A 63,781-nucleotide genomic window follows, 5' to 3' on the forward strand; every position below is an offset into this window, starting at 1 on the left:
GTTGGGCATCCTCGGATCTTGAAATGTCAAAAGCTACCTTTACGACCACTCCATAACTCTAAAGGTATTCCAGTAACACTCTTGGATGGAACACAGTTCAAAATATAGGCTGCAATCTGTACTACATAACCCTAAAATGAGTCAGGTAAGGAAGAGTAAAGAATCATAAATCGAACAATGTCCAACAATGTTCAATTTCTTCTTTCTGATACACCATTCTGCTGAGGTGTACCAGGTGCTAAAAGTTGGGTTATTCTATCAAATAGTCTTGGAATTTCAAATCCATATACTATTCATCTTGATCAGATAAAAATATTTTAATTGTTTTACTTAATGCATTTTCAACTTCAACCTTGTACACCTTGAACTTTTCAAGGGCTTCAAACTTCATGTTAAATAAACATACCTATATCTTGAATAATCATCAGTAAAGGTGATGACATATTCAAGACCTACTCTTGCTTTAACATTCATAGGACCACAGAGGTCCGAATGTACAAGTTCTAAGAGCTTTTTGGCTCTATGACATTTTCCAGTAAAAGATCTCTTAATCATTTTGCTTTCAAGGCATGACTCACATACCGGTAGAGAATTTTTTTCTAACTTACTTAGAAGTACATTCTTAACCAATTTCTCGATTCTATTGAGATTTATGTGTCCTAACCTTAAGTGCCAAAGATGGACATTTTCTTTAAGAGAATTTTTTTGTCTTTTATTTTGAGTTACCGCAGTTTTAAACAGTTCAATATTTAGGAAGGTCTTTGTTGCTAACAGCCTTAGCACATAAAGTTTACCTTCCAACTTAGAACAAATCTCTACACCATCTTTATAAAGTATAGAAAAATGTATATAATAACTTTGTTCAATTAAACACTTTATAGAAATTAAGTTCCTTTTTAGATCAGGAACTACATAAACATTTTCTAACAAAATAAATGATTTCTGTAAAGTAAGACAAAGTCCTCTCAGTGCCTTTGTTGAGATGGCGTGCCTAGTTCTAACATGCATCGTTATTTACCAATCGCCAGGAATCAATTCTCTGAAATGAACAACAAACGTGGTTAGTGGTGCCTGGATCTATTATCGAGGTCGAATAATCATTCTCCACTAAGCAAGTTTCCAACACAAGTAAATCATATTTACCTTGTTTGGTCTTCTTCTTCTCTGCCAAGAATTTAGGACAATTCCTCTTCCAATGTCCCTGCTAGTTGCAATTGAATCAAATTCCCTTTATAGCCTTGGCCATCCTGCCTTTTTGGGCAGTAGCTGGTGGGTTAGCCTTCCCTTGGCCTCCTTTCTTTTTCTTCCACTTTTTGGTGCCGAAAGAAGAGGGTACAAACTTAGTTCTAGAGGTCAAACTTCTATGAAACTTTGAGGATGAGAAAGCATTTGCCTCACCCTTCTATTCCTTGACTTTCATTAAGGATTGGTATGTTTGTAGCTCCTTGAGCAAGGTGGTCAGGTTGTAGTCAATCTTGTTCATAATAACATTGCTACAGAACTGTAGGAAACTTTCAAGTAAAGTTTTCAAGATAAAGCTAACCTGACTGGCTTTATCAATGAAAGACCCATTCATCTTCGCCACATTAAAGTAGACTATCATGTTTAGAACATGTTCTCGAACAGAGGCCTCTTTTAGCATGCGAGAATTAAAGATAACTTGAGCGCATCATGCCTGAGCTGAGTAGACGGTCACCCAAACATTCCTCTCAAGGACTTCATAATCTCACAGGCAGTGAGCATGGGCTTATGTTTATTGGCCAAGACCTCAGATAGGCTTGTCAAGATATATGCTTGAGCCTTTTCATTTGGCTGAACCCATCATTCATATGCTTCCCAAAAATTTCGGGTAGCGTAGTTATCACCATTTAATTTGTCAGCGGCAAGCATATTAAGTGTAGCAGAAGTCATATTGAATATTGTTGAAACATATAATTTATTTATATTAGTTAAACAAGTATGACCTAATTTGAAAAACCAATCAATTTAGCAAGAAAATTTAATGCACCCTATGTAACATCTATTTTGCAATGTGTTTTTGTGGGACAGGGTAAAAGCCACCGTAGGGCGAACTGTTACCTTTTCATTGAATTAAGACTATCTCAACCATTAATTACACTAGAACAACTCTTATTCCTATAATTATTAGTCACCATTGTTTGATCCAGAAAATTGTTGACTAGCTTAACATTTTTCTTGTAAGTGTAACCTCTCATTTTAGATTATAGAGTTCGCTCCGATGAGCCAACCGTAGGAAAAAATTGATTGGGGCAAAAACTAAAGCAACCCTATCCATTTCTAGAATTTAAGTAAAAATTCATGCAAATGTCATCCGTAGGGGGGACACAAGCAAATGTGTCTCAAGGCCGAGCATGAAAGTTTACTCCAAAATAATGAGAATGACCATGGGATGTGTTGACACACGTTTTGCTCCCACTTACTATAGACACTCTCTCTATCACCTTGATATTAACCAATACAAACACCACCTGTAGGGGGACACAAGCAAATGTGCCTCAAGGCCGAGTATAGGTCTCACGATATGAACTTTTAGAGAGACGTGATAGAAAAAATGAAGTATCATATATCCCATTTTTCTTCCACTGAGTGTTTTACCTAGGGTTAATTAACTTAGAAAAGTACGGCTGATTATTTTTACTAAGTGATTGTATACTTTGCCTAATGTAACATTTACTTTGGATAGTTAAACAATATTGATTATTGTTCATTAAATGCTTTAATAAACTATAATCAATCATTGCATGCTTGTAGCAAATATATCTAATTCACCTTCTAGGCTAGTTTCCAAGTAGGGATGTTCCATTTCCATTAGCTTAAATACCCTAGCCCAAACAAAACCATCCTTAAACAAAGGCCTCTTATATATACACTTGTTACAAATTTAATCTTATTAAAATGATTAAAAGGAATATTAAACCTATTTCTAATCTTATTAGAAATAATGTGATCATAGTTCTAAAGTGAATCATATTTTAAACTATTTAGAAAATGATTTTTAACCTATGTGAGCATGCAATTCTTTATTATAGATTTTAATTTATAATTTTATTTATTTATAATTATTATAAAGAATAAATGAAATAAATTAAAATCTAAGATTATATCTAATGACTTACTTTGTAAAAATATAACATTTATAAATTACCTAAAGTAATGTCATGCTTCATGCAATCTCATTTTTATTACTTAACATACATAACATTTATATACTAAAGTAATGAAAAATATTCACAACATACATCCATACATTCTAACTATATATTATAACAATTATAATATAAATGATGCATGTTAATGTTATTAATGCATGCAATCATATAATACAAGAGTTATAATATGTGATGCATGAGCATATTTTAATTAAATCATTGCAACTATGTTATAACATTTATAATATTCATGATGCATGAATAATGCATATCCTATGGTGGTATTTTCTCTATATGACATACATTATGATATATTATAAAATAAATCATACATCCAATCATAATAAAAAAAAAAAAAAAAGAAGAAGATAAACAAACACATTTTAGACTGGGATTGGCTTCTAAACAATTAATTAAATTAATATAACATTTATATTAGCTTCATTAGTTAAAAAACTAATTATTACAAAAAAAAAAAAAAAAACAGTAGCTAAATCACTTGGACCGAACCAACAACTCAAACTGTTAGCGAATCAGAATAACCACGCAAAACGTTGGTGCACCAGCCCAAACGCGCACTCCTACGCGTCTCAGAGTGTTGTGACGTTGTACCCTAGCGTCGTGACACTACAAAAACTGCCTTTCGTCATCGCGTCGGACTTCCGTGACACTAAGGTACAACATCGCAGTGCTACTGATAGAATCATTATGTACAGCAGATGGATACTCCAAATTTCTTCCTTTTTGGCCCTGTAACCTCCAAATCTTTGCTAGAACAATTCACAAACGACCCGGACTACAAATTTATAGACTTGAATGCAATAATGCCCAAAAATAAAAGGGCTCTTACATACCGAAAATATAAAATAAGTAGTAAAACGAAAAGCTAATCCCGAAAACATCCACAATGTGCAAACTTCACGTTCATCAACATAATTGCAGTAACAAAACACTACTCACCATAACTCTAAATATAATTTTGGAAAAATAAAAATTGGGACTAAAAAAAGCACACACTGATATCAATTGAAGGTTAGTGAAAACCGCGAAGCATGATCGGATCCCAATTTTAAATTTTCACATAAACATAAAATTACAGAGATGAAAACATTATGCATTTGAAGTAACAATATGCTTAAAACAAGAAAGGAGAAGGAATTAGGGTTAGGATAACACTTACCCTTGAAGTCACAATTTTTTTTTTTTTTTTTTTGTATTCTTCTCCTTGATCACAAGCAATTCGAAAAACCATTGGATCACGAACTCTCCAAAAACAGCAACTTAAAGATCTAATTTTGAACACCACCACAAAGAAACCAGGGTATTCTCTTAAAGGTTGAGAATCACAAGAGTGGTGGGCTTGGTAAGATAATTTTTGGGAGAGGGATTAAGAATTTTGGAAGGAATTCTTTACTCAGATATTGATTTGGGAAGGAGTAGAGAAATCACATTCAAAGACCTTATGTGTTTTAGGGAAGACGACGATTGATTGAAAATCACCACACTCCCACGATTTAATTGAGAGAATTGGGGGAAGGGGAGTTATTTTCATAACTCCCCTTTTTAATTTAATTCAAAAATTAAATTAAAAAAAACTTTTTAATATAATATAACTATATGATAACTAACTTATCATATAATGTACATTATGCTATATGTTATATCTAATATAACATATAACCTATAGTTTATATTATATCAAATATAATATAACCTATAGTTTGAAATTCTCTCAATAAACCTATGGTTATTTAATATAAATTAAATTCATATTAAAATTAACATATAGTTTTTATATGAATCCAATTCATATAATTAATATTTGAATCATATTCAAATATTTATTTTTTCTCAAATTAAACGTTATAGTATAATGTATCAAATACATTATATTAATTATATCATACATTATATTAGTTTGAACAATTCAAATTAATCCAAAATTAATCTGATTCTCAATAATCTCAGTTGAGCTACCGAGGGGACCTTATGAACCTATAACTTGAAGCTCCAATGATACTCGGTTAATTAATTAAACTCTTTAATTAAATTACCAAACTTTCATTAACTGTCAGTCACTCCATTAAAGACCAACAACTGCACACTTTGGACTATAGATATATTTTTGTGTCCATTGGATATAACCAATCAACAGAGCATTGACCCTTCACAAATTGCTCGTAAGTACAGGTAGACCAAAATGACCATTTTTTTCCTGTAGTTACATCTAACTCCTTAAATACCACTGATCCCTCTAATGAACAATAAGTCATAGTCCAACTATGACCCAAACCCCTTTCGAGCCAGGAAAGGGTGTGGCGTCACATTGTTTAAGCCCCGAAATCAATCCTTAAGGGAGCAATTTCTCTATTTTCTCTTACTATAGAAAATGAGTGAATTTCTTCTTGTGTAGCTGCGTTCTCTATTCACTTTTACTATGTATGTATGTATATATATATATACATACAGCTATAGTTTTTATATTGTATCAAATACAATATAACCTATAGATTTTAATTCTCTCATCAATGCATGGTATTTAATATAAAACACATTTATACTAAATTCAGTTATATGAATCTCATCCATATAATTAAAATTTGAATCATATTCAAATTTAATTTCTCTCTAATAAACTTTATACTATAATGTATCAAATACATTATATTAATTATATCAGTTTAAATTGATTACATCACATCTAATTAATTCCCTTAATTAATTTGAAGAATTCAAATTAATCCAAAATTAATTCTCAGTAATCCCTATTCAACTACAAATGGGACTTTATGGACCTGTAGATTGAAACTCCAATGGTACTTGAATAATTAGTTAAACTCCTTTAATTAAATTATTCATCATCCATTAACTACCGATCACTTTACTAAAGATCGACAACTTCACTCTTCGCATTACATATATATTTTTCTATCCATTAAATATAACCAATCAACAATGCGATTATTGGGATTGATACCCTAAATCTCGTAGGGTCCTATAATTTGTAAATGACTTGAACAAACTCATTGTCTATTTAATCAAATATATGATATTTTTTGTTGCATTAACCATAAGCCAATAAACTAATATCCAAGGTTATCTTGAGACATACATGTGGATTATTTTTAAGTGATAACCTAAATGGTCTATAGTAGATGGATAAGGCTGGGTACCTTATCCTGGTGACGCTACGAGTATGGCTCGCTTTATAGGTGTTACAATTGTTGTAAAGTGCTACAAATGATCTGATCTTGATCATTCATGTATAGACATGTGAGTGGGGATATTCTATACAAAGGAGTTTGTATAAGACTGGACCACGAAATATTTGGTCTCATTATATAAAACCGTTCATAATAGAGACTTACATTTTACCAGGATGACCATAGATAACATGACCTGAATTCTAAGTGAGTTGTGAACTCCTGCCTAAGGGCGGTCCTTTGATTTCTATGGGTGAGAGTGGTCATATCACCGACTCAACAAGCCTACAATTTTGGGGATTCGTCTGAATGGGGAGTTGAGAACACAGCTACACAAGAAGAAATTCACTCCTTCCCCGAGGTCGGGGTAAGTAGATAAATTACTCTCTTAATGGCTGATTCCGGAGCTTGAACAATGTGGTGTCATACCCTCTTGTAGCTGAGAGGGGTTTAGTCATAGTTGGACTATGATTTATTGTTCATTAAAGGGGTCAATGGTACTTAAGGAGTTAGATGTAACTATAGGGGAAAAAGGGTAAATTGGCCCAGTTGTACTTACGAGCGATCTGTGAAGGGTTATTGCACTGTTGACTGGTTATATCCAATGAACACAAAAATATATCTGTAGTGAGAAAAGTGCAACTGTTGGTCTTTAATGGAGTGCCCGACAGTTAACGAATGATGGATCTCGTGATTAAAGAGTTTAGTCAGCTATTCACGTATCGTTAGAGCTTCAAGCTACAGGTCCATAAGGTCCCCATGGTAGCTCAATGGATTCAAGTTGAGAATCAGTTTTTGGGTTAGTTTGAAGTGTTCAAATTAACTAGAGGGAGATATAATTAAACTCGTTCAATTATATGTGATATAATTGATATGATGTATGAGATACATTAATTGGAGAAATTTGATATAATATGATTTATATTGAATAAAGGAGAAAATAAATATGGTTTAAATATTACATATGATGTGATATTAAAACTATAGGTTATAAATATAATATGATAAAGTTATTATATTTACTCATACTTAAAATAATTATGAGATAATTGTGGTTGGTTATTTTCTCCATTAACCGTGAAAGTGGGAGGTTATGTTCAGCTTTGAATAATTGAAGGATAAAATGAAAAGACTTTTCATTTTGAATGAGATCGCTTCATTGTGTGTATTACTAATCATTTAACTCATGAGAGACTAGACGATAACCTTCAAGCAAGTTTCTAAACGATCGTGCACTGGCAATTTACTAAATGATCGCGCAAAGCGTTTTATTAAATGATCGTGTGCTAAGAACCTTTTACTAAACGATCGTGTAAATGATCAAGAGTGTTTTACTAAACGACCATGTACCAACCGAGTTTTACTAAACGATCAACCATCTCAGTCTATGCGATAAACAGTAACCTCCTTCCACTTGCTTGATCATATAGTTCGATCGTTGTCTTCCTCCATCCTTCTACCAAATCCAACAAAGCCCACACCTTCTGGATTCTCACTCCGAGAATACCAAGGTTGCTGAGTGGTGGTGTCGAAGGGTGTTTGTTCGAGGAGAAGACTGTTCGTGATCATTAGACGATTGGGTAGGTGAACTAAACGAGAGGTTGTTGTCCAAGTCTTCACAAGAGCGAGATATTTGTAGAAAAAGATTTCTTCAAAGGTATGTCTCTCGTTCCTTTTGTTTTTAATTACTAAAGCATGTTGTAATTTGTTCTAAGATGCATAATTGTTCTGTGTGTTTGTGAATACCTTTAATTCTGTCACAATGGGCTTGGAAAGATCTTGTTTTCGCTCACTGGTTCTCTTGGATAAGAGTTCCTTCAGTTGCAAATTCATCAAGCTCCTCTACTGTGGAAGTAGAAGAGTCCAACACACTTTCACTTGTTAATACAAATGTCCCTATCACCTCCTCAGACATGTCATTTTACATGAATTTTGAAACTCTAGTGGAGAACAACCAGTTAGTTTCTGAGCAGGCTAAAGTTAGTAACAAGAAACTATCCAGTAGGGTTCATAAAAACCATTCCTCTAGTAACATAATTAGTGATCTTGAAGAAGGGGTGACAACCAAAAGGAAAGATAAAGTTAACTATTTGGAGATGATCAATAATATTTTCTTCACCTCCCCTGTTTAACCAAGAAATGTCAAAGAAGTTCATGAGGATGAATGTTGGATTAATGCAATGCAAGAAGAGCTTGGAAAATTTGTGAGAAATAATGTCTGGACTCTAGTCCCTCGATCAGATTCTGTTAATGTGATTAGCACAAAGTGGATATTCAAGAACAAAACTGATGAGAAGGACAATGTCACTAGAAGTAAAGCCAGATTAGTTGCTTAGGGGTATACCCAAATAGAAGGTATAGATTTTGATGAAACCCTTGCCCCAGTTGCTCGCCTAGAGGTTATCAGGTTGTTGCTTGGAATATTTTGCCTCATAAAATTCAAACTATATCAAATGGATGTAAAGAGTGCATTTTTTAATGGATATCTGAATGGGGAAGTGTATGTTGAGCAGTCCAAAGGATTTGTGGATCCTTTACATCATGATTATCTGTACAAACTCAACAAGGCTCTTTATGGACTCAAATAGGTGTCTAGAGCCTGATATAAACGTTTGACTCAATTCCTTGTGAATAATGGTTATAGTAGAGGAGGTGTTGATAAGACTTTGTGTGTGAAAAAATCTCAAGAGAAGTTTATGATTGTCAAAATCTATGTTGACGACATTATGTTTGGAGGGAAGTCACATTGGTAAGAGGTTAACGATTACGTGAGTTGCTTAAACAATCCCAATCAGCTCTCATGGTAGAAGAACAGATAAAGCAAGTCGAACAGAAAGTGGTATTTCTGGTGGCGGACAAGTGTGTAATGCGTAAGAACCTGCCCTTGGTAGAGGAACAACAGTTGGAAGAGATGGTAGAACTCTTTGTTAAACAAATGCAGAAAGAATTCAAAATGAGCATAGTAGGAGAACTGTTCTATTTTCTTGAGTTTTAGATTAAACAACTGAATGAGAGAATTTTTTGTTGGGGTTGATGCCCTAAAGTCTCGTGTTCTGTAGTTTGTAAACAGTTTGTATGAATGCTTGTGATGTATAATATATGATATTTACTTCACTTCTTGATTTTACTCATCTGAATGTTTTATTTTCTTTACCACAAACCAATAAACTAAAATTCCTGGTTGTCTTTATGTAACTTAAGCATGTATGTGGTGACATACAAGTGGATCATGTCTTAAGTAATAACCAAAATGGTCTGTAGTATATGGATGTAAGAGGGAAACCTTATCCTGGTAACGCTACAGATGCGGCCAGCTTTGTGGAATAGTTAGAAATGTTGTGACTTGTCACAGATGATCTGATCCTGATCATTCGTGTAAGGGACATGCGAGCGAGGGCATCATATACAAAGAGTTTGTATAAGACTTGGCCACGAAGTGTTAACGTCTCGTTATATAACACCATTCATGACAGAGACTTCACTTCACTAGGATGACCATAGGTAACATGACCTCAATCCTGAGTGAGTTGGGAACTCTTGCCATTGAGGGCGGTCCTTTGATTTGCATGGGTGCGAGTGGCCAGTCCACCGACTCAAACCTACCACTTTGGGGATTCATCTGATTTGGGCGTTGGGAACTCAACTACACAAGATGGAATTCACTTCTTCCTCGAAGTAGTGGCAAGTAGATAGATAGCTCTCTTAAGGGTTGATTCCAGGGCTTGAACAATATAGCGGCACACACCTTCTCATGGCCTAAGAGTTGTTCACACATAGTTAGACTATGTTGTATTATTCATTAGAGGGATCAGGGGTACTTAAGGAGTGAGATGTAACTACAGAAGAAAACGGTAAATTGGCCCAACTGTACTTACGAGCATCTCTGAAGGGTTATCGTACTCATGATTGGTTATATCCGATGGACACAGAAATATATTTTTGGTAAGAAGAGTTCAGTTGTCGATCTTTAGTGGAATGCCTGACAGTTAACGGATGGTGGATCTCGTGGCTAAAGAATTTAGTAAGCTATTCACGTACCGTTGGAGCTTCGAGCCATAAGTCCATACCTTTTGATATCTTGGATACAAGTTGAGAATCCGTTTTTGGGTCAATTTAAAATGTTCAAACTGACAATAGCGAGTTTGATTATATATGATATAATTGAACTGATTAATTATATATGATATGATGGACTAAATGTATGAGATGCATTATTTTGGAGGAAATTGGATATAAATATGATTTATATCAAGTAGAGGAGAAAATACTATAGTTGATATATGATATCAAACTATAGGTTAAGATGTAATATGATTATATTCATTATTTTATTAATTGGGCGGTTATGGGATAATTGGTTGAAGTTTTCTCCGAATTCGTGTGAAAGTGGGAAGTTGAATTCAGTTCTAGTAACTGAAGAATAAAATGAAAATAGTTTTCATTTTGAAAGTGATAGGAAAAGGACACGAAAAATCGCTCACGGTGTGAAAGTCTTATATCGCTTAGTGTTGAGAGCCTATACGATAATGTCTGCCTACTAAACGATCACACACCCGCGTTGCCTAAACGATTGCTTACCTTTGCTAGACGATTTCTTAGCGCGCCGAGCATAACTAAACAATCGCTTACCTTTTGATAGGTGATCGCTTAGCATTAACTACACGATCGTGTACCCCGTCCTAGACGATCAAGCACCCGACTATATGATAGTCTTCTCTATCTCCCACTTGCTTGTTTGTAGTACACGATTGTTTTTCCTCCTCCCCTCTACTAATTACATCAAAGCCCACCCTTTGGATTCTCACTCCGAGAATATTGAGGGCTTCGAGTGGTGGTGTCGTCCCCGTTCGCTTGTTGTTTGTGCGCTGCTATTCGTGAAGACGACCGTGGTACTGCTAGGTGATTGCTTGCTGGACAAGTAGGAACGAGAGGAGTTCGTTCACAGTTGGACCGAGTTCTTGTGAAGAAAGTCTTCAACTGGTACGTTCTCTTGTTCTTTTGTTTTTATCTTTTAAAGAATGCCAGTAATTAATGTTTTCAATGCATATATGTATGTTAGAATGTATGTGTGAAAATTCTGTCACAAGGAAATCAGAAAGATCTGCTTCCACTCATAGGTACTCTTGTGTAAGAGTTCCTTCATTTTTATCTCTCAAAGTAAATATGCCAAGAACATTGTGAAGAAGTTTGGCCTTGAGAAGGCTAGTGTTAAAAGAACCCCTGCTCCCACTCATGCTAAAATGTCAAAAGAGTTAGATGGAACTCAAGTTGATGAGAGTTTGTATAGAAGTATCATTGGAAGTTTGCTCCATTTAGCAGCTAGTAGATCTGACATTGCATTTGCTATTGGTGTTTGTGCTAAATATCAGTTTTGTCCAAGATCAGTCACTTGCTTCGTACTAAAAGAATAATCAAATATATCAATGGCACAAGTGGTTATGGTTTATCATACACTTTTGATACAAGTAGCTCCGTGGTGGGCTACTGTGATGCAGATTGGGCTGAGAGCTCTGAAGACAGGAAAAGTACATCTGAAGGTTGTTTTTTTTTTTTCTTGGGAACAACTTGTTTGTAAATTTTGTTTCTGAAGGAACAAGAAACAAAAATGTGTTTCTGTTGGGATTCATGTCCTAAACCTCTAGTCTGTAAATTTGTAAACAAAATTTCTATATAAGTAAAATGTTATTTACCTTTAATAATAATCATTATTCATTTAATTGCATAACTCAAATCCAATAAATTAAGATCCAAGGTTGTTTTCATGTAACTTGAATAATATGTGGCTGACATATAAGTGAATCATGTTCAAGTAATAACATAAAAGGTCTATAGTATATGGATAAGTTTAGATGTCTTGTATTGGTAACATTATGGATACGTCCCACTTTGTAATTGTTACAAACGATTTGATTCAAATCATTTATGTGGAGACATGTAAGTGAGGGTGTCCTATGCAATGAGATTGTATAAGATCGAACCACGAAATATATAGTCTCTCGCTATAACACTGTTAACTGAATAGATTAATATTTCAAATCATTACCATGTAACTCATCTGAATCCTGAGTGAGTTATGGACTCCTGCTCATGAGAGTTATTCTTTGATTCATATGGGTGAGAGTGGCCCTAGTTGTTAATTCAATAACCCTACCATTTTGGGGATGATACCGACTGAAGAGTTGAGAATATAGCGTCACAAGACAGAATTCACTCATTTTCTCCTTTAAGGTAAGTAGATATGCTATTCCCTTAAGTGCTGACTTCGAAACTTGAACAATGAAGTCTCATCTTCTCACTGGCCTGAGAGGAATTTTTTTATGGTTGAATCATAAACAGAGTGTTCATTAAAGGATCAATGGTACTTAAGGAGCAAAAGTAACTACAAGTGTAAAATGACAATTTGACCCAATTGTAGTTACCAACAACCTGTGAAGGATTGACTTACATGAAATGGTTAAAAATCAATGGACACATAAATATTCTACAGTTCATAAAAGCGTAGCTATGGATCTTGGAGCTTATAAGGTAATGAATGTTGATTAATTTAATTAAAGAGTTCAATTAATTAATATCATATTATTGGAGCTTATAACTATAGGTCAATAAGATCCACTACTAGCTCATATCAGGATGAAACAAGAATTTAAGTTTGTAAATTTGAAGTTTTCAAATTATTGTTAAAGGAAATTTATTGTATATGATACAATTTAATATAATGTCTATAGATACATTATAATATATAGTTTATTTAAATTAGATATAATATAAGAGAATAATATTTGGGTTCAAATATTAAACAATATGAATTGGTTCATATTAAACCTATATAGTAAATTTAATGTGAATGAGATTCATATTAAACTATAGGTTATGAGAGAGAATGATATTTGAATATGATTCAAATATTAGATTGATTAAATATTTAAGATTTAATTAAAGATCATGTTGTAACCTTTATTCGTGATCTTGTAAAGAGCAAACAGATCATGTTGGAGCATGTCAGAACAAAAAACAAAATCAAATAACAAATATTTTTACAAAGGCTTTAGATGTAGCTCGTTTTGAGGCCCTGATAGCTACTTTGGGCCTGTGTGTTTTGAAAGCATAGCAATTAATTTTGTGAACCAATCTTAAATTGATCGTGGCCCATCTCTTTTGGTAGCTCGAAGGAATAATCATGTTTAAAATGCCTTAATTGCAATTGTTGAGGGTGTAAGGAAGTTTAATTGCAGTTTTATTTCAAATTCCTTTTGAATTTGAATTCTTTGTAGTTGGTGTATGACAGGTTCTCTTTCGAAATTGTGGGTGCCCTTTGTTTTCAACCATTCTAAAGTATTTTCTCATTTGTGATTTTTGTGATCTCTCTACAAATGGTAAGCACTAGATAGGGAACACACACTTCAAATAGTAAGATGGTGAGGTACAAAGAGAATGCTAAAAGAAATTTGAATGTTACGGAGGATGTTCCTCCATCCATAACCATCAAATATAAATTTCATGTGCAAGGACTCCGTGTTGTAAAGAAAGAAATTGGAGTTCCTTATCCTTCGAAAAAAAAAAAAAAAAAAAAAAGGTGCTCTGGTGTTAATTTGTCTATTGAAATAAAAGGGAAAGGAAAAGTAAGTAATTCATCTCTCAATTTGACTGATCTTATAGAATTTGGAGTTAAAATTTATCTGGATAAAGAAAAATCCTCCTCTAGTGATTCATCCAGCGACATGCACAAGTTTATTTCCTTGTCTAGAAACCCTAGAGATACCGTCGAATCGTCTACTAATGTTCAAGTTGAAGTTAGGGTTCCTGAAGGTAGGATGGTGGTTGATGATAACCCTGCTTCTGTTTCTGGCAATGTTGAATCCGCTTTACCTGAATCTAGTATGCTTGTAGAAGAAAATTTTTGGGGTTCCTAGTTCTTCAGAGATGGAAAAAGAAAGTTTTCTTATGCCTGATGAGAATGTTTTACATGATTTTGTTGATAAAATGATTTTTAAACGACTACTTCTATATCCAAACTGTCTATAATTAGTGCTTCTAAATATCTTGTTGAGAATGTTGATTTAGATGTTTCTCCTAAAACTCTGCATCCTAATGAAAAGGGTGTTAATACTCCTCTTGAGACAAATACTATAACTGATCAAGGAAATGTAGATGGTGATTTTATTGATGATCCTTTGGCTATTAAGAATGGTGAGAAATTAAAGGGTGCAGTCTTGTCTGATGTTGACCTTGAAACAACTGATCAAAATCCAAAAAAATCTCCTGGCTCTGTCCATGTTTCTGATGAAGACATTGATGAAAATGCTCCTCTTGCTGAGCTTAAATTGAAGAGAACTGAGGATATTGGTGTCAGTGTTGTTGACGATGGAGGCACAGATGTTGAAATTGATGTGGATGCTTCGCATGAGACATCTAAAAATGATTCTAAAAAGTCTCCTTTTGAGGAGGACTATAACTGGAGACTACGGAGTAGGTCTAACAATGAGGACTTTGAATATGTCTGTATCACTCATGCACAGCAAAAGGCAGAAGAAAGCAGTATACCAGTTCTAATGTTTCTCCTGTTCCTTTGGATGGAGTGTCTTTCCATATTGGGGAGGGCGCTAGTTTGTACAAATAGTGGTGAAGAGAAATATTATTGAAGAAAAAGAACTATCTGAACATACTCAGTAGTGCCTTGATCTCATGGAGCTACTATTTGATGTTGGGCTTGAAAATATTGTGTTGAATTGGGGCCTTATTATCCCCAACTTGTTCGAGAATTTATTGTGAACTTGACCTCTGATTTCATTGATCCAAAAGGTCCTGACTTCTAGAAAGTCCATATCAGACGTCATTCTTTTTGTTATATCCCTTGCCATAATCAATCATTTCCTTCATAGGAATGTGCCAAAGAACGTGATTGAACAATGTCCATCTTTAAGGGATTTTGTGTTTGAACTAACTGGGGGTGCCCGTTCTTCTTGGCCTCAGAAGGGTCAGCTACCTACAAAGTCGTGCTTGGTATAAAATATATATTTCTACATAAGTTTGGGATTGTAAATTGGTGCCTTTCTTACCACATGTTTGGTATCTCTGTTTCTCCTACTACGATGATCTAACAAATTGGAACTAGGTCTCAATTCAACTATGGTGCATTTGTTCTGAATCAGATTAAGAGGCACATTGGATCAAAAGTCCTTCTTTGCTCATCTATTATTTGCGGTTGATTTGTGGCATTCTCTTATCCCAGAAATCTGATTTGCTCACACCTATTAAACCCACTGGCTCATCACCCAATCTTTTTATCATTCATCCCAAGCTCCTACAAGGACATGTTCCTGATATTAATACTACCACCACAGCCTTACATGTTGATTGCCCCGACTAAGCTTTCATTGAATATTCTTTTGGTAATCGTGTTCTGCAAGTGTTATCTAATGAGTCTCGGGACATTGAGATCATGATGCAGAGACTACAGGAATGAAATTCTGAAATTGATGAGGTGTTGCAGGTGATGCGGGCAGTACTGTCCAAGACAGAGGCTTCTTCTTCTCAGAGGCGTGCCTGATTTTTTTTTCTTTTTAAAGCAAAAAAGGGAGCGATGTGGTGGTGACATGGTGGTGTTGTGTTGGAGATCTGGAGGAAAGCTCAAGCTTTTTCTATTGAGGTTCTTGGTTTTGAAGGTTTTGGTGTTGTTTGGTTTGGTTGTTTGTTGATGTTTAGTTTTGATTGCTCTTGGCTAAATGGTTTTATTTGTTTGGGTTTTGTTGTAAAAGTTTTCTGCTCTTTCAATTGCTATTGATGATGTTTCAACGTTATTTCTGACATCCTTTATTTTGTTGGTTGGTTGCTAAATATCCTGCCTTAAAAAATATCAGCCAAAGAGAGATTTTTGGAGATTTAATTGTCTTTATATTTTTGTAAGGCAACTTCTGGCGGTTTTTGTAGTTGTCACAAATGAAGTCTTAACATCTACCTCAGACATTACTATTTTCTGCAGAATATTTTTCTTTCCTAATTGAAATTTACATGCAGAATATTTTCATGTTCTAATCTAGGAAATCTTAGCATAAGTATTTTGATCGATATTTTTCTTATTTATGGTGGATTTTATTTTGACAAAAAGGGAAATATTTTTTTGAAAATTCTTTCCTTGATTGGCCACATTTTTAAAAGGAGAATAATGGCCCTCATTTAGGATGGTCACATTTGTTTATTATGATGAGTATATTTGTTCTTGGTGGTTGTTTTTCTAAACAAATTGGTTTTATCTTTGCTCACTATTTTCTGTTGTGCAATGTCATTGTGTGAATCGTTCAAGAATATAGAGATTATTATGTCTTAAAGGGAGCATAAGGCACAATTGAAGGGAAGAGATTCTCGGTCTTAGGGGAGCCTAAGACTTCAATCATCGTGAAGAATTTCTCAAGCCTTAAGGGGAGCCTAATGTCACACCCCACAAAGATGACCCTTCAAACCGCGATGAAATGGGCCAAGACTCCTTTAGCGAGGCTAAGGAGAAGTCAAGGAAGAGGTGCCCTAAAGCCCCCAAGCGTCGCACACGTGCACGACTAAGTGAGAAAACAAGTTGCCAAGGTCGTACGATAGCGTCCAAGCATCAGGCGCACGGTCAAGACCCCTGTAAGAGCCCCACCGAGTGCCCATGTGCACCATATGCGCACGCACGCCCAGAAGACGCACGACCCCATGTGAAGCCAAGAAAGCCAATGGGTGTGTGACCAAGCGTGCGCCCCTGTCCTAGATGCACGAGTCCAGACGTGCAAAAGCAACCACGCCTACACGATCCCCAGGCGACAAGCCATGCATATGCTTCCCCATACGCCTCACAGAAGCGAACGCCAATGCATGCGTGCAATGCCACACACTCACACCTCAGGTGCGCACAAGTCCTTGCGCATACCCCCATGGTTGAGACCTTTCGGGACAATGCTGGAAGATGCACGACACCTCTAGATAGCCCTTGAAGCTTCTAGAATGATCAAGACACAACCAGGTTGCTTTCCCATGGCCTAGACAACCCCAGATGGTCCCAAAAGGCACTAGACAGTGCCAGTGCATTCGAGAAAGGCCTGGACACGTCTGGAAGCATCCAGACAGGCCTATACAACCCTAGAATAGGCTAGACAGTGTCGAAAGCCTTTAGAAAGGCTAGATAGTGCCAAAACATGTCAGATGACTCTAGATGGCTCATGGACATGCTAGAATGTCCCAACTCCAGCCTATATGTAAATGTTCTAGATTTATCTGTAATGGTCTAGAATAGCCTAGGAGAGTCTAGAAACATCTTGTATGTACTTGAATGATTGTAGAAAGGCCTAGTATGGCCCAAGAACCTTCAAAGACACATTGAGAAGGCTCTAAATGAGCTATAACTGACCCTTAAGGGCAGTTTAAGTCCCTTATGTCGGTGAGGCAAGGCTATAAATAGCACACTACCCCTCATTTGTACACAATGAATGAGTTGAGCATCAACAAAGCTCTAAACCATTCTCTCAAACTCACTCACTTTCCCATCACTGTTAAAACCTCTTAACTTGTACCTAAGTGCCTTTAATAGGCAAAAGCTCTTCATAAGGCTTACTTTTTGCTTCTTTGATAGCAAGACAGCCAAGTGTTGCACATTCGGTTAGCTTAAACTCTAACCATGTGACACTAAGGTATTATTTATTGAAAAGTGAGTTCTCAAGACTTAGAGGGACCTAAGTTCTCATATGAAAGGAGTTCAGTGAGTTACAAGGAAGATAATCAAGCAGAGAAGGGTCTCAAACACTATCGAAAGTCAAAGTGTTCAGCACTAATATTATCACATTTAGGGGGGAGCCTTGAAGGAATCAAATTCCTCATAGAACCGTGTGAATGCCATGAAATTGGGCTTCCAATTTGAAAAACATAAAATACAAAGAATAACATAAATTTACAGGACAAACAATTCTATCTAAGCATGTTTTTAAGAAGGAGAATTGATCAATATGAAACTTATCCTTGAAAACTCTCTTCTGGGTGTTTCATTTACAAGTCAAGAACCGCCTCGAGCTTGATCTCCCTCATACAAAAATTCCCACGTTCAACACTAATCACGAATAATGGACACCACCAAGAAGACTTTCGTGTTATTCTCCTACAGAGAGAAAAATCAGAGAAAATGTTGAGCGGGCTCTGTATTGCTTGAATAGATGTTATTGAATAGATCTATTGCTTGAATAGAAATACAATAAACCTAAAAATTTCTTGACTATTGGATGAGTACTTGAACTTTATGTGGAGACATAAAGGTGGATTAGGTTTGAGTAAATAGTCAAAATGATCTATAGTATATGGATAAGGTTGGGTACGTTATTCTTGTAACACTATTGGATGCAGCCTACTCTGTAGTTGTTACAAGTAGTTGTAAAGTGCTACAAACGAAGTGATCCTAATTCGTTCATATTGGACATGAGGAGTGGGTGTGTCCTTGTGCAAAAGGGTTTGTACAAGATCGAACCACAAAATGAGTCATTCTTACTTTTTAACGTTGTTTACAGTTTAAGACTGACTATTTCAAAGCGATGACCTAGGTAACTTGACCTTAATCCTGAGCTAACTATGAACTCCTGTTTATTCGAGATTACCCTTAGATTTACATAGGTAAGGGTTGGCTCAACAGCGCCAGCTCAATAAGACTCTCATTTCAGGGATAAGACCGGATAGATAGCCAGGGACATTGGGTGCAAGAGGTAATTCCCTCCTACCCGCTTTTAGGGATAGTAGAGAGGTTGTTCCCTTAAGTGCTGATTCTAGGGCTTGAACAAGGGATCCCGCCCTCTCATTTAGCGTAAGAGGGACTCAGTTCTGTTGATTGGATCACAAAAAAAAAATTGTTCATTAAGGGATCAGTGGGGACTTAAGGAACAAGAGGTAATTTTGGGGGTAAAACAGAGATTTGACCCAGCCGTTATTACGAACAACCTGTGAAGGGTTAACTTACTAATCATGGTTATATCGAGTGAACATAATATATCTACAGTGAAGGGAGTTCAACTAATGGCTTTAGTGGAGTGACCCATTAGTTAACGAATGGGGGTTAGATCAGTCTAATGAGTTTAGCCGATTAATCTCAGATCGTTGGAGCCCATGATCTGTAGGTCCATAAGGTCCCCCTACTAGCTCGGAAATGGATTAGCTCTAGAGTAGCATGATAAGTTAATTTGAAACGTTTAAATTAGAATCAAACGGAATTGGAGAATATATATATATATATTTAAATATGATTTAAATATATGAAGATGAATTTGTGTAAAAATTAATTTAATATTGGATATTAAATTAATTAGAATTATTTAAATTGTTTAAATAATTATTTATTAATTTTATTAGAAAATTAATTTATGAAATTAATTTGTAAAATTAATAAATTTTGATTTTAGAAATAAAATATGTTTTTAAAATCAAAATAGATTTTGGAAATAGAAAATTACACAAACTTGACAAATGAGTTTTTCATGTTCATCTTCAAAGTAGCTTACAAAGAAACTCACATCTTCCTTCATTAACTCCAAGCATGAGTTGCATCCCATGCAGCAAATCTCTTTGCATGATAGTCTTCAATATATTGAAGAGATTGGAGCGTGATGAAGGTGGTGAACTGATTGAATTTTTCTGAAAAATTCGGATGAAGAAGATGTTCTTCATTTTAGGTTGATGCAATGAGCTTTCTCCAAATTCCCTTTGATTCCAGCTTATTTTGAGTCCCACGACTCAATCTAGAGCACCAAGAAAATAGTAGGGTAGATCTTGTGATGGTCTACACAAAGATTTGGAGGAATTAGCTGCTGGAAATAGAGATTTCAACGGTTCGGCCAAGGTATGTTCTTGAAACCTATTAAACTCTGTTTTAGCATGTTTCTTTTCCGCCAAAATTAATCGATTGGAGTGCTTATCGATCCTGATGTCTTCCGTCGTGCTGGTGTCGATCCAACAAATTCATATTTATAATTAACTATATATTATAATATATCAATATACATTATATTAACTTGAATCTCATTCAAATATTTGTCTCTCTAATTAATTGTAAATCATATTTATAATTAACTATTATGTATCAATATACATTATGTTAATTCACTTTTACATAGTACTAGTTATAAATCACATTCATAATTAACTATGTATAATTTATCAATATACATTATACTTTATATTAATCATATTAATATAAATTTTTCCTTAAATAATTTGAACATTTCAAATTATTCTAAAACCATATATGTTGGGATAATTTAGGGACGCGTTTCTATTTTATTTTTATCATTTAAGGATGGATGGGTTTGAATCATGAAATCATGCGTTAGACATAACTGATGTGTTTGCTCTCATGCGTCTGAGGTCATGCATTGGAATGATGATGCGTAAATCTTAGCATGCAATAATCGTGCGTTCCTATCACAAGTTTTCTTACGCTTGCGCCAAGTATAACACAAACGCAAGTTTCTCGGGTAATCCGAGGTCGAACACGGGACTTGTCACTCAATAATATTTATGAAGTGATGCGTCTGAGGCGATGAATTAGAACAAAAATAAAGCGAAGAAGGTTTAAATGTTTTGCACACTACTCCTACTCCTAACTAAACAGATTGAGCAATAGAAGACTTGTAATGAGAATAGGTAAAGACACAACAACCATTAACGCTTAGTAACATTTACTATCTTAAATCGCTCGAGTAATCTCAGCTCGTTTCACTAACGCATCATACCTCTAGGTGGTCAGCCACATGACTATATCTCTATAGTGCATGGTTGCGTCGAGCATAAGATTGTGCCTATCTCTAGGAACAATACGAACCTTGCTTAGTGCGTTCCATCCCTTACCTTCTCAGGCAGTTAGACGCGACTACTTAACTTATACACAAGCAATGCAACATCCCATAGACAGGCATTGCCACAGCCTTTCATCAAGCAAAGAGGATTAACTCACTATATTTTGCACAACGAAACCTCTCGGTGGGTTGCTACATGCGTCCTATCTCTAGGCTACACGATTAAGTATGTGATTGACTTTGATTAATAAACGCTGAAGAAAAACTATGATAGAGATGAAGATGATGAAGAAGACGGTAATGAAGGAGTAAGATTTGCATTGATCACAAAATATCTTAATATCTCAAGCTAAAATGTAATACAATACAGAGATTAGAAGGAAGATAAAGGACTCTGCGTCAAGGTTGTCGGTAGTGCCATGGTTGAATGGTGGAGATGTCTCTCTCGAGCTCTATCTCTGACGAATGCTCTGATCGTCACTCGGTCTGGGCTGTGAAAATGAAGAATTCTCATTGGAAGTCTCTTTCAAGCTCTCATCTGTGATCACAAACTTCTGCCTTGAGGCAGAAGTTCGGATGTCTCAAAATGAAGGTCTCAAGGACTATTTATAGAATTTGGATGCTGACAGCTGTAATGGTGAAGGTATGGCTCACTACTGCTTTTGTCGCGGTATGGTCGTTGTCACATCGCCTTATCTTGTTGATACTCCCAAGGTATGCGTCTGAGCTTAATTTAGCTGAAGTTATCAACGCGTTCTACCCATCTTGCGATCTTCTATTATGGCTGTCACTTCGTGGCCGCAATCTCTATTTGTTCACCGCGTTCTCCATGCGTTGGACGCATGTGTTTACCTCAACTTCCATGCGTTGGACGCATGAGGTTGCCGTCTGCGTTCGTCTTTTGCGGTCGCCTGGCTTCAGCGCATGCGTTTGTCTGTGATTGCTTATTACAAACGCATGCGTTTGATTCCTGCGATAGCCACAAAAATAGACACTTTGGCATGGAATAACGCATAATATTGGGTCAGTGAGGTTTTAGGTGCTTATCGAACCAAAACTCAATTTTTCACAAATTCTAAGTATTATTACTGCGTTTTCTACCTGTTAGCCCTCATAATTCTAAATAAAAGGCTTATAATAACTGGCATTTCTGCCAGTTATCAATATACCTACAGTTTAGAAGCTCCAATGATACAAGATTAACTAATTAAACTCTTTAATTAATTAACCAACATTCTTTAACTGTCAGTCACTCCATTAAAGACCGACAATTGCACTCTTTATACTATAGATATATTTTTGTATCCATAGATAGAACCAATCAACAATAAATTGACCCTTCACAAAATGCTCGTAACTACAACTAGGTCAAATGACCATTTTATCCCTATAGTTATATATAACTCCTTATGTACCATTAATTCTTCTAATGAACAAGTAGTTATAATCCAATTATAAACTAGACCTCTCTCTAGCCAGTGAGAGGGTGAGACACCTCATTATTCAAGACTCAGAATCAACCCTTAAGGGAGCAAATCATCTACTTTCCCTTAAGACGGGAATAAGAGAATTTCATCTTGTATAGTTGTGTTCCCAGTGCCCACTAAAAAAAAAATCCCAAAATGGTAGGCATATTGAGTCGGCAAATCTAGCCACTCTTATCCATACATATCAAAGGATCCCTCATAGGTAGGAGTTCACAACTCACTCAGTATTAAGGTCAAGTTACCTATGGATATCCTAGTGAAATGTAAGTCTTTCAAGTAATGGTGTTATAAAAAAAGACTAATTGTTTCGCGGTTCAATCTTATACAAACTCTTTGTATAGAATACCTTCATTCACATGTCTCCACATGAATGATTAGGATTGAATCATTGTAACACTTTACAACCATTGTAACAGCTACAAAGTGGATTGCATCCATAGTGTCACCAGGATAAGACACCCAATCTTATCCATATACCACAGACCATTTAGATTATTACTTGAACATGATCCACTTGTATGTCAACCACGTACATGTTTAAGTTACATAAAATAATCTCGGATCTTGTTTATTGGATTGAGTTATACAATTTTAAATGTCAAATAAAATAACTTCTTATTTCATTAAATAAATGAATATTGTTTATACATCGCAAACCACAAGATTTAGGGCACAATCCTCAACAAGCTTGAGTACAATTGAGAGTCTTACATCTAAGAGGTGCCTAGGTAACTTGTGAGTTTGACTCTACGTGAGTCACTATAGTAGTCGGTGTATTATAGATAAGTATGACGTTGTAATTGTTAACCCTTTAATATTATTGAATTATCTTTCCTAGGCATACTGCCCCCAAAAGTTAGTAATTTATCATTGAACTGGGTTACTAACTCCTATATTCATTTACTTGTTTTCATGTTGTTAGAATTTTGTTGTTACAGTACTTGTCAGTGCTTTCCGTTTAACATCCATAATTCAAGTGACGAGTCAACCTATTGCTTTTTCACTAATGTATAGCTTAACAATTAATGCATCTCTACTTTTAGGAGAGGTCATAGGGTTAGAACTCCCGACCTATAAATATGATGTAATATTCTAGGAAAGAAAAACAGAATGACATAGATACTTTTTTAAAAACTATATGTTTTCGTTTTTACTATTGATTTCTCATTTATATTGTCAATTTTCGGTAATGTTCAATTTTAGACCATAAAGGATAAAAATTACAACACATGTCCAAATTTAATATTCAATTTGTTGTAATGGAAAGTTAATAAAAATTGATCACCTTACAATAATTCGTGGTAGAAACTTAAATTTTCCTTTTACCACATTTCACTTATACTAAGTTATATTTATCCTTTATGGAATTAGCAAATATATATACTTTGCGAACATAACACGTATGTTAAGAAAAAAAGATTAATAAATAACTTAAAGATTCATCATCATTATTATTTTTTGTTAATTTTTTTAGTTAAACCATAAGTGAAAGTGAGAATTCACAAACATATGAGATTAAGGATATAATGTTTAATACATTAACTATGGCTATGGTCTCATTTTGACATCCCATTATAGATATACATTTCCAATTTCTCAACTTACAATCATTTATATAATGTTGCTAGTGAAGGGTGGTCTCAAAAGCTTGGCCCACGACCCACGTATTTTAGGCCTAACATGCACAAATGGCCCAAGAACATAGGAAAGTCTTGAGATCGAAGTTATCTAAACCAAGTTTGGGAAGCACGAGCAGACAATGACCTTATCCAAAAGTAAATTTTCCGAGCCAACCAAGATCATATTTTCTTATATATATATATATATATATATATTGAGTGCAACAATATATGACCTCATCCATAACCATCGAGCCTATTCAACGGCAAAGATTCAATTTTTAAAAAAATGCCATTAAAATTTACTTCTATAATTAGCCAAATGCGGTTAATATTATTTTGCACTCATTTTGCTTATAATACATGGCCCTTTTCATTCCAAAGTTCTTTACTCACAAAGTAAATCAAACCAACTCTCCAAAAGTAAAAAAGGCCACGGTCAAGCCAACCAAAATCATCACAATTTTGTGTTTACTTTTGTTATCATTTAGGAGCTGTTTGGGACGTTATGGCTATTTAGAGCGCTGAGATGATATAGCATATATAATGGATAGGATGTGGCCAAAATCTTTATAATTCAACAAACAACAACTTACCCATTTTCATCTTTATTGGCACGACACAGTGGAGCTAAACCCTCTAGCATTGTATTTCTCCCACCGCTCAACAATGCCACCGTGTTCGATGAAGTCAACATCTTTGACAATCCTTTGACCGTGGACCCTGAATTGGACTCACAATTGGTGGGCCGATCTCAAGGATTATATGCGGCCTCGGCCGAAGATCAAATTGGGCTTTTGATGGCTATGAACTTTGCCTTCACTAATGGTAAATACAACGGCAGCTTCTTCATTGTGCTTGGTCGGAATCTCATCTCCGACGCCATGAGGGAGATGCCAGTCGTCGAAGGAAGTGGCAAGTTCCGATTTGCTAGTGGCTATGCTTTGGCAAAAACTCATTACTTCAATCCAACTACGATGTTTATGTGTTGCATTATTGATTTATTTTTTTTCTTTTTATGGGTTTTTTGTTTTTGTTTTTCTTTTTTAGGGAAAATTCAACAATATAACTTTTTGTAATGGTTGCCGACGATTTTTGGTGTTCGGTGAATTTTTGCTTCCAAAGTTTCTATTGTTTATGTAAATTGAGCTATAATATAATGCTATTATGATTATCCAATAGCTATATTTTCTTTTGTCGAATGTGAGCATATGGCATAAAATGTGAACACAGGAGTTAGAAATTTGAATCACACTTCCATTTTTTTTTTTAACTTAAAAGAGAGAAAAAGAATAAACTTTACTTTTCCTTAGTTGTTTCTAATATTTGTCAAATCAAACATCAAAGAATCTAACTAAATTGGAATAGTATTTATTGTCCTTATATGTCTCTTAGTATTGTGTATGACATCGGACAATTCACCAAGTGAATATTTAAACACACATGTATAAACATAACTTGAACACAATATTAACAATAAGAAAATTTTAATTTATTTAAAACGCCTGAAAAGCCTGCATGTTAATTAAATATATTTACGAAATTATTTAATTTTTTTTAGGAAGCAAAGTCAAAACAAAACACCCTATGATAATAATTTCATTCATCAGACCACTGTGGGAACCCCATGAGCATGGGAGAAAAAAATGATCCCCACCTCGACCCCTCTCTTTGGCCTCATAAAAAAGCAAAAATAAATAAATAAAACAAAGAAAACCACAATCTCGCCATTCAACAAACTCACTACCTTCAGGTAGACTCAAAAATCAGATTCGAAATAACGAAATTAGTCAAATACTCAAGACTCTAACAAATGGCCATCGTTTCAAGATCCGATGCCACAACATCAAAAAATGAACTTTAAACGAGGAAAAGATTTTTTTTTTTAAATAATATTTTTTTAATATATAATGACAAAAATAGGATAGAGGAAAAGTACTCCCAAAAATAGGGTTTTAAATCATGTATCGGGTTAATCGTGTACCGGGTACACGAGTCATGCATTAAATCCACCGTGCCTGCTCCTTTTTCCTCGTCGAGCTTTCTGCCTTAATCCGAAAGCTTTCTCCGTCCGTCGATTTTGCCTTCTTTTGTTGCATTTCTCCGTCCAAAATTCCGAAATCTTCCTCATTTTGCTTCTGTCTTGTGCATCCAAACGCCTCCATTTGCTCGTCCGTCCAAAATTGTAAATTGTTCGAAATCGTCCTCCATTTGTTCGTCCGTCCACTTCTATGGTAAAATTATTTTTCTAGTTGTTTTTCAATATATAATCTTTATATATATATATATATATATATATATATATATATTATTTTGTTTGCATTTAGGTTGAACTTAATGTTTAGTTTATGGATCTACGATTTATCTGTTGGATTGAAGCTAGAAATATATGTATATATTTGTCTATTTGTTTGGCTGATTTTGGTAGTTTATGAACTTAGAAATTAGATTTTGTTGGGCTGATTTTATTGGACTATTTTTCTGGATGATTATGTTTATTTATTTGTTTGGCTATTTTTTTTATAATTAATTCGATGATTATGTATTTGTTGGGTTGAATGTAGAAATATATGTATATGTTTATAAAAATAAAGATTGGTTCATATATATATATATATATATATATTATTTTGTTTGCATTTGGACTGAATTAAACGTATGATTCATGGATATATTTTTTTTTATTTTGGCTGATTTAAATATATAGTTGATGGATCTTAGATTTGGGCTGATTTAAATATATACTTTATGAATCTTAGATTTGGGCTAATTTAAATATATAATATTTAGATCTTATAGGTAACCTTAGAAATTGGATTTTGTTGGGTTGACATATTAACAACTATAACAGTTGAAAAATTCATAATAAATATGTCGATGCGTCCTGAAGATTTAGTTATTCTTGAACCTGGAAATGATGGAGATAGTGACATTGACGTTGAAGTTGATGAATTATTTGGAAACAACAGTAGTGGGGAACATGATCTTGAATTAGTACCGTCGGAAATGTTCACCCAATTAGATTGGGAAATGACAAATTCAACGTGTGAATTAGGGTCTATTTTGGAATATAGGTGTAGATAAAGAAGATTTACAGCTTACTGTAAAAAAAATATTGTGCGATAGAACACTATGAAATTGTTGTAAAAAAAATATTGTGCGATAGAACACTATGAAATTGTTGTAGTAGAATCAAATCAGGATATTTGGTATGTTAAATGTAAATCATGGAGTGACTGTTGTGCTTGGAGGTTACGGGCATGTCGGTGTAAAACTCTTGGGATGTTCGAAATCACCAAACTTCACTTGTTTGTTTTCAAAATTGACACAGGATCATTCACAGCTTAATTTAAATTTTATGAGTATTGAAATTCAAAATTTGGTTAGAGCTGATCTTGGAGTACCTGTGGCCCTACTCTAAGAAGCTATTAAAAAACAATATGGTTATAATGTCAATTATAGACGAGTGTGACAAGTCAAGAGAAAAGCGTTGATTGTTGTGTTTGGTGATTAGGAGAAATCATATTTGAAGCTTCCGTATTGCTTGAGTGCTCTTGTTCATTACAATCCAGGAACACGAACAGATTGATTTTTCCTTCCCTCTGATGTACGTACGACTATTTTTGGACGAGTTTTTTAGTCTTTTGGTCCTACAAGAGAAGGGTCCAACCATTGTAGGTCATTAATCCAGATCGATGGAACTCATCTCTACGGAAAGTATAAGGAGAAATTATTGACAGTTATCTATTTATGCAAACGGACATATATTTCCCCTTGCTTTTGCTATCGTCAAAGGTAAAAATTCGTCCAGTTGGTCATAGTTTTTGTGGGCATTGCGTGAATATGTTACCAAAGAGAGTATTTGCTTGATTTCTGATGACATAAGGGCATTCTTGCTGCAATTAATAATGAAGAAATTAGTTGGAGTAAACCCAGAGCGTACCATCGATATTGTCTTCGCCATGTTGCCAATAATTTCAATACAAAATACAAATCAAAGCAACTAAAAAAATTGGTGTTTAAGGCCGGAAATCAACACCAAAGACCTAAGTTCATTCAGTGCATGAAAGAATACGAAATACTGTCCCATTTGATCACCGCATCATGGCACCTTATTACTGCTCTAGTTGAGCGTTGGAGACCAGAAACCCACACATTTCACCTGCCTTGTGGGGAATGTACGATTACGCTGCAGGATGTTGCCATACAATTTGGGTTACGAGTGGACGTGCAACCATTGACAGGTTCACTACAGTATGACTGGAAGAACGTTTGTGAAGACATCTAGTTGACCGTTAACCCTCTTATATGCTTTCATATAATTATATGCTTTCATATAGTAGAGTGGCATCATCCAGATCGTGTGTTGAGATAGTTCGGTCTGCGACAAACGATACCTTCGTTGTCCTATATACTCCCAGCACTACACTAGATCGGTTTGAGAGGTAAGCATGATCAAGACTGACGTCGAATCCATGCGGAATATTTATCCTACTAGCATGGACGACATTATCATTATGCACAGGGAGAATTAACAAATGGGTCAGTTGTATCAGACGACTACTTTTCCTAGTACAATTCGATCACGAGCGATTTATCACACCTGACGACGCTTATTATTACTGCATGGTAAGAGATTTAAAATCAAACATTTTCCATATATATGATATGGATATTGTTTAATATATTTTTTTTTATTGTACAGAATAATTTTATCAGCGATTTCAACAATATTCAGTATAGAACAACTTACCAAAATTGGGTTCAATGTGTCAGCAAACAATGGTCAACGTAGAAGGTATTATTCAACAAAAAAGTGACTCAATGTTGCTGACACCAATCGAAGACGTATTCGTCGTAGACGACAGTGACAACAGGGTGAACCTAATTTAGAGAGACACGAAGTCAATCCCATGAGGGGTAAGGGCCAGGGGTCGTTTTAAATTTCATGTAAACTTTCATTTTCAAATTATAAATTAAAGAACTAATTGTAAATATTCTTTAATATCATGACATTTTTTTTAATATGAGTGCAAGATGTTTTCATTGTAGATTAAATATATAATTAAGTTTAATAATGAAGGAATTTATTGACCAATTTCTAAAGTTTTAATATTGTTGTACATCTACAATTAAAAAAAATAGTCAACAAACTTTAAAAAAAAAAGAAAAAAAATAAGCAAATCGTGGACCGAGTCCACGAGTTTGTGTCTGACCGGTCAACCAGTCAGCCGACGTGGTGCTGACTGAATTAAACGGTACTCGTGTACCGGGTACACAAGTTTGCCACATGGCAATCGTCTACCCCAATTTTGTCAATAGTTTTCCAAAACACCTATTCTTAGAAAAAGTTTCCCTCCAACCCTATTTTTATCATTATATTTTAAAATAAATATTATTTTTTTAAAAAAATCCGAGGAAAAAGAGTATATTTATTTATTTAATAAACACACTATGCTTTAGTTAATGATAATATATACCTTTTGAAATGTGCATCTCATCGAATCTTGTCAACAGAACTACAATTTATCATCAACCATCATTACGTTTATATCGAAGTTTTTGCTGTTTGTTTTTGTTTTATAAGGCAAAAGTAGAATCCACCGAGCGACGAGAAGCTGCAACGATTGAAGGCATTGAAGTGAGCCATATGAGATTCTCATCGGTTGATTTGCATGGCAAAATGTACAAATGGAATAACAATAACAACCCAAGCTATGAAAAGAGTATACAAAGCTATAGTACAAAAGCATTCAAACAAAATCCTCGATCATTGTTCTCATCAGCTAATAATGAGCTGAAACAATAATGGAAGGTGTACAAAAAAAAATCCAAAGGACAAGTTGCTAAGCAGCTGCTCTGACATCTCAAAACTCAGCTCCCTTTGGTGGGCAATGCAATAGTTGGAAACATCTGATATGATCCAAACCTCTTGTTATCTCTATTAATATTAAAACTTTTGACTCAAGCCAAAGGAGAATAGAGGTCTGTAAGGGCCCACATGTCCCAAAATAAAAAGCTGAATCCTCACGTTTCGAGTCGAATTTCAAGGTCAACTGATCGAGCTTATGGAGTTTCACCAAAGGGAAAACGACCTAACCGAGCTTGTTGCTGACACTCTGCAACCTCAAAGGTCACACCCATTCAGATATTGTCGGTGTTATACATATCCTTAAGTAGGTATCAAAGGAGGGCCCACATATCGACAAATATCAAAGTATAAGTAATTTTTCTATGTTTTGCTAAGGTAAATACTAACTTAAACATCAGAACATACTCAACTAATTACAACATTGGTACGAGTACTCTTGCATAAGTCAACTCCAGCAAAATATCAGGACTAAAGGAGCAGGCTGAAGAAGCAGTCAAGACCTCTGTGCGAGTTTCTTGCGCCAACCGATTATAACCTAGAATAGCATAAATAAAGCTCATAAAAAAGAACCAACTTTGACTCCCCCAAGTAATTTATAAAACCATAATAAGCACGTGTATTAGATGTGAAATACAAGTAAAAGATTACATAACTGAACTTATTTACCAAATTCTATATTACACAACTGTAGTCTAATAAAGGAACAATTAAAATCTCATTCATTGATTGAAATAAATTCTACAAATTGCATGATTTATTTTTAATATTCCTATTGACATCGACTTTCAAGCTATAAGCCTGCCATAATATATTCTCCCAGAAAAACACTTGGAAAACTGTAAGGAGAGGCTGCAACAATCGCACTCTTAGCTAACTGTCAATTTACCAAAATCAAAATTTGAAACCAGTACAGCATAATAAAAGGTTGTATCAAGGTGCAGATTCTGATTCAAACAAAACTCCTTGCAGCATGATTAGGCTATTTCTTGCACGATCATTCATCCAAGAAGAAATAAGCTTCCTTCAAAGTGAAGGGTCATTTTCAACCTTCTTATATCCACAGGTGCTCTCTCCGATACTCACGCACAATCACCGGAACACTTGTAGGTGGGATCTACAGAACAAAAAGAATTTTTTTTTACTCAAGGCTTACTCAAAACTCTTACCTTCCAATGCTGACCACTGGAATGTCAAGAATCAGCACTCATCAAGTCATCATACAAATAGAATTACAGATGACAGAGCAAAGTGGCATTCATAATGGACATGGATGATCTTATAACAGTTATAGGACTAGAGCTTAGTATGCTTGACCTCACAGAAATTATCCCAAACGTAAGTTTGCTTTCGGACATGAAAACAAGTCATCTGGATGAAAAAACGGCTGCATGAGTCGATCTTTTGTAGAATCTAGCATGATGTCATTTTAGTTGGTATTTGCAAGATGTTTTTCTGCAACCGCACAATCACTACGTCGGACAAAAAATCCCAAACTCAAAAGTGAAGCCACAGAACAAATTTCATTCCACAGAGAAATTTTCTCCATGTACCAATCAATTGCATTTTTCTCATTTTTCCTTAGAGCTACCTAAAATAGTCCAACTAGCTTTGGTCCATGTTCAAAGTCAATAATAATCCAAGAGAGTTTACAAGAGTAAGATCAATCTCCTCTTACATATAAAAAGGAGTCTAAGTGTGCATAAAGGCTCTAAAGAGATGGTAAAAATGTACAAGATAAGAGGAAGAAGAAAATCTGAGAGAAGTTACAATCAATATAAAGGAAAGTTAACAGAAGAAACTGTAGAAGTAAAAAAGATTAATAGGTCTTTAACTTATTAGGTTCAAAGAAAGTCCCATATTGGTTAAAGGAAGGGAGAGATCCATGTTACATGAGTGAGGACAATCATGCCGTTTTAGAGATAGGTAAAGGTTCCATTGTCATTAGCATATCTGATATATTTATTACTCTGAAAACTACTATTTTTGGTTTTCTAAATTTCGCTGAAATGTTGAGAACAGTTTAGTGGTAATTGTTACCAAGGAAATGAAGAAACATAAAAATGAGATGCACCAAAAATTTAACCCCTTAAGGCAGGAGCGGGAGGAAAAAGATAACAAGGCAGCCATCCAAGTACAACAAGCAGGAATACAAGTATATGTCTGAAGAAGTGCCGGAGACAGAGAGAAAGAGTGTGTGTGTGTGTATGATATTGATTGAACCAAACGTACCATGCCATAATCTGTGACAATCATTGAGATGTAATCTGAAGGTGTGGCGTCATACCTGAAAAAGTACCCCCACAAAGTTAGAATATATCACTTTGAGGTACAATAACTAGTTATCATATTCATATATCATCGTCTACTCTTTAATTTACATTAAATTTAGATGTTGCAGTTGTTCTTTAGCAGTCAAATTATCTAGATGATTAATATCCTTCCTTCCCGGAACCTTTGAGATAGCAACCGGATCGCCTGCAAATTCAAAATTGCTCAGACACTGTCCTTTGTCCCTCTTCTTGAAGGAAATGTGAGAGAAGATAACATAATAATATATACCTAATTCATTAAAACAAATTGAATCAAGTTGTACCCTTTCATGGAATTTATAGGCTTCGCAACAGATTAAGACTGGAACATGGAATGCGTTAGCAACCATGGCAACAGCTGCAGTTCCCACTCTTGAATATACGGTTCCATTAGATAATACGGCAGCAGCCCCCAGAAAAACTCTTGTTACTTTGTGCATAACATAAGAAATAGCATTTATATGAGTGTATGTACAACTTAGGCCCCTCCCTATGAGCCTACGGAGCAATGCTTGCCCTTCTAGTTTTGGACGGGAATCCACCACCACAACACGAAATTCTTTTCCGAGCTCATGAGCATATAATAGAAGCATCTCTACAGCACAAGACGATCCATATGTGAGAAGAACATCTCCATCCCTGATTTTGGTAGCAGCATGTCTAACTATGACCTCGTCTGCAATTACAATCTTTTCATTGATAAAGCGATTGATATCTGAGCAAAGTGTAGCTTTTACTTCAGATTCCAGAAGATTCAATGGTAATTTGGCAATGAGGTTTTTCAAAAACCGAATTGCATTCCCCATGCTAATAGACAGCGGCCTGCACTCGTTGAAGAATGACACATAGCTACCAATTTTTGCAGTTAAATCTCTACCTAGAGACTTCTGTGGTGGAGTTGAGTAGTCTTTGATGGCCTGTTGAAATGCATGAAGCATAGCAATACAACGAGCATTGCCTCCACATATATCCCCGGCCATATATTGTAAACCAACCTGATAAAGTATAGGTATGTGACTAGATTAGACAAACACTAGTCAGCCAATATGTCGTTGATATTATGAATTAACCATAAGTATATGAGACAATTAATTAATTATTTCACCACCAAAAATAAAGGGATACATTGCTTATTAAGAAGCCATACATGCAAATAACCATGTTGTGAGTGCATAGAGGCCCATAAAAATATAACTATTATCATAGATAACCAATGTGATAAAAAAAAATAACAAATGAATAAATAACAGAAGAGTCCTAATCAAACAGGGAGAAGCTATGAGTTTCTCATTTGAATTGTTGTAGATGCTTTGTATTCTGGTGGACTTCCTATTGGTATTCTTCTTCAAAGAGTGGACAAATTATCTCATTAATCCAAGGTCTTCTGTACTAAACAGATTTTATGCTGGTCGCAATTTATGGTCTAGAGTAAATTATAAACAGTATTAGCTAATTACCCCCCCACCACAACACACCTTGTAAATGGCAGGATGAATGGGGTCAAGTTGGAAAAACTTTGACACGAGATCAGGAAGCTGAGTTCCCTGCTCGTATTGTGGCAAATGGCGAAATAATTCAACCCTATTTCTAGCTTCGGTTTGGTTGAAAACTGCTCGCTTTTTAGCCTTTTCTACCCTGCTTTTATCATCAAACTGCATTCGTGGAGGGGGAATATCTTTCTTCCTTTCTTTATCAAGTGTGCGATCACCTCCTCTTTTGTCAGTAGATGCCACCGAAGGTGCAGCAGTGCTATCTCTCATAGCTGAGGGCTGCTTCACAGCTTTACCAGGAGCGTGACCTGACTTCTTCGCTTCACCTTTTATTGAACAAATAAACAAACAAAGCATTTATCAATAAGTAAATAAACATATTAACTAGTTACTGTATGAGCTCTTGAAACTTTTCTATAGCACAAATATCCAAAGAAAAGGAAAAAGGATAATTACTAGCATTTATAACCAAATAGAGCGACCAGTAAAATATTACACATGCAATTAGTTAGTCCAGGTTATAGAAACTTTTAATCCCACAAGGCAAGGAGTCACCAATATCTACAAACACTCCAATTTATCAATGCACTAAATTGCATTCACTAAACACTCTACATTTCTTAGCATCCAAAAATTGTTTCATTCTAGCCTGATTTGCATTTTTTAGAAATGAGCACTACAATATAGCTCCTGGTACATTTAAAATGATTGAATTGGAAATTTAACCCTTAGCTGAACCTTTTGCAGCTCGTTGTGCCTCCTGTAGAGCTCGTCTCTCAGCCTTTGTCGTTTTTGCCTTCAGGGGTTTTGAATTTGATGGTGGCTGTCGATTCTGTACCTCTGTGGAAGCCCCTCCATTCTTTTCTGCAAGAGCAAAGCAGTAGAAATGAGAAATCAATAATCCCAATGCAAGATTCATGAGAAAGTAAAGTAGCATGGTAGCACATTCACAACCATGCAGAATTTCATTCTTTTTTTTTTTTCTCCTTTCTTTTTGAAGAAATCCATTTTTTTTCCTTTTTAATCCTTAATTTCAAGAAATCTTTGGCCCATCAATATTTGTGAAGTTTTAAATTCGATATTGTCTATAGCCAGACCATGCAAGCATGTCAGGATCAGAAAAGAATTGACAAATTCCAATCTGAAGTGGAATAGTAGACAATGTTTTATTGTCGCGATTGCTAATTTAATAAAATAAACAACAGAAAATATGAATAATGCAAAATTACATCTTCCCAACTATTATATAAGGTCTGCCAAGTACTACAATTTCAAGGGAGCCATCAACAGCTCGAACTGCAGTTAAGGACACACTATTACACATATATTTAAAGGAAAAGTAGGAAAGTTGACCAAACCAAATAGGTTGATGTTTGCGAGTGTCTGTGTCCATATCCACCCACCATTCAAAAAGCCTCTCTTCAATTGGTTGTGGCGTTGCCCAGTTTTCATACTCTTTTTTTGGATAAGAAACAATTTCATTGATAGAACGTAATATCCAAAGATGACAAAGGAATAAAGGGGCCTCATTTAGAGGATATACAAAAAATGTTTCCCATTAGCGATAAGGAAAGATAAGCTATGACTATGTATAGTCGGTAAATCTTTACACCAAAAAAAAGTTGATTGAATACAAGTATCTATAATGTCCTTTGTCAATCTAGATTTGCTTTGGAAGATTCTTGAGTACCTTTCGTCCCAAATCTTCCAGAAAACAGCACTGATATGCTCAGCTATAAACGATCCTTAGAAGGTTTGAAAGGGTGGTGGCAGACCATCAAACGAAGCCAGCCTTGAGTATCACGAGAGAGAACCACAGACCAACTAAATGCCTCTAAAATCTCGTACCAAATCTCACTAGTGAATGGGCAGTCAAAGAACGCATGCCGCACAAATTCATTATACTGTTGATAGAGGCAGCACCATGAGGGAGAGGCTAATCCAAGGGCAACGCTTTTGGAGCCTATCCATAGTATTAAGGCAAGCGTGGGTCACTTCTCTCCCACTCTCTCAGTTTTCATACTCAACTTTTCTTTCTTCTCAACCCCAACAAAATACACTTCCCTCCCACACTCTCAATATTCAACTACACTTTTCTTCATATTCCTCCCACTCCTCCAGGAAGAAGGAAAAAATAAAGAAAAAAAAAACAGAGAGCACTCTTCAACTAGCTCCACAAGATAACTGCCTAACCTACAACAATATATCATCAAAATCTCAATTGCTGTAACAGTTTTATTTGAATCCATAACCTTAAAAGCATTATCCGTTAGCCCCTTTGGTCCCTGTACCAGCTCATGTTGATTTCCCCTTTCTTTTTTCTTTTCAATTTCTTATCCTCTTTCTTTTCTTGAAAGACCCACACTTTCCCTCTTCTATTAACCATGTCCTTTGTTTTCTTCATGATTCTTTCTGTTTTCTTCTCTAGACTCTCTCAAACAATAAAACTGAACAAATTTAAATTATATACAGGGCAAATGGTTCTTTTTCTTTTCCATCAAACGTGAATCAAAGCTCATACAAAACATTTCATTAAAGAAAATTTATCTTGAATTAAAACAAGACCCTCAACTTCTGACTACATTAACCTTTAGCTTGCATACGTGATGCAGTAGCACTCTTGACAAAACAATTAATTAGCACAGCAAAGTAAACCCACTAAAACAGCAAATGTGTAGCAAGTAATGAGCACTATTTTATAAGTGATATCGAGATCAAAATATAAGTGAAATGTATTTAGCATGGGCGTTTGGCAAAGGGCCGCAGCAGGAAGTTATCTGGTATTAGTTTTGTGGCCTGTGGGTATTAGGATCTGAAATTAGAATTCCACTCTTCTATTTATAAATAGCTTTGCCTTAAAATACAGATCACATTTTTCTTCTTTCTTTTCTGTTATGATAAGAACCAAATTTTCATTACAAAAAAGAATATCCACAATTGATTCCACATGAAAACACAGCCACAAACCCCATCTTCCAATTGATATGAAAAAGAAATGTACAGCAAAAAGCGTAATAATTAGATGTATAAAGTCAATACTACATTAAAATGATGTACCTCAAAAAAGAAATGTACAAGCCCAAAATTAGCAGAGACATTAATAAAAACAATCCCTCCGACATCAACGAAAAGGGGAAATAGTAGGGATTAAATTCCATCCAACAAAGCGATGCAACATCACCTGCAACTCCAACAGACTTATTAGGTTCCAACAGCACCTGCGACGACTTAGCCGCCAAGTGGATTCCAACACCAGGAAAGCTCGAGGCAATCTTCCCGGAACCACTCCTGCGATAAGGAACGGAGGTGGAAGAATCCTCAGACATATCCAGCTCTTCATCCCCAATTCTACTGGAAGGCGAGGTAGCAAGCAGCATTTCGGAGGGGTTATAGCTACCAACATGAATATGATCGGCGGAATCCCTCCAATTGGTGGGAGCTGGAACAGGAAAAACAGCAGAGCGAGAAGCAAGGTTATCGGAGAGATGACGGGGAGGGGGAATCATGACAGGAGACAAGGAATTAGAGGGAGGAGAGAGGGATTGTTGAGAAGGGGCACAGTCGGCGGGACCGGAGAGGGAGCGGCCGGGGGGATTAGGAGCGTCGAGAGTGAAGAATCCGACCTGACGAACTTTGGGGTTGACGACGCGGGAGCCTCGGCGAGCATCCATGAAGTGGATTCAGAAGAACAGAGACAAAGGAGCTCCGTTGTGTACAATCCTTTGGCGGCTCAATCTCTCGCATCTCCTCTGCTTTTACTCTTGTTTCTTTATTTATTTTTAAATAAATATTTCATGCATTCTTGTTTTATAAACATTCTTTTTTTCTTTTTCTTTTTTACCACGCATAGGTCAGAATTCAACTCTTGAGCCCCAGGTTGATGTTATGTTTTATGATAGAAATGATATGTCCTATATTTACTTTGACTTCTTTCATAAACATTTAGTGCATTTTCGAAAACTACTCTTATCAGTTTTAAAATCATTATAAAACGTGCATTTCATCCTTCAAAATTAATTTAATATTTGATTTTATATTTTTTAAATATAATTTTCAAATCATCTAAATTGATTTTAAAGGATTAAAAACATGTTTCATACTTATTTTGAAAATGTTAATTTAACATGTCATAGACTATTTTATGCTTAAGGACAAAAGCGTAGAGAATGAAAATGAAGCCCAAGCCAGAATAGATATGGATGGGATGAAACGACATGGGTAGCAACCCATATTGCAAGGCTCGGCCTCGGCCCATGCCGAGACCGACCCAATGAAGACGGCCCTAAAAGGGGGCTGGGTTAGGTCCAAAGAGAAGGTTAGGGTTGGAGGGATGACCGAAAAGGATTGGATCAAGAGAATTCTATAAATAGGATGATGACTCACCAAGGAAATAAGTCCATTCTCATACTAAAATTTTCTTCTTGCCACCAAAAATTTCTTGCTAACTTAAGCATCGAAATCTATGTGGCAAGCACTATACCTGAGCTCATGCTACTTGAGCTACTTGAGCTCAAGTTGGAAAATTTGTACCTCATTTGATAAAAATTTCATTTTAATTTAATATTTTTAAATTTTATGTTTACTTTCTCTCAATTTTTCAATTATAGTTTTTACCTTCGCCAAATAAATAATTGAATTTTTAGTTAAATACTAAAAACAAAAACTACTTTTTAAAATTTTCAGACTTATCAACATAACATAACTCAACTGACATAAATTTATATTATTAACTCGAGGTCTGAGTTCGACCCATTACTCCACATATTGTTAAAAGAAAAAAAATTAAGGGTCTGTTTGGGTTGACATGGGAAAAATATTTTTAAAAAATCTCATTTAAACACTTTTGATAAAAAAAAACTACTTAAAATAAAAAGAGTCGTGTTTTGCACCTTTTGCTCAAAAGTGTTTTTGTATATACATGTTGGTTTAAAGAAACATACAGCGGAAGAAAAACGAATTATTAAGCATTCTAATTCTTCAATTTTGACTTTAAATTAAGCATGTTCATCAACTATGAATAGGGTTTCATTACATACCTTTGAAGATCCTCTTCGATCTCGAAATTCAGCTGCAATCTCTTCCAATTCAAGTCATGGACAACCACTAAATCTTTTTTACTGTTTTCTAGGAACCTTAGATTGAGTTGTGAGACTTAAAACAAGCAAGAATTTAGGGAATTGTGTGGAAAAATTCACTTGTTTATTAGCTTGGTGAAGAACACTTCTTCAGCCTTGAGACATTAGCCAAATTCCAGCATTTGCATGATATATTCCATTCAATCAATAGTGTATTAATGGAGGAGTTTTTTTAGAATAGGTGATATTATTATACAATAACAAGGAGGATCCCATAGCCCGGGATCAAGGTATCAAAGCAACAGAGCACAGGCAAAGACAAGGCAACAAAACCAAAACAAAACCAACAAGATAAGACCAGAACAAAACCATAGACGCAAACTCGCAAATCACCAGGAAGAAAGGTAGAGAAAAGAACCCAAAACCCTACAAACTAGGGGCTACAGCAAAATGGAGAACAACGTGAAGTTCAAAAAGAAAAAACATCCGTACACACACTAGATAAGACCAAGAAGGTCAACCCGCTAGGAAGTAGCACGAGCACGAACCGTAGAGACCATAAGGTGAACCAGAGCAGACACTGACCTCGGTCGACCTCCATGCAGCCGTCGATTACGCTCCTGCCAGATGTAGTAAATGGACATACACCAGGAAACACGAAACAACTTACTACACACCCCCTTACCCGACCCCACTCGGCACAACCAACTTAACTCTACATCCCAACCAGCCATCCGATGCGTCGAACCCAACTGACGCAACACACTAGACTACACCTCTCTTCCAAACCCACACTCAAAAAATAAATGATCCCGCGACTCCACACCTTCCTCACATAGAAGACACCCCCCCCCCCCCACCCCTGATAGCACACCCTAACTCCTCAACCAATCTCGCGTACCCAACATGTCCCTCACTACTAACCATGCACAGAAAGAGCGACGTAGAATATCACCTCCCCCCCCCCCCTCCGCCCACAAAATACCAGTCCAAGACACTCTAGGACAACGAGGACGTATACTCTCCCAAGCACTAGCTATAGAAAATCGACCACTAGCATCCGACACCCAAACTCAATAATCTTCTCCCCTCACCCTAGGCCCCACTACCTGAATAAGACCCCAGATCTCAAGCAACTCCCAAGATACTATAGGCCACCTCCAACCTCCCTCACCATCCAAGAACTCTGACAACCACGCTTCCAAACTACCCATTGCATTATGAACCACCATAAACCCGTATGAATCCAAACTGCGCCCCCTGGCAACCAAGAATCCCACCAAACAAAACAAGATCGTCCATCGCCAATCATCAAATGAACCAGATGCTTGAATCTATCTCTACGTCGCAAGAACGAATGAATGAATGCAATAATTCCAGCTCCACCTTCATTTTTTAGTGGTTAAATGGGAGTGGGAAGTGACTAAGGTGCTAGTTTTTTGAAGTGGAATAATCCCACATTTTGGGATTTTTTTTCATTTCCAATTTTCTTTTCTTTTTTTAATTTTGAAACTTTTCAAAATAAAAAATCATTTTTCATTTTTCAATTCTTTTAATTGAAATTGAAATTTTATTAATTTTATAAAAATTAATTCAATAATTAATTTTTCTAATAAAATTAATAAATAATAATTAATTAAGAATTTTAATCAATTCTATTAAGTTAATATAAAATATTAAATTAAATTATCTCTAATTCCACTACCATGAATCCCTATTCATAAAATTAATATTTAAATCATATTTAAATATTAATCAATTCTCCAATTCCGTTTAATTCCAAAATTAAACGTGTAACTATATCATATATAATTAATAATTTCCTTAATTCGAATTTGAACGTTTCAAATCAACTTATCACGTTATTCTAAGGTTTATTCAGTTTGTGAGCTAGTAAGGGACCTAATGGACCTACAGATCATGGGCTCCAACGATCCGAGATTAATTGGCTAAACTCTTTACATTGAATTAACCTTCATTCATTAACTATCGGGTCACTTCATTAAAACCCAGTAGTTGCACTCACCTCACTGTAGATATATTGTGTTCATTGGATATAACCATAATTAGTAAGTTAACCCTTCACAAGTTGTTCACAATAACAGCTGAGTCAAATGACTATTTTACCCTCAAGATTACCTTTTGTTCCCTAAGTTCCATTGATCCTCTAATGAACAATTTGTTTGCGATCTAATCAACAAATAGAATCCCTCTCGGGCCAATAAGAGGACGGGGCCCCTTGTTCAAGACCTGGAGTTAGCACTTAAGGGAACAACCTCTCTATTATATCTGAAAATGAGTAAGAGTGAATTCCATCTTGCAATCTATGGCCCCAGCTATCTACCCGGTCTTACTCTTTAAAAGGGAGGCTTATTGAGCTAGTGTTGTTGAGTCAACCTTCACTTATGCAAATCTAAGGATAATCTCAAATAAACAAGAGTTCATAGTTAGGTTAAAATTAAGGTTAAGTTACCTAGATCGTCATTTTGAAATAGTCAGTCTCAAACAGTAAACAACGTTATAAAGTAAGAGTGACTTATTTCTTGGTCCAATCTTATGTAAATTCATTGGAGATAATAAGAGTAACTAGTATGGCAACGTTTAAAGTAAGAGTGACTATGGGGTGCTGCTGGGCATTGGTAGATCGCTTGGAGGGTTCCGTTGCGTTGAGTTTCAAAGATTAAAGATTGTCTTCAACTAGTATGGCAACTCATCTCCCTTGTTTATCTTGTTCATAGCATGCCGTTAATTAAGATTTGTTTGCATAACTGTACGTTTTGAATGTACATTGTTGTATTTCGGTCACTGTAAGATCGGAGCGATCCGAACGCGCCATGGAACTCTTCGGTAAGAGATCCTTCAAAAACAATGTGTATCATTACAAACAATGAGACTTTGGGAGAATTATGACACAAATCCCAACAATTTTAGGGACGCGGGAGCTAAAAATAACATATTGAATATATTATTAATCTCCCAGTGAAGCGTTCTAACATATCGTATATGTTATTAGATTCCCACTGAAGTGTTCTAATAACATATCATAAATGCTACTAAACTCCTACTGAAATGTCTTAACATTTGTTTTGGGTATATGTTTACTTAGGTTTGTTCCGACTAATTAAACAATCTAAGTCTAGATGTTTAGTAAGTCTAGGTGTTTAGTAAGTCTAGGTGATAAACCAGTTTTAAAACCTCACACCACTCATGTATTGCTCATAAAACTGGTTAACAACACTCAATTATTCGGCCATAATCCTCAAGTAGGAGGTTTTACGTAAACCGTCAACTTAAATTCCTCTAGCATTGGACAGGATTATATACCAATTGAGTTTGTAACCTAAGTCTTATAAGATAACGACCTATTTTAACTATTAAAACAAGTGGTTAACCTACATGAGTATGCATCTTATCTTTTGTTATGGATTTTAAATGTCTAACCCAATTTTATAAGAACTTATATAACTTTAGACATGTTGTACATCCATAACATACATCAGATATCTCATGATTTAATATAACACTTATATTAAAACATATGAAACCCTAAACATGTATTATAACACCTTATAACATACTTTCAATGCATGTAACATGCTTCCTATGGTGGGATTTTAAATCTATATGACATACTATATGCATATACAAGATTTATTTAATTATAGCATACATCACATGCATAAATAATTAAACACAAACTGATACGGTTTTAGTTTTGGCATTTTCAAGCAAACGAAGGCCTAATTATTACATAAAACAACCAAATTTGGTTCCAAAACACTTCTGAATCGCTCGAACCGCCCCGAATCAGATCTGAACCTCTCGAACCGGACCTCTAATGCTTAAAATTAGGCTAAACCGAGCTTAATTAGGTCGAACCAGTCCTCTTTGACCCAAACCGATTCACTTGGACCATCGGTTTGGGCTCAGGCATGCATGCTGGGCTGGGATGAACAACATTGCAACACTGCATCCCAACGTTGCAACGCCACAGGGTCATCTTCAAAATTTGGGCTGGAACGAAAAATAGCATCGTAACGCTTCAAACACAGCGTCACGACACTGCAAGGTAGTGGCTGAAATTCCAGTTTCTGCTGCTCGACCTTCTTCACTTCTTTCTTCAATTACAACTTAATTTCAATTCTAATGACTCCAATCAAATTATAGACACTTAAGCACACATTAAGGCCCATCAATCAAGAGCCAATTATAGGAATTACAACATAATTAAAGAGAATTTAATGCCAAAATTCAGAAAAACCATATCAGTTCACCATTTTCATATAACTTACAAAAAATACCCACCAAGTCAAAATTAACTCGAATTGAATACTTAAAAAATTCTCTGATACCAATTATTGGTTTAAAAAAACACACAGTAGAAGAAAAATGGACCATTAAGCATTCTAATTCCTCAATTTTGACTTCAAATTAAACATATTCATCAACTATGAAGAGGGTTCATTACATAACTTTGAAAATCCTCTTTAATTTCAAAATTCAGCTGCAATCTTCTCCAATTCAAGTCGTGGACCACCATTAGAGCTTTTCTACTATTCTCTAGGAACCTTAGATTGAGTTGTGGGACTCAAAACAAGCAAGAATTTAGGGAATTGTGTGGAGAAAGTCACTGGTTTATCAGCTTGATGAAGAACATTTCTTCAGCCTTGAGACATCAGCCAAATTCCAGCATTTGCATTATATATTCCACTCAATCAAAAGTGTATTAATGGAAGAGCTTCATGCAATCCGAATGCATGAAATAATTCCAACTCCACCTTCATTTTTAAGCTGTTAAATAGGAGTGGGAAGTGACTAAGGTGCTAGGTTTTTTTAAATGAAAAAATCCCACATTTTGGGATTTTTTCATTTTCAATTTCCTTTCATTTTTTCAAATTTGAAAAATAAAAAATCATTTTTCAATTTTCAATTCTTTAATTAAAATTGAAATTTAATAAAAATTTAATTCAATAATTAATTTTTCTAATCAAATTAATAAATAATAATTAATTAAATAATTTAATTAATTCTATTAATTTAATATAAAATATTATATTAATTTATCTCCAATTTCGCTACCATGAATCCTTATTCATAAAATTAATATTTAAATCATATTTAAATATTAATCAATTCTCCAATTCTGTTTAATTTCAAAGTTAAACGTGTAATTATATCACATATAATTACTAATTCCCTTAATTCGAATTTGAACGTTTCAAATCAACTTATCACGCTATTCTAATATTTATTCAGTTTATGAGCTAGTAAAGGACCTAATGGACCTATAGATCATGAGCTCCAACGATCCGAGACTAATTGGCTTAACTTTTTACACTGAATTAACCCTCATTCATTAACTATCGGGTCACTTCACTAAAACCCAGTAGTTGCACTCACCTCACTGTAGATATATTGTGTTCATTGGATATAACCATAATTAGTAAGTTAACCCTTCACAAGTTGTTCGTAATAACGGTTGGGTCAAATGACTGTTTTACCCTCGAGATTACAATTGTTCCTTAAGTTCCACTAATCCTCTAATGAACAATTTGTTTGTGATCTAATCAATAAACAGAATACTTATCCGGCGAATGAGAGGGTGGGGCCTCTTGTTCAAGACCTGAAGTCAGCATTAAGGGAACGACCTCTCTACTATCCTTAAAAATGGGTGGGAGTGAATTCCATCTTGCACCCTATGTCCCTAGCTATCTACCCGGTCTTACCCCTGAAATGGGAGGCTTATTGAACCAGTGCTGTTGAGCCAACCCCCACTTATGCAAATCTAAGGATAATCCTAAATAAACAGGAGTTCATAGATAGCTCAAGATTAAGGTTAAGTTACCTAGGTCATCATTTTGAAATAGTCAATCTTAAACAATAAACAACGTTATAAAGTTAAAGTGACTTATTTCTTGGTCCGATCTTATGCAAATTCATTGCACAGGACGCCCCCACTTCTCATGTCACCACATGAACAAATCAGGAATACTTCATTTGTAGCACTTTACAACTCCTTGTAACAACTACAGAGTGGGCCGCATCTGAAAGTGTTACCAAAATAAGGCATCAAATCTTATTCGTATACTATAGATCATTTTGATTATTTACTCGAACCTGATTCACTCTCATGTCTCCATATAAAGTTCAAGTACTCATGTAATAGTCATGGATCTTTTAGTTTATTGGATTTATTTCTAAAATGAAATAAGCAATTCATATATTCAATAAGAACTTCATTGAGTCAAACGTCAATAATAACTTTATTAAATTTCAGAATAAGTTTATTGTTTACAAGCCACGAGTTTTAGGACATAAAACCCAACAATACATATGTTTTGTTTGTTATATACTAAAAAGTTTTATTAAAATCAAATTACTATAAAGGACGACTATAAAATACTCTAAATTAATAATTTAAAATAATGGTTGTCAGAATTGGTCGTTTGGGGTGGTTGTCGAAGGTGGCCATAGGTGGTGGTGGTAGGAATTAGCGGCGCGTCGATGGCCGAAGTTAACCGATGGTGGCAATCAAAGGTGGTCGCTAACGGTGGCAAGAGGATGGTCGCCAGAGTTGCTTGGAAGTGGTTGCAAGGTGGTGGTGGGCGAAGGTGGTCGCTAAAGTTGGCTGATGCGGTGGTCAGATGGTGGTAACCACAACAACATGGTGAAAGTGAAGGAGAAGACTTTGGGGCGTTTTGGTAATTTTAAGAATCATACAAATTGGGGAGAGATTGACCACTAAACACTTAGAAGAAACTTTTAAGTTAGTTCTAAATGTTTATTCTAAACTAACTTATTTTATAAGCTCATTTTTCCAAAGTCTATTTTAAGTGGTTACTAAACACTTTATTTTTTAATACATATTATAAATATAATATCTAGTGTAGATATTCATAACCTACATAGGTTACAAAATTCCATAACCTCCATTGAATTTCATATTTCAACATACACCATTCCATGTCGTATAAATAGTAGCATATGATGCATTAGTAATACACACTACAATTGACTTCAATTTTTCCCTCTACTTTCTTCTCTTTTCTTTGCTCTCTAATGCTCTTCTTTTGTTTTTGTTTTGTTCTTGCACATTTCTTAAATCTTATTCTACAGCACGAGTCTCTACTAGTTTGAAGATTAATGTCAATTTATTAGAACGCCGAGAATGTTAAAAGATTTGATAGAATTTTCTCTATATTTTTCAAGGTATTTAAAATTTAAAGTTCAAAGATGGTGGGTATAATTATGCTTTAATTGATATAATTTTATATGTGAAGTATATTTGAAATTAATTGATATTTTGCATAAAGTATGTGATTTAGTTTTAAATCTCATCATATTAAGTATGTTGATAGTTTTATTTGTTTCTATTGCAATTGTTAATCGTTATGTTTAGAATAATATATCTTTTATCTATTGTGAGTACTTTGTTTATTTTATAATTTTCATTGAGAATTGTCATATCTTTCTAAACTTTTTAAACTAGGTGATAATTTTAGTGTTTATTGCAGCCTCTGTTCTTTTATATCTCGTAATAATTTGTGTTGGATTGGTTCTGTTGAAAGTTTCTCTGGGTAATTAATCATGTTTTATTGTTTATGCATTTTAAATGTTTGTGTAGTTATATTTGAGAATTTTTATTGGGGAAGTTATCATGGACAGGTAATAACGTTATAATTTCCCAAAAGAAAAACTGATTATAAATTCAGTTCTTCTAAATAATAATATCTATTTTATTTCTTTCAAAAGATTCTCTCAATATAATATTTTCTTTTTATCGGTTAATAGTCCTTTTCAATAATATGGCTTTATTTGTTAAGATTCTCTCTTTTTATCTTCAAATATGACTAGAATAAATATAAAGATTATCTAATTAATTTTTAATAAGATTATAAATAAAGCTTAACAATTCACTTGTGTCCATTAATTTATTAATTAACTGTTAATTAAAAGATTAATGAATTAGAAATGGTATTTAAGTTGATAGTAAGAAAACACCTCTACTAAGAACTAACGTGAGAGTTGAATTGGTCAATTTTTTGTTTGCTGGTTAATATTGCAATTTATTTGATTGTCGAATATTTAAATTATTCTCATGTGGATAAATTTGTGAACTTAAGTTAAAAATGATTGTATATATTTTGTTAAATTATCTCATGACATAGTTTATGAAAGTTATGATATAATAGTTAATTACACTTCCTAAAACTAATTTTGATTTAATGCACCTGAAGTTATATGAATCAATTAGTGCTGATTGTTTTATTTTGCACTTATAGTTGCACATATTTTAAATTTATAAATACTTACAAACTAACAAGCATATATAAAATATGTTATGCTCTTGCATTAGCAGGTTGAGAAAGAAAGTTTAACATTTATCAAATGTCGTTGAATAAAACGTATGAACATAGGTTTCTAAAAAAAAAAAATCAATATCATTCTCTAAAGTGAACGTTGCTATATTTAATAATTTTGGTCAGGATCATGTTAATAAAAAAAGAAGTAATTATTCTATTAAACCATACACATGTAATATTTTGAAGAAGAATTTTATTTTTCAAATGTGATATAAAACATACATCGATCTTGTATCAGTCATGCATTAAAAGTCTTTTTCAAAATTAAAATTATCAATATGTGTAATCTCTCAAAGAGATAACTTAACCTTTTTACCCCTTAAATATGGTATTATTTGGATATTACAAGTTCCTTAGAATCTCCTAAAAAGATAATTATTCTTTTGGACCCATTTGTATATGATATATTTGAATTTCTTTTGAATTTCTTGAAGGGAATAAGAATAAATAATATTTATGTTTTTCATATAATACATCTATGCATATTATACTCAAAAGTAGACAATACATTATTCAAAAAATGCTTGAAGCGAAAAATCAAATATGATATTAAATCTAGTAGACTTGAACAAAGATTTTGAAAAAAAAAAAAAAAAAATATTTTGTCCAGAAGAGCAAAATTTACAATTGATATCCTTTATTCTCTTGTAAATTAAGGAGAAGTTTAGTAAACTTAAGGTATACGTTGTAATAGGTACAATTTAGAGATTGATAAAAAGAATAGTATATGGTATTTATATAGTATATCTATTGTCTCCTATAGGAAATGCATAGGAGTGTTAAAAAATCTAATGACCCAAAAACTCGATCAACCCAACCCACCTTATACAATTTGGGTTGGGTTATCAACTCGTTTGGATTGTATTGGGTTCAAATAAACGAAAATTGTAGGGTTAATGAGAAGAATAACGGATTTTAACTTTTCATTTGTAAAAATAGCAATTCATCATTTCATTCATAAAAAATGGCAAAACAAATTAAAAATAAGAAAATAAACGAATTTATAAAAGTCTAAACTACCCTAGCCCTACAAATGAAATTGCAATTGACTTATTAAAAAATATTCGTAATTACATCGTAATTAAAACAAATATCTAGAGATTATAATTGGCTAAGCTTTGAGCATTGCACCGACCTCTCCTCCAACAAAGTTGCCGCCATTTTTCTCTCCAAAATCGGCTCCTCCGCCAACAATGGTGCGATCCTGAATAGAATCACGACCTTTGAATCTATCATCACAACCATAATTTCCTTCATTCTACTACTTTTTAAATACGATTGGTTTGTTTCACTCTGTACTCTAAAATTTTCAAACTAATTAAAAAATTTGATATTTGATTGTATACAATTTTCAAACTGATTAAAAAATCAAAATACAAAAATATAAAATAAGTTAAAAAAAATTTAAAAATAAAACAAATAAATAAAATGATATTTGAAAAAAAAAATATGTTTAGCTTTAATATTTGAAAAAAAAAAAACAATAATATGATTTTTTTTTATTTAAAATATGCGAGATATTTTAGGAGGAAATAAGTATGTTTGATAAAAGAAACATGCAAATAATAAATTAATTACACTATGAGTGTTTTATAGTCATAAAAAGTCTTTTGAAAGTTTTTTGCAATATTTTTGATGAGATAGTTATGTGATCTACAAATATAGTTTAATTAGTCTCCAAACTACGCCCAAAAAATACATTAAACTTAAAAACAAATACACTGCAATTGAAAACCAATAACTAAACCATCTACATTACTTTTGAACTTACCTAAAACTATGTAACGATACTTTTTCTTATTCTAAACCCAAAATATCACTTTAAAAAGTGAGGGTTAGATAGATAAAAAATGTATCTAAATAAAAGCATTCATGAAGAAAGTCACCAATGTAGACTGGAGTATGAAAATTCCAATTGAAAGTCGTCAATTGAAATTACTAATCAATTATGATATGGTGTTGATGTCAAACATGAAGATCTCATGAACAGAAGAGAAACTAACAATATTCAACAATAGTACATCCTTCCTTGATCGAATCTGTCAAGGTAGGTTTAAGACCCCAAATGCCACCACTTTCCATATGTTTGGTCTACCTTTTCACAATTGACTCGATAGGAATTACTTTGGAAAGATGAGACTTTGCAACTTGAACTCTTGGTCTATGGTCAATTAAGTCAAACCTTTCATCTATACACCAATGGATTTGATTGATGAAGTCAATCCTCCAAAGTAGACTTATCGTTGATTGAGAACACAAAAAAATAAAATCAGTATGAAAATTGAAAAATTAGATAAAATAAAATTTGAAATTAAAGATAAGATCAAACATGATATTTGGAAAAAAAAGATTATATTCGATTTTTAAAAAAAGATTACATTCAATTTTTAAAATTCGAGAGTGTAGGGAGTAATTTAGGAGAAAATCAGTATTCATGCTAAAAAATTGTAAATAGTAGAATTAGTTGCAACGTAATTGAAAATACATATGAGGGCATTTTAGGGTTAAAGAAAAATTAATTACACTATAATTCGGACGTAGGTTTTGTAGTTATCAAAGATCTTTTGAAAGTTTTTTGTGATACTTCCAATGAGATATCTATGTGACCTACAAATAAGTCTAGTTAGTCTCCAACCTCCGCCAAAAAATACACAAAACTTAAAAGATAAATACACAAATACACAACAATTGAAAATCACTTAACTAAACTATCTACATCGTGTTTGAACTTACCCAAAAATTCTGTAACAATACTTTTCTTGGTTCTAGACCAAAATATTTAGTTTAGAAAGTGAGGATTGGACTGATAAAACTTTATCTAAATAATTGTATTCACGAAGAAAGAAATTGATTTATAATGGAGTGAAAATCCCAATTAAAAATCGTCAATTGAAATTACTAATCAATTATGATGTAGTGTTGATGTCAATCGTGGAGATCTTATGAATAGAAGAGTATTCGACGATGGTACATTCTTCCTTGATCGAATCAATCTAAGGTGGGTATAAGACCCCCAAGGCAAAAAGCTTAATACCAACACTATCTATATATGTTTGAACTATCTTTTCACAATGGCTCCATAGGAATCACTTGAGACTTTGCGACTTGAACTATTGGTCGTGTCGATTAATTAGACTTGTCGTCGATTGAGAATAAGAAATAAAATCAATAAGAAAAAGATGAAAATTGAAAAATTAGATGAAATAAAATTTAAAATTGAGAATAAGATCAAATATGATAACTGAAAAAAATACATTCAATTTTAAAATTTTGAAAAGGTACGGAGATAATTTAGGATAAAATCAAGATTCATGCTAAAAATTTGCAAAAGGCAGAATTAGTTGCAATGAAAATCCAGATGAGCGAGTTAAACAAAAATGGGAACAAATGTGAGAGTGTATTTGTTATAAATTTGATGAAATTTTAGTTTTGTTATTCTTCCCAACAGAATCTTTAAAACAAAAAGTAATATGATTCAATTTTTTTTTTTAAAAAAAACTAATTAATAAAAATGAGATATTTTTTTTTATTCCACGTTTAAAACAAATTTACAATAAAGATAATCATATAAATTTTTTTAAAAACATATGATTGAATCATTTAAGAGAACATATACCATAAATATAAACTAATATAATATAAGATTTGAAAATCCAAAATAAGATAATCATGGAAACAATTTAAAAATAAGATAATATGATATTTTAAATTTCAAACCAATATTTGAAAATTAGTTGTAGTAGAAAATTCAAATATTCAAACTAACTATTAAATTTGATACAAAAATTCAAAACAACATCTAAATTGAGAGATTTATGGAAAATTATTCCCTTGAAATAATGATGTTAGTTGGAATTGAAAATCTGTTGGGATATATAGTTGAACAATTAATTACAATATCACTAATACAATCGAATTAATTACACGGCAGACGATAAGGGCATTTTAGGATTTCAAAAAGTTAGACTCACGTGATATCTATGTTTTGCTATAATTGAAAAGTACTCTGTCTTTTGCTATTTTTCCAAATGATATTACTATTATATACCTAATTATTCCAAAATTGTATGGGTCATGGGTATACCTAAAATAACTGAAAATAACTCAAACTAACTCGAACTTATAACTAATTTAAAAAAGTATGTTGTTTTTACTTATGATACACCTACTTTTACAATTTTTATTTTATTTCATGATTGTGTCGGTTAATTTATTCTCAAACAATTCTTAAAAATCATTTTTAGCACTTTGGAAGAAAATTTTTATAATATAAATTGAAAATGAGCTATTAATTTAATTCATTATATAAAAATAGTTAAATATAATTTTTACATATTAATATATTACTTATTTTTAAAACAAACATTTAATGACCCGATTAATCCATCCCAACATAAATGTTTCATGGTTGGTTTGGGTTCATTATTTAATAAGGGTTATTTGTGTTCAATAAATTTACAAGTCGAACAATTGGGCTGAGTCTAAAAAAAATGTTTCATCCCAACCCATGAATACCCATAGAAATGCACGGAGAAAAATGTCTGCTTTTCCTTCTAAATTGTGTTACACATATGTTCGTGTAGTTGAAATATATATATAATAATGAATCTGAAGGTCATTAATCCAAATATATTTTTATTTGACATGATGAATCATTTTGGGTCAACCGCGAACATAATTATTAGAAATATATATTGACATCCATTGAAAAATTAGAAGATTCTTCCATCTAATAAATTGTTATGGTGGTTTGTCCTCAATAGACTAATCATCAAACTCTCACTAAATTGAAATTGAACTTCTCCTATTTTTTGAACGAATTCGTGGTTGTATATCTGGACTTATTAATTCATCAAGTGAACTATTTAAATATTTTATAATTTTTTTTATGCATCCAATTAATGGTCACATATGTGTGTACTATCATTTTAAAACCTTATATCTATAAGGTTAGTTGCTCAAACAGTTGAGAGTCCAATTTCATGGTTTTGAAATTAAAATTTTTGTTTTGATAATGCTAGGAAGTTTGCATCCCAAATATTTGATAATTGATTGGGATAAATGTTAAATATTTTATAGCTTATGTTCAAATAGTAAAGCTTCTAAATCTAAATGGGATCATGTTATTGTGTATGCTTGATACATGCCATGAAATGTATGTTTTAGGCCTTTATTTTCACACTTTTACTTAAGAAAAATGAACTCTTGCATGTGTTTTTTCCCTAAATTTAGTCTTAAATGGATAAAATGAGCTCATGAGGAACTTGGTTGGCTTAAAAGATGATATTTACTGATTTTAAGGAGTTTTGTGAACTTTGGCAAGAGATTTTGATCAATTTGAAGAATTTTGTTCAATGCGGCCGCATCATTGAGCTTAAATTCGACCCAATTAATGGATTTTGCAGTTTTCTCGTTCCAAGCAGTTGTTCTACCTTGAAATCATCTGGTGAACTCTCAGAGTTTGAATCTCGACCCTCCTTAACCAATTTGAAGCTTATAAAAGAAAGGGAAGCTCATTATTTCAAGGGACAACTCTCCATCCATGAATTCATCACGATTTTCCCATTATTTTTGCCATTTTAGGTAGTGCCCTTGGACGACTCCTCAGCTTCTCAAGCCAGCAACCTCAAGAATGAAAATTTCTTTGAGGTGTGACCACCCTAGGTCATCTCATCCTGTGAAAGCGTGAGGTTAGAGAAGATTCATTCTTGAAAAAGGATAATCAACCTAGGGAAAGACTAGGAAAATTGAGGGTTTGCCTCAAGGTATCTTAGAGTTGTATGAAAATTAAAATGATTTCTAATTCATTAAAGTTTATTATTTTATCATTAGTCATGAGTTAAATCCTCATAGGGATTCAACAATGTGGATGCCCTAGGATTGTTATGGCTTAAGCAATGTTACACTTCATGTCACCTTGTTTTACGCATTATCTTTGTTGAACTTACAGATAAGATCGGTTGGCCATTTTAATTTAGCGATCTAGTGGAGTCCTAATACTAAGAAGGTTAGGGTGTAAACGGATGTCACAAAGAGATTTGGGACTAAAAGCCTAGAGATAGGAATGTCATGTTGCCTTAGAAATAAGAGTACCATAGGATAAAGAAACTGAACTTAAATTAATCTAAAATCCAGCTAATCCTGCTTAGACCTACTAAAGAAACTTGACACAAGACCAAATAGGAGTAGTTTTCTGTTCATGTGTAACTCACTATTCTGATAGTATGCAACCGTATCACTTAAGGAATAACATCTTGTTTATTTATCATTATTTGTTAAACTGCCCATTGGTTACTTCAGTTTCATTGGTCCATAGTCATAATCAATTTAAAAGTCGACCAATTCTGTGAGATTCAATATTTAGAATACTCCAGGATTATTACTTCATCGATAGTGTATGTTTTTTCTTGGATCTCAATCTATCTATATTTTTATCACTCATACACAGTTGGTCGATCAAGTTTTTGGGGTCATTGTCGGAGACTAGCAATTTTTTATCTTATTAATGACTATGTTGATCAATGCGACCACATTGACTATATTTCATTAAAAATCTAACTCTTAATCCTTAGTTGTTTTGCAAGGAGTAGTTGGTGAATGAGAAGAAGGTACTGCCTTTTTAAACCCGATCCTAAAATAGAAAGGGACCTATCATCCAAGAAGACAAGAACAAAGATGGGAACGTCAGGAGCAAAAAAAAGTTGAGCACACAAAAAAGTCTTGTAGAAGTCGCATTTGTCAACAGATTCAAGTGGACCCTCTTGTAGTTGATCCTCTTAACCCTCCCATGAATGGGGGAGCAACAAAATGACGATTGTTAGAGTCACTATTCCAATAGAACCTGGCTATGAGTTTTATGAATTTTAGAAATCAGACCCTGGGAGCCTAAAACAATTCATAACATAGAAAGGAATGGCTTGAATAATAGCTTTCACACGAATCACCTCCAACATCGTAATAATTTTCATATTCTGTCTTTTATATAACTTAGTGTTGCTCTTCGATTACAAGGCACAAATGAAGGGAGACCCAAATATCTCTAATAACATAGCACTGAGTTAATACTAAAAATACTCTAGACCAAATGTTTGGGATAATGTTGAAGTATTTCGACTAAAAGAAATCACAAACCTATCAAGGAGAATCCTTTCCCTCGTATTTGTCTTACAAAATAAAGGCTATCAACAAAGAAAAGATGTGAGATTAAAGGTCCATATTTTTTAAAATTAAACCTCAATTGAAGACTTATTTTATGTCAATTTAGTTATACTTAATCTGATAATTATTCAAGAAGAATTATCTCTTTATTCACTATATATACAAAAAAAAACAAATACTTATCGAACCTTGAATTTTGCGCTAAGGTAAAAATTAAAATGTTTAAAAATGAGAGTTGTCATAATGTTAAATTTTCATAGAGATATTTTTACATTAATAGATTCAAACATCGTTATAAAGGATGAATTGATATTTTTCATTATATCATAAAATATTTTCACAAGGATTAAAAAATGTCATTTTTGAAATTTTAAAGATCAAATAGGTAGCATACAACTAAAAGTATATTTTATCCTAAAAAAATCTTCGAATTATAAAAAAAAAAAGACGCTAATATAAATATAATATAACAATAGACAGGTTAACCTACTTTAAAAATCACAAAATATTTATTTGTTAATATAATATATAAACCATAGATATATTTTATTCATATTTTCGTCGAATGAAGACTTCGATAATTTTTCTATCATTTAACATTTTAAAAATGGGTTGAAATAAAGGTGACGAGATTTAGGGCTTGAGACGAACAACTTGTGAATTGGGTGTGCAATAAATAAATTAATTGCATTCGTGTGGTGAAAACTAAAAGCAGAGCAGACGCGAGAGATTCAGAAGCCAAAGGGATTTGTTCTAAACGCATCTTCTTCTTCTTTGTTCGTGTTCTTCCGAGTTTCGATTCAGTTGCCTATGGCGGACGCTACACAAGATAAGCAAAGCAACCAATCTCACTTTTTTCTACAGTGAACCCACTTCTTCTCTTTCTTTCGTTCTTTCAATCGCTGTGTGTGGATTCTGGTATTTCCCATGCCAAATTATTCGCGGATCCATCGCTAACTCTTCATGGATGCTCGCCGAGGCTCCCGCATCGTCAACCCCAAAGTTCGTCAGGTCGGATTCTTCACCCTCGACGCTCCTAATTCCCCCGACCGCACCCTCTCCGGTCCCCCCAATTGTCTCCCTTCTCAACAATCCCTCTCTCCTCCCACCAATTCATTGTCTCCCGTCATGATTCCCCCTCCCCGTCATCTCTCCGATAACCTTGCCTCTCGTTCTGCTGTTCTTCCTGTTCCGGCTCCCGCTAATTGGAGGAATTCCGCCGATCAGATCCCCGTTGGCAGTTATAACCCTTCCGAGACGCTGCTTGCGACGTCCCCTATGGCTTCCCCTTCCAGTAGAATTGAGGATGAAGAGCTGGAGATGTCAGAGGATTCTTCCAACTCCGTTTGGTATCGCCGGAGCGGTTCTGGGAAGATTGCCTCGAGCTTTCCCGGCGTTGGAATCCACATGGCGGCTAAGTCGTTGGAGAACTCGCCGGCGGTGCCTCTTCAGACGTTTGAACCTAATAAGCCTGCTGGAGTTGCAGGTAATGTTGCATTGCTTTGTTGGTTGGAGTTTAATCTTTACTCTTTCCCCTTTTTTCTTTGATGCGGGGTGGTTTTATTTGTTCAGTGTGTGCTAATTTTGGGGTTGTACTATTCTTTTCTGAGTGACAGCATTTTAGTGCAGTATTGACTTTATGCATATCATTATTACACTTTTTTGCTGCACATTTATTTTTCATATCAATTGGAAGATGGGGCTTGTGGCCGTGTTTTCATTTCCTGCACTTTACTGAATCCACTCGATGTCTTCTTTTGTTTGGATACATCCAGTCTTTATTGGCGTGGCCTACAAGCTCTCCTAATTTCCTTAGACAATTTTTGATACCCATCTCTTCAGATTGAAGGTCAGAACTTCATGGTTCAGCGGTGTTAGAGCGATTTTTTTTTTGGTGTTTATGGATTGAAAGAAACTAGGATTGTGATGGGAGGGGAGGGACTTTAGTGTTTGTTGGACTGGGTATGGTTTTTTTCTTCTTCAATTAGTTCTCTTTCTAAACATTTCTGCAATTGTTCCTGGCTGCTATCCTTGCCAACTGGAGTGTGTTTTTGATCTCCTTTTGCCTTTTAGGAGAACATTGGATTATTCTTGTTTTCTAGATAAAACTAGCAAAATATCAGTAGTATGTATTCCACTTTGGGTTGGAATTTGTCATTTCTTTCTGATTCTGACATACTTGCATTGCGTGGCTATAGTACCCAATTTTGAACTCCATAGATAATGACGGCCCAAAAGATTTTTTTGAGTCAAGGATTACAAAGGGATAAAAAAGAATGAAATTCAACATGGTCGTGAACATGCTTCCGTACTTTCTCATGGATCTGTCACTGGGATTATTGATTTCTAATTTCTGCTGGTCTTGCAGAAAAGAATGGAGGGCCATCCACGGAGGTACAGAATCAACAACCACCACCAAATTCTAAACCCCTGAAGGCAAAAACAACAAAGGCTGAAAGACGAGCTCTGCAGGAGGCACAACGAGCTGCAAAAGTCTCTGCAAAAGGTTCAATTTCCATTTCAATCATTTTAATTGTACCTGGAGCTATATTGTAGTGCTAATTCTTCAGAAATGCAAATCTGGCTTGTAAGGAAGCACCCTTTTGAAGCTAGGAAATGTAGAGGGTTTAGTGGGTTCAATTTAGTGCAGATATAAGTTTAAGTATTTGTAGATATTGGTAACTCCTTGCCTTGTGCACTTAAAATTTCTAGTGCTTGGATTAGCCAATTTCATGAAATTTTCGACTGGTCGAACTTTTTGGTTGTTAGTGCTAATAATTATCCTTTTCCTCTTTCTTTGGATATTTATGTTATAGAAAATTTTCCAAGAGCTTATATAGTAACTAGTTCATATGTTTATTTATTTTGATAAATGGTTTACTGGTTTAATAAAAGGTGAGGCGAATAAGTCAGGTACTGCTCCTGGTAAAGCTATGAAGCAGCCTGCGGCTATGAAAGATAGCACTGCCACACCTTCGGTTGCACCTACTGAAAAAAGAGGAGGTGATCGCACATTTGATAAAGAAAGGAAGAAAGATGCTCCCCCTCCACGAATGCAGTTTGATGATAAAAGCAGGGTAGAAAAGGCTAAAAAGCGAGCAGTTTTCAACCAAACTGAAGCTAGAAATAGGGTTGAATTATTTCGCCATTTGCCACAATATGAGCAGGGAACTCAGTTTCCTGATCTCGTGTCAAAGTTTTTCCAACTTGATCCCATTCATCCTGCCATTTACAAGGTGGTTTTTTTTTTAATAAATTTTTAAACCTTTATTTTTTATATATATATTTTTATTTGGGGAGTGCTAAGTGGTTTGTAATTTACTCTTGACTGGAAATTAGGACAAGTACGGAATCTGTTTAGTACAGAAGAACTTGGATTAATTGGATGATTTGTCCAGACTTGAAGAAGAATACAAATAGGAAGAGTCCACCAGAATGAAAAACCTCAACAAGATTCTTAGTCTTCCCAATTCAAATGAAAAACTCATAGCTTAGCCCTGTTTGATTAGGACTTTTATGTTTTCTGATCCACATTGATGGTCAATGGCCATAGTTTTATTTATGGGCCACCATGCACTCGCAACATGGTAATTTTCATGTATGACTTCTTTGTAATTAAACACTTTTTTTCAATTTTTCTTTTTTGGTGAAATAATTAATTAATGTCTCATATGCTTATGGTTAATTTATAATACATATCATAAATTTGCTGCTACTGTTTATCTAATTTAGTTGCCCATTTATACTTTATCAGGTTGGTTTACAATATATGGCCGGAGATATATGTGGAGGCAATGCTCGTTGTATTGCTATGCTTCATGCATTTCAACAGGCCATCCAAGACTACTCAACTCCGCCACAGAAGTCTCTGGGTAGAGATTTAACTGCAAAAATTGGTAGTTACGTGTCATTCTTCAACGAGTGCAGGCCACTATCTGTTAGCATGGGAAATGCAATTAGGTTTTTGAAAAACCGCATTGCCAAATTACCATTGAATCTTCCAGAATCTGAAGTAAAAGCTACACTTTGCTCAGATATCAATCGCTTTATCAATGAAAAGATCATAATTGCAGATGAAGTCATAGTTAGACATGCTGCTACTAAAATCAGGGATGGAGATGTATTACTCACATATGGATCATCATCTGCTGTAGAGATGCTCGTATTATATGCTCATGAGCTTGGAAAAGAATTTCGTGTTGTGGTGGTGGATTCCCGTCCAAAACAAGAAGGGCAAGCATTGCTTCGTAGGCTCATAGCGAGGGGCCTAAATTGTACATACACTCATATAAATGCCATTTCTTACGTGATGCATGAAGTAACCCGAGTTTTTCTGGGGGCTGCTGCAGTATTATCTAATGGAACTGTATATTCAAGAGTGGGAACTGCAGCTGTTGCCATGGTTGCTAATGCATTCCGTGTTCCGGTCTTAATCTGCTGCGAAGCCTATAAATTTCATGAAAGGGTACAGCTTGACTCGATATGTTTCAACGAATTAGGTATATACTATTGTAGTATTATGTTATCTTATATTTCCTTCCAAAAGAAGGAAGAGGGACAATTGTCTGAGCATTTTCAAATTTCGTACAGGTGATCCAGATGCTATCTCAAAGGTCCCCGAAAGGAAGGATATTAATTATCTAGATAATTTGACTGCTAAAGAACAACTGCAACTTCTAAATTTAATGTAAATCGACGAGTGACGTATTATTGCCCATTGTACCTCAAAGTGATGTATTCTAACTTTGTTTTGTACTGTTTCAGGTATGACGCTACACCTTCAGATTACATCTCAATGATTGTCACAGATTATGGCATGGTAAGTCTAGTTCAATCGATATTCCTCTGTCTCTATCTCAGGCACCTGTTCAAACATATACCATTATTCCTACTTCTTGTACTCATGGGGTTAAATTTTTGGGCTCAGTTCTTTGTTTATCTATTTCCCATCACTAACTGCTTTTCTTAAAAACTGTCCCAAGAATTTTGAGAAAAAATTATAAAACCAAAAATAGTAGTTTTCAAAAGGTTTTTAGGTCCTATTTTATCTACTTATTGGTTTCTTATTTCAGATTTCTTTGTTAACTTCTCCCTGTGTTGATTCCAGCTTCTCTCTGCCCTTCTTAATCCTCTTTTACCACCTCTCCCTAGTCTCTATGCATCAGTGGTCAGTCAGAGTTGAAATGGTAAGAGTTTTGGGTTTTGCAACCCGGAGTGAAATTGTTTCTTATTGTTTTGAACTGTAGATTCCACCTACAAGCGTGCCGGTGATCGTGCGAGAGTATCGGAGAGAGCACCTATGGATATAAGGAGGTTGAGAAGGACCCTTCGTGTAAGGAAACTTAGGATGAATGACAGATGCTTGTTGCATGTGATCGTACAAGAAGTAGCCAAAGCATGCTGCAAGGAGTGTTTTTTTTAACTGATCTGCACCTTGATACAACCTTCCATTCTCCCGTGCTTGTTCCAAATTTTGATTTCGGTAGATTAACGGTAACGGTTAGTGAAGAATGCGATTGATGCCTCTCCTTACAGTTCTCCAGGTGTTTTTGTTAGGTTCGAAAGTCGATGGTAAGGAAAGGAACATACAAAATAAATCATGAAATTTGTAGCATTTATTTGAAACAATGATTGAGATTCCCTTTATTAGACTATAGTGGTAATAGGAAATTTAAAAGAAAAAGAAACCATGGTTTCATTTGTGTTGACACTTTGCATGTATGGTTTTATATTACTTATGGAACTTGAAAGAAATTGAATTGATGATTCCGAGTATCATATAAATGCTAATCCTAAGACTAATCTAGGTGAAAAGTAAGAAATGCTTGATTGTTAATTTAAAATTATTTCTATGTTTACTACAACATCCATTTATATTTTTATGTTCCATTCAAAAGTTGTTATATGTATAGACGTATATTACATGTTTAGATAGACATTTTTAACTGAGGAGGTGTGAAAAGTTTTGGAGTGTATAATTTTGAAAATAAGTTATTTCAAAAAAATTTAAGTGTTTGAGAATGACAACAAGTGGTTTTTGAAGTATATTTTAAGTGTAACTAGTTTTTAAATATATATTTTTTTTCTCTAGTCAATTCAAACAACATCGAGATTGGAGAAATTTTTGTTTTGATAATGATTTTATACTCTAGATTTTGTTTACTCTCCCCATAGCCTGAGTTGTTTTCTTATTTCAGTTCTTAATTTTGCTCTATTATTACACTACAAGGAAAAGAGACTATTCCGACGCTACAATCACCTGTCAGGAGATGAATAGTCGGGAGAAAGCCTCTCATTCGATGTTGTATTGTAGACGTCAGGAGTAAGTATTAACTCCTAATGTCGTATAGGGTCCATTGGGAGTTTGTAAAAACTCCCGACACATCTTTCCTACATGTCAGGAGATGGGTTTGAATTGTTGATGTGTTCATTAAGTGTCGAGATAGATTTACTCCTCTCCCCTTCTAGATCTACAATCCGAAAGGGTTTACCACGTGCATTCCTCTCCATCCAGCTGTGCTTCTTCTTCATCGATCTTCGGTCGTTTTTCTCTGTCCAGTTGTGCCCCTCTTCATCAATTTATGGCATTTTCTCTCTATCTCCAGCCAATGTTGTCTCCTTGCCATCCTTGCCTCTCTGTTTCAGCCAAATCTGACCGTCTAGATGTAAGTTTCTCCTCATTTTAATTTTTCGTATGATTTAGGTTAGGTGTTTTTTATTTTTGGTTTTTTGTATCTTTTTAATCTATTTGTTCTACTCTAATTCTTGGATTTAGAAAATGACAAGTCTACTTTGATTTAGAAAGTGAAAATCTATGAGTGTGATTCATGAAAACTTTTAAAAAATTGATGCAAATGAATCTTACGCCAACATAAAATAGAAATACTTTGAAGAGTTTAAGCTTAAGATTGTATCACTTATCTAAATTTGAGGCGCAATGAAATGAAATTTAATTACAATTTAGCATTAAAATTGATTGAACTTGATGAATTTAAGGTAAAAAAATGAACTTTTCCTTGAAATTTAATGAAATTCCTTACATATATGTCAATCAATAAGCAAATTAGGGGTCCAAATATTTGGCTTCGATTTTGAGTGATTGTGTAGGGTTGGTTTGTTTTGTTTAGAGAGAAATGGATGGATGAATTCATGGTATATTTTTATAAGTGCCTTTCTTATAAACATCCATAAGCCTCTAATAAATTCATAGTATATTTGTATATATTTTTATATTCAAATCAATATAATTTTTCAAGTGCTTTTCTTACTTCTATAAGCATCCATAAACCTTTAATAAATCTTAACGGTAACTTGAGTTTATTTAATTACCTAAGTTTATACTTTTAAGCCAAGTGTCAATGATTTCTAAAAAAACTCAAAACAAATTATAAAAAGAATTGGTTCGTTATTCAAATGTCAATGACTTTTTTAAACAATTAACCACAACTCATTGTCAAAATAATACAGGTTATGATTTGTTTTAGATAACATGTTGATCAGAAAAGATTTATTTTTTAGGATAAATAAAGAATGATCAAACTTAGAAGTAAATTATTGGTCGAATAATAGAGGAGTATCCCAATTTTTAGATGTGGCAAAGTTTCATGTTAATGACTCTGGACGAACAAGATGTCCATGCAAGAATTGTATGAATTCAATGTGGGAAACATTTGATAGTGTGGAGCAACATCTATTAACATGTAGAATATCTCTCTCATACTTTGAATGAGTATATGATGGAGAGCCATACAACTCATTCAATACACAATGTTGAAGCAAATAGTGTAGAGTGTAATATTGTTGAAAAAAATGAAATGTTAAATCTTATAAACGATTACATTTTCCAATTAGAAAGAACATGCAAATGAAAAGGAGATCGAGAATGAAATTCCCTCTAATGGTCACGAAAGAGATACCACAAACCTATTTTATGGTTTAATGACTGAAGCATGTAATAAACTTTACCCTGGTTGTTCACAATTTTCTTCTTTGAATTTTTTGGTGAAGTTGATGCATATCAAAGTTCTCAACGGTTGAAGTAACAAATCGTTTGACATGTTGCTAGAATTGTTAAAGTAGCATTTCCAACTGACGTTGTTATACCTACTTTCTTTTATGAAGCCAAGCGAAAATTGCGTGACTTAGGACTAGGTTATGAGTCCATTCATGTTTGCAAACACGACTGTATATTGTATTGGAAAGAATTTGCATATTGGCAACAATGACCAGTTTGTAGCGAGTCTCAACATAAAGTTGACGATGGAAAAGGTAAAATAATCCCACATAAGATTTTACGTCATTTCCCGTTGATACCGGGGTTAAAATGATTGTTTGCATCAAAAGAATGTGCTTCTGACATGAGATGACATAAAAAGAAATGAGTTCAAATGGAGGATGTGTAACGAAGTCTAGCTGATACAGAAGGATGGAAACATTTTGATTGTGAATTTCCTCATTTCGTTTTAGACCCTCAAAATGTTCATTTAGGATTAGCTTCATTATGAGTTTAATTCGTTTGGGAATATAAATACTTCGTATAGTATGTGGCCTGTGGTGATAATCCCTTATAATTTTCCACCTGAGAAATGTATGAAGAAGACAAATGATAACTTATAGAAATACAAGTTATTTAACCTCTTTTTATCTAAAACGATTAAGAAAAATCATAGAAAATATGTTAGCTTGACAAGGAAATCATACAACCTATTACATTATGAGATTACAAGCATGTGAAATTCATAATCCTTATGGAATTTAAGAGTTATAAAATTGCGCTATTTGAATGGAGAGAGCTACTTAAAACAAGGCAACGAAGTAGGTTTCCGCATGAATGCATAGAAATATCCCGACGCCCAACTTGGAGTCACATAGCCTATGCGATAAGACGAGACATGATATTAAATGCAACAGCATGAGCGATGGAAGTCAAATAAAAAAGATCAAGTTGGTAGCTAAAGTGAAAGGTTCGCGACAAAGCCAATGGACTTTTGACGCGAGGCAGGCGGCACGATAGGACATGGAATTTAATGCATGGTGTCAGCATAATCATTAGTGAGAGATGCAAAATACTTCCTTTTAGACATAAATAGCCCATAAAATTTTTGCACATGCACACAAGAGACTTAATCGAGAAATTGGCCAAGCTTTGCAAAAATCTCCATTCTTCATTCATAAACACTTTCTCTAGGCTTTCCCTTTGAGAAATCTTAAGTGAGTGCTCAAGATTTCTACTCGTAGAAG

General features: G+C 34.3%; 2 protein-coding genes across 6 annotated transcripts; one reads left to right on the top strand and one right to left on the bottom strand.

Annotated features, from left to right (window-relative positions):
- Positions 1-30,839: 30,839 nt before the first annotated feature.
- Positions 30,840-37,734, bottom strand: LOC120071281 (uncharacterized). Of its 4 annotated transcripts, XR_016527748.1 has the most exons (8): positions 37,127-37,734; positions 34,684-34,809; positions 33,931-34,271; positions 32,706-33,450; positions 32,525-32,621; positions 32,376-32,430; positions 31,461-31,598; positions 30,840-31,260 (listed from the first exon to the last, which is right to left on the bottom strand). XR_016527748.1 is itself a non-coding variant. In XM_039023464.2 (7 exons), exons 1-7 carry the CDS (start codon positions 37,614-37,616, stop codon positions 31,198-31,200), a joined length of 1,917 nt encoding a protein of 638 aa, XP_038879392.1. In that variant the 5' UTR covers positions 37,617-37,734; the 3' UTR covers positions 30,840-31,197. The 4 variants fall into 4 exon arrangements, 2 of the variants coding, with proteins under 2 accessions (XP_038879392.1, XP_090166991.1); XR_016527749.1 differs by lacking the exon at positions 31,461-31,598 and having other exon boundaries at positions 32,740-33,450; XM_039023464.2 differs by lacking the exon at positions 31,461-31,598.
- A 17,370-nt stretch (positions 37,735-55,104) lies between these two features.
- LOC120071255 (uncharacterized) lies at positions 55,105-60,304 on the top strand. Of its 2 annotated transcripts, none has more exons than XM_039023412.2 (7): positions 55,105-56,027; positions 56,910-57,047; positions 57,437-57,777; positions 58,296-59,040; positions 59,132-59,228; positions 59,306-59,360; positions 59,788-60,304. In XM_039023412.2, the coding sequence occupies exons 1-7, from the start codon at positions 55,505-55,507 to the stop codon at positions 59,848-59,850; spliced, it is 1,962 nt and encodes a 653-aa protein (XP_038879340.1). In that variant the 5' UTR covers positions 55,105-55,504; the 3' UTR covers positions 59,851-60,304. The 2 variants fall into 2 exon arrangements, with proteins under 2 accessions (XP_038879340.1, XP_038879341.1); XM_039023413.2 differs by having other exon boundaries at positions 57,455-57,777.
- The last annotated feature ends 3,477 nt before the right edge of the window (positions 60,305-63,781 follow it).

This window comes from Benincasa hispida, chromosome 2, assembly GCF_027475165.1.
Source record: "Benincasa hispida cultivar pf3 chromosome 2, pf3_genome.v1.1, whole genome shotgun sequence".
NCBI lineage: Eukaryota > Viridiplantae > Streptophyta > Magnoliopsida > Cucurbitales > Cucurbitaceae > Benincasa > Benincasa hispida.

Excerpts from the sequence above, each read along its gene's own strand:
- LOC120071281 (XM_039023464.2), bottom strand. The coding sequence starts at position 37,616 with ATGGATGCTCGCCGAGGCTCCCGCGTCGTCAACCCCAAAGTTCGTCAG. Across the intron at positions 34,810-37,126 it reads TAAGTCTGTTGGAGTTGCAG|AAAAGAATGGAGGGGCTTCC; the intron begins GTGATGTTGCAT and ends TTGCTCTTGCAG. Across the intron at positions 32,431-32,524 it reads CTGCAACATCTAAATTTAAT|GTATGACGCCACACCTTCAG; the intron begins GTAAATTAAAGA and ends GTACTTTTTCAG.
- LOC120071255 (XM_039023412.2), top strand. The coding sequence starts at position 55,505 with ATGGATGCTCGCCGAGGCTCCCGCATCGTCAACCCCAAAGTTCGTCAG. Across the intron at positions 56,028-56,909 it reads TAAGCCTGCTGGAGTTGCAG|AAAAGAATGGAGGGCCATCC; the intron begins GTAATGTTGCAT and ends CTGGTCTTGCAG. Across the intron at positions 57,048-57,436 it reads TGCAAAAGTCTCTGCAAAAG|GTGAGGCGAATAAGTCAGGT; the intron begins GTTCAATTTCCA and ends GTTTAATAAAAG.